Below are 72089 nucleotides of genomic sequence, written 5' to 3' on the forward strand. Positions count from 1 at the left end.
ATTATTTCTACATGCATTTGAAAAAATTTTTTAAATGAAAAAAAAGACTGTGGTGTAAATAAAATGCCAATTGAACTTTTAATTAATTGTTTGGAAATAAACTATGCTAAAAAAAAAGACTAAATAGACATCTCAAGTAGGTAGCACAAGTAAGCAGGAATTCTCGGCTTAGAGCTGCTATAGGCTGAACTGGGGAGAATGAGGGAATCGAGACCTTGGCACCTATAATGTATCCCAAACTAGGCAAGATTTATTTTTAAAACTGGCCAAAACTGGATCCAGGAAATCCAATGCAAACCTGTATCGCTTGTCTAGTTTCAAATGGTGTACATAGTAGTTTCCAGTGTGTTGTGTTCTTTAAAGGACTAGCTGAGGGTGATGTTATGGATGACTCACCTCATTAGAACAATCTTGAAAGGAATAAGACAGGCCTTCATTCCCCCTTTAACATCTTGGGTGATGGCAGTGACCAAGAATGTGGGGAGCTTCCTGTTTGGGGTACTCTTAACAATTTGATATAGTCTATGCAAGATTCCCCAAGTGATTTCACCTTGGCAGATGTTGTTGAACTTGGTCCAGGATGGCTGGGTTTTATTATCCATGTTGTATCAACATTCCTGACCAGATGAATAATCTCTAAGAAAAAGTGAGGAATCAACATGGCAAATGGAGTCACCTTCTTAAGCTGTGCAACAACAAAGGATCTACTACTGTTGGAATCATTCACTCAGGGATGAGGACAGGTAGAGGAGGAAGAGATAGACTGATGATTTCAAAGTTCCAGTCAGACTGAATAAACTGGGAGGAAAAGAGCATGTACATGGTATATTCCCCCCTTCCCCCTGGTCTTCCTCCCCCCGCATTCCCCCACCATTCTCTGTTTTCTCCAAGACCAGTTTGGTTCATTTCATCTTTGTGTCATTGATCAGCCACAAAGAAAAAAGGACTCAAAGTGGTCAAGCAGAAACTTGTCAGAGGAAGGCAATGATTTGGCCAACTGCAAACAGTAATGGAAGCTTGTTGATGAATTCTAATTTTCCTTTTATGGTCAATTGATGACTTGTGGAAGGAGCACCTGAGAGTCAAGAAACTAGGCTTTGGCTCTAGGTCTTCCATCAAAAAATCTATAGTAATGCCCGTTCACGTTTCTTCTTTGGGCCTCAGTTTCCCCATTTATAACAAATATAGAGAACACTTATAGGTTGTAATCATCCTAGAAAACCCTTATAGGAAACACTTTAAGGTTTGCAAGTCATTATGCTATGTTTCTTCATTTGATCCTCATAATAATCCTATGAGATATGTTCAATTATTATTCCCATTTTACAAATGAGGAAACCGAGGCTGAAAAAGGTTATATGACTTGCCCAGGATCATTCATCTAATAAAGTGTTAAAGGTAAGATTTTGATGTGGGAGAAACACACCCAAATTAGTAGCAGGTCTCACCCCAAGAATGGGAGACTCAAAGTCCATTCAGTTTAGAAATAAGGAAAGAATTTTATTTAAAGAAGTGGTTTATGGTGGTATAATAGTCTAAAAGCTGGTGGAATAGTCTGGGGGCTAATCAGGTAGCTTTAGGACCAATGGATAAACCCAGGGACTAGTAGGTTAGCCTCTTTGGAGCTGATAGTATGGAGTAACAACAACTTAGTAGGGCAGCAGCTTCCTCAAAGGAGTGAAACTTCTTTCATAGAGTGACAGCTTCCACACCCTATGGATCAGGGTTGGTATATTTATTGGGGTCTGGTAGCTGAGCCTCTCTTATTCCAAACTCAAGTGGAGGTATGTCATAGAGAATAAGAAATACACGCAAGTTTGGAGGCCTCAGTGCACAGGATCCATGTTCCTCCATTGTCTATCTTGTCATCATTTGTCAAGGAGAAGTCTTGATGCCCTTCCAGAGTGAAATCTGGGAAAGGGTTACAGTACATTGGAGGTCCACTATAGGTGATTAATTATTTCTAAGAACAATATAAGCAATTAATAAAACAGAATGGGTACAAAACTGATGCCCAGTATAGAATGTTACAGATCCTAGTACACCAAGTAGAGAACTGAACAATATGTAGTTCATGTTTGATTAATGCTGAAACTATAGGTGATGCAGTTGATGTTTAACTAGTGCTAACTAGTGAGGAATGCAAGCTTTCAGAGTATGAGGGTCCCATTCCTATTACTACCCCTTACTGCCCACTGCCAGCCCACATCTATTTGACCTCAGGTCTTTTTGACTACAAGTCCAGCTATCTATTCACCATGTCACACAGCAGTCATGAAATAATGGTATTATATGATCTCTAAGGACCCTCTGGACTTTAAAATTTTATGAATCTATGAGTTATACTGTATTACAGTAGATAGAGGGCAGCTACATGGCTCAGTGAATAGAGCACTAGATCTAGAGTCAGGAAGACAAGTTCAAATCCAATCTCAGATACTTTCTGGCTAAGTATTATGGTCAAGTCATATAATATCTGCTTGCCTAATCTACTGGAGAAAGAAATGGCAAACCACTCCAGCATCTTTTGCCAAGAAAACCCCATGGATGGAATTGGTCGCCTATGAGTAGTCAAATAGAGCAGTCATGAAGAGTCAGACATGACTGAACAACTGAAGAACAACAATAATGGATAAAGGGCAAGCCTCAGAACTAGAAAAATAATTCAAGTTCTGAGTAGTCTGGCTGGAACTCTGGAATCATCAATGTATCTCCTCCTCCTCCTCCTCCTCTACCTGCCTTTAGTGAATCATTTAAACAGTAGATCCTTTGTTCCACAGTTTCAGAAGGTAGTTGATGCCTCACTCTTTACTAGAGATTGCTCACTGAATCAGGAATGTTGATAAAACGAAGACAGTAAAACCCATCTCTCTTGGACCAAGTTTAACATCCAGCTGATGAGCCCAGGCGGGTGGGTTTTGCTTTGTTTTGTTCCTTCTGGGGAGGGAGGCTAGATGACATGATTAGACATGATGAGTGTGAGATGCCTACAGCAGGGATATAAGATTGGAAATATCCAATAGGCAGTGATATGGAACTGAACTGAAGATAGATTATACCTGCTCATATAGATCTTAGGAGTCATCTAGAAAGAGATAATAATTAAATATATGGAAGTTAAGGTGGTTACCAAGTGATATACTATTAAAAGAGAAAAGAGGAGGACCCAGGACTGAACCTTGAAGTTAACAACTTGTTTTTGGAGAATTTCCAGATTGAGCCTTTCTGGAATTTTAAAATAAAGAACACAAAAGACAGAAAACATTTGAATTAACTATGAATTGGTCTGGAAAGTTAAAAAGAGTAGTCAAACCTGGAAGCCTTCCCAGTCACCCTAGCTTCTGGCTTTTGGATCTTTTCCAAGCTTCTATGAACTCAAAGTAACTTGATTTTTTACCCCACCCCTTCTAAAAATGTATTTAATCACCCCCATTTCTGTAATTTGGTGAAAACCCTAATGCTGTGGATCTAGATTATAATCTCCTCACCCCACAGAGGACCCATTATTATTACTACTTTGGTAGTTTTCTCTCTCTCTCTTTTTTTTTTAAAAGATTGACCAGGTACATTTACAGTTAGAGTATGTGATATGAATGCTAATCCAGTCAAGGAAGACAGAAGAAGAGCAGCCAGACAGGTAGAGAGATCAGTGTTTCAAAACTCAAGAGGGGAAATGATCCTGGAGGAGAGAGTGACAGAGCCCTGTCTAAAAGAAGGCCGAGGGTTGACAAACATGCACCAGACATAATGACATTAAGAAGTAATTGGAAATTTGTGAGAGATGAGTTCCATTTGGGTGATGACTGAATGCTAGATTGCAAATGCCTGAGGAACTAGTGAGAAGAGATGCTTATAGACAGCTTGCTTTCTCAGCAATCTGGTAACCAGGCATAACAGGGGTGCCTGGGGGGCAGCTCTAATTAGTTTGGGAGAGCCAAGTGTTAAATTTTCATTGAGAGAACTGGCATCTCATCAGCAATGGCTCTAAATCAGGGACTGAGTCATTATTTTATTATTGATATTTTTATTATTAATTGATTAGGCAGAAGAAGGTGTTGATTGTTCACATTAACCCTAAAAGTGTGTGCATATATATATATACATATATATATATATATATATTCTTTCAGAGAGCCTGGTTGTCATATATTTACTAGCACAGCCTTGTTTGGCTCTATAAATGTTTCTTGGGCTCAGCAAGAGAGCAGGAAAAAGTGCCAGGGAGTGAAATCATGACCCCGCTGGAGGCCTGGTGACTGGAGGTTAATCTACATCACCATTATAAATAATAATGGGCTTTTATAGAGAACTTTAAGGTTTGGAAAGTGCTTTATATCTATGATCTCATTTGAACTTTACAATAGTGCTCCTGTAGAGAAATGACTCTGGCTTAAACAAGGGTGAAAGATCTGCAGGAACATTGCTAAGGAACAACTGAAAGATTTCCTAGAATGAGGCTAAAGGGCTGACCCAGTCAATTTGTATGTGATTCTGAATAGAGGCCTGATTGGTGTCTTCAATGAAACAGAATTTGGTATTGTCTAGAATTACAGAAACAAAACTAAAGCAAACCATGCCCTCAAGGAATTTATATTCTGCTTGGGATGTATAACTGGTACCCTGCTATGCATGATATACATAATGCAGGGCAAGGGATGAAGAGAACAAAAGAGGGGTCCCATGGAGAGCTTTAGCAACACGTGGAGGAAAGAGCAGTAAAATAATAGCTGGGGGGCCTAGAGATGGGAGGTCCTGGGTTCGAATCTGATCTCAGACACTTCCTAGCTGTGAGACCCTGGGCAAGTCACTTCATCTCCATTGCCTAGCCCTTACCACTCTTCTGCCTTAGAATCAATACTGATTCTAAGATGGAAAGTAAGGGTTTAAAAAAAAAAAGCTAGCATTTATGTAGCACTTCAAGGTTTGCAAAATGTTTTACAAATTTTGTCTCATTTGATCCTGGGAGGAACGTGCTATTATAATTCATGTTTTTACGGATGATGAAACTGAGGCTGAGTGAGGATAAGTTCTGGATCTGTGGACACAAGATTAATAAGTGTCTGAGGCTAGATTTGAACTGAGATCTTTCTGACTCCAAGTCCAGGATTCTATTTACTGAAGCACTTAGCTGGCAGTGAAGGTAGTAAAGGGAAGAAGGAAAACAATCCCCGTTCCTTCAAGACACTAAAATTATTGTCTTCGAGCAGTTGAGACTAGACTGTCTCTGCTCTACACGCACGTCCATATTTTCAGAAAATGCTATTGCAATCACACCAATGTGACTCAATTTACTTTTGTCTGTTTTTTGGTCATTCAGAATTAGGTTCATTAACAGAGGATAAAGGAAGATTTCATGGAATAGACACCTGTAGAGGATCATTAGAGACAGCTAAGTGCCTAGGGTGGGGGTGGGGGAACCAAATATGTGCAACATGAGGCACAGACAGAATGAATAGGAAATAATTAACAGAGAGAAGGCACTGAAATCAAGAGAGGTTAGAAGAGGCAGGGAGGTGGCTCAGTGGATAGAGAGTGAGGCCTGGAGATGGGAGATCCTCGGTTCAAATTTGTCCTCAGATATGTCCTGGCTGTGAGACTCTGGATAAATCATTTAATCCCAGTTGTCTCTCCCTTACCATTATTTTGCCTTAGAACCAATATTCTTGGAATCCATTCTAAGATAGAAGGTAAGAGCATTTTTTTAAAAGAGGATCCTTAAAAGGAGATAAGGATTGTGCAAGGTGGAGATGAGAGAATGGATTCCAGTTTTGGGAAATGGCTTGAACAGATGTCTGAAGGCAAAAAAAAAAACATATTATTTCAAGTTTCAGGAACAGCAAGCAATTCAATTTCCCTGGTAGGTAGGGTGTATGAAAGAGAGTAATAAAAATAAATTGGAGTTAAATTGTGGCAGCAGTTCCTGAATGCTGGAATAAGGGATTGATCATTTGCTTTAGAAAAATAGGAAGCCATTGAAATTTAGGGGGATGATATTGTTTTGCCAGCTGTGCAAAGGATAGATTAGAAAGGGGAAAGAATGGAAGGAGAGAAGCTAATCAAGAGGCACTTACAGTCATCCAAGGTACAAATGATAAGAGTAATGGTTGTCTGAGTGGGAGGAAAGGAATGGGCACAAGATGTTTTGGGAGAATAAAAAAGAGAACAGGTTGGATAGGAAGAGAAAGGGAGGAAACATTATGAGGACTCCGAAGTCCCTAATTTCAGTGACTTGACAGAAATAGGAAAATTTGAAAGAGCAGGTGGTCTGAGGGGGAAAGTGATAAGTATGAGATGCTGATAGGATATCCATGCTGTACACACAATTAGAAATGTAAAATTAGATTTAATTCAAGAGAGAAATTAGGGCTGAACATTTAGATCTGGGTGTTTCTAGTTTAGAAATTATAGTTGAAGATAACATAAAGAAAAAAGAGATTAGAGTACAGGTCAGAGCCTTGGAGGATACTCATGTTTAGGAGGTTGCAGATGAGTGGAAGTTAAGCAAAAGATACTGAGATGGGGAATTCAAATTCATTTTATAGAATCTTAGTTGGAAGAGACCATGGGAATTATCCAGCATAATATCCCACAATGCAGGAATTGTCTCTCTAACATTCCCTAGAGTACCTGTTGAACTTGTTATTTGTATGTGCCATCGCCTCCTTTCTTCAGTCAGCTGTAGTTTTTAGGATTATCTTTCTTATGTTAGAAGAAAGCATATCTCTCCATCACTCCCATCCATTGATCCTCTGGAACCAAACAGAATAACTCAATCTGATTCTTCCACAGAAAAGACTTTCAAATATTTGAAGGTAATTAAGTCTCTCAATTCTTGTCTTTTTCAGATTTTTAGTTATTCCTCACTGGAGTAGTTTTAGTCTCCCTTGCTATCTTGATTGTTCTCTTAGAAACATTCCAGATTTTTATTACGGAGCCATTATATCAGCTATGTGGGTACTCCCTTCAGTGGTATACTTTGCAATCCACTTATACCATCTTAACCTACTTGATTCTTAACCTGCATGACCTCCTTGAAATCCTTCATTGGAGATTTACCAAATATGGCAAAGTCTTTCCTTTAATTCTTCTTATATTCCCTGGTTACCAAAATCACATTTCAGCTATCTTCTATCCTTTGTGCTTGCTATCAGGCTAGCTGTGTACTGTGTTCATGTGTGTATGTACTCATTTCTACATGTCATGGATGATTTTTTCAAATAAATTTTTATTGATGACATCAGTAACAATAACAATGGTTAATGTTTATACGAGCATTGTGGTATGATGGTTAGCTAACCTGGGAACCAAGAAGACTTAAATATATGTCTCATCCCTGGCATATATTGACTGAATCCTTGGACAAATCACAACCTCTCAATGCTTTAGGAAACTCTAAAATTATAAATTTCAGGAAAAAATTCTAACCTACATTGATAAGGGAAATTCCTTAGCAACAAATTACCCATGCCAGTGAAATCACAGGTCTAGCCCCCATTCCTAACATTTATATAGTACATGAAGATTTTCAAAGTGCTTTACATGTACATTTAATTTGAAAAAAGGATCCTATATGGTAGATAATAGCATTATTTCCATTTTACAGTGGAGGAAACAGATACCAAGTGAAAATAAGTGACTTGCTCAAGGTAACACAGTTAGTAAGTGTCTTGGGTAGATTCAAAATTAGAACTTCCTGATTCCAATTCTGTATTAACTACACTGTATACCTTTTGTTTTTTAGTCATATTTTCCAATGTATTATTCCCCATTTTCTTTTTCTCTACTACTATGAAAAGTTAGGTGTATGTGGGATTTTTCTTTTTATCAAGAGCCTCTGTAGGGGCATATATTTAGGAATGCAAGTTTTGGATCAAAGGTAGAACCATTTTAGTAATTTTCTTCAGATGGTTCCAAAATGCTTTCTATAACTGTTGCATTTAATAGCACTGCCAATAATTAAATTGTTTCTCCATTTTTTACAAAACTTCAACATTGTACCTTTTCTTTGTATCTTTGCCCATTTGTGGGGTATAAGGTAATATCTCAAAGTTGTTTTTTTAATTTGTATTTCTCTTAGTACCAATTATGCAAAGAAATTTTTATATAGTTGATAATAGTTTCTTATTTTTCTTAGAAAAAATTCTCATATCCTTTGACCTTGGAGAAATGTCTCATGTAGATCTAGTGACCAATTGATGGATCTATCAACATATAGATCTACATATCCCTATCTCTATATAAAAATCTGTGAGTTGTCTACATGCCTTAGATATCAGAACCTTATCAGAAATATCTAATACAAAAATTCCAACCATACCCTTGTCTCTGACCTTTTTTCTTCCTACCTGAGAAACATTATTTTTTCAAAGGTTTGTAAATTTCATTTAATTGAAATAATATGTTATCTCTTATAAGACCTAACATCTTTTTAATGCTTATTTTGTTATGATATCCCCTTTTAATCATAGACTTTATTATTTTTTTATTTTAAAAAAATCCTTAAATTCTGCCTTAGAATTAATACTGCATGTTGGTTTCAAGGTAGAGGAGTAGTAAGGGCTAGGCTTTTGGGAGTAAGTGACTTGCCTAGGATCACACAACTAGAAAGTATCTGATGCCAAATTTGAGCCCAGGACCTCCTGTCTCTAGGCTTTTAGTCCATTCAGCTACCAAGTTTCCCCTTTAACCATAGCTTTAAAAGGTTCCAGGTCTAATTATCTTCTAATTTTATTTTTATGCAATGACTTATACTATTCCAGTGACATATCCCTTTTGAGTTTATGCTGGTACATGGTGAAAATATGTTGTTCTAAACCAAATTTCCACTAGATTACTTTCCAGAATTCCTACTAATTTTTATTGCATATTTTCTTCTGTTTCCTTCTGAACATTCTTCCCCCTTTACTGTTGAAGTAGAACATATGCTAAGCAATCAAAAAGACACAGAAAATTAGAAGACTAGAAGTTCTGTTTATTTAAACAAAAGATAGAAGCATGTAATGGAAATGGGGTCAGATTTGGCATCAAGAAGATTTGAGTTCCCATTCTATTTCTGACAACATACTATTTGTATGATCATGGAATCACTTAACTTATCCCTGCCCCAGGCAACTGTCTAAAACTATGAGATGTAGGCAGATTGCTAATTTACATTGTTATACGTAATTCCCACAATGAGTATATATTACCTTGATTAAATCACTTGGTCTAGACCCAAAAAAATAAATGAAACTAACAATGATGCAAAGAATAAAAGATATAGACACACATAGAAAAATTTTTTTTTTAATTTTAAACATTTTATTTGGTCATTTCCAAACATTATTCACTGGAAACAAAGATCATTTTCTTTTCCTCCCCGTCTCCCCTCCTACCACCTTTGCCTCTCCCATAGCTGACACACAATTCCACTGGTTATCACATGTGTTCTTGACTCGAACCCATTTCCCTGTTGTTGGTATTTGCATTAGAGTGTTCATTTAGAGTCTCTCCTCAGTCCTATCCCCTCAACCCCTGTAGTCAAGCAGTTGCTTTTCCCCGGTGTTTTTACTCCCTCAGTTTGTCCTCTGCTTGAGGATAGGTTTTTTTTTTTTCTCGTAGATCGCTGCAGGTTGTTCAGGGACATTGTAAAGCCATTACTGGAGTAGTCCATTACGTTCTCTTGTACCACAGTGTGTCAGTCTCTGTGTACAATGTTCTCCTGGTTCTGCTCCTCTCACTCTGCATCACTTCCTGGAGGTTGTTCCAGACTCCATGGAATTCCTCCACTTTATTATTCCTTTTAGCACAATAGTATTCCATCACCAATATATACCACAATTACATTTTGTGACTCTTTCTAAGTCTTGCTTGGTTTTAAAATCTTTCCCTTCCTAAAGGTCTGACATGTATGCTATTCTGTGTTCGCCTAATTTTCTTATAGTTTCCTTCTTTATGTTCAAGTCATTCACCCATTTTGAATTTATCTTGGTGTAGGGTGTGAAGTGTTGATCTAAGCCTAATCTTTCCCACACTGTCCTCCAATTTTCCCAGCAGTTTTTATGAAATAGTGGATTTTTGTCCCAAAAGCTGGGATCTTTGGGTTTGTCATATACTGTCTCGCTGAGGTCACTTGCCCCCAGTCTATTCCACTGATCCTCCTTTCTGTCTCTTATCCAGTACCAGATTGTTTTGGTGACCGCTGCTTTATAATATAGTCTGAGATCTGGGACTGCAAGGCCACCTTCCTTTGTATTTTTTTTCATTATTTCCCTGGATATCCTTGATCTTTTGTTCTTCCAAATGAACTTTGTTATGGTTTTTTCTAAATCAGTAAAAAAACATTTTTGGAAGTTCTATGGGTATGGCACTAAATAGATAGATGAGTTTGGGTAGGATGTTCATTTTTATTATATTGGCTCATCCTACCCATGAGCAGTTAATGTTCTTCCAATTGTTCAAGTCTAGTTTTAGTTGTGTGGAAAGTGTTTTGTAGTTGTGTTCATATAGTTCCTACGTTTGTCTCAGGAGATAGATTCCTAAGGATTTTATTTTGTCTAAGGTAATTTTGAATGGGATTTCTCTTTCTAGTTCTTGCTGCTGAACTGTGTTGACTTGTGTGGGTTTATTTTGTATCCTGCAACTTTGCTAAAGTTGTTGATTATTTTGATTAGCTTTTTGGTTGAATCTCTAGGATTCTTTAAGTAGACCATCATGTCATCTGCAAAGAGTGATAATTTGGTCTCCTCCTTGCCTATTTTAATGACTTCAATTTCTTTTTCTTCTCTAATTGTTACTGTTAGTGTTTCTAATACAAGGTCAAATAATAGAGGTGATAATGGGCATCCTTGTTTCACTCCTGATCTTAATGGGAATGGATTTAGTTTATCCCCATGGCAGATGATATTAGTTGATGGTTTTAGATATATACTGTTTATTATTTTTAGGAACGGCCCTTCTATTTCTATGCTTTCCAGTGTTTTTAATAGGAATGGGTGTTGTATTTTATCAAAGGCTTTTTCTGCATCTATTGAAATAATCATGTGATTTTTGTTGGTTTGCTTGTTAATGTGGTCAATTATGTGGATGGTTTTCCTAATATTGAACCAGCCCTGCATCCCTGGTATAAATCCTACTTGATCATGGTGAATGATTCTTCTGATCACTTGCTGGAGTCTTTTTGCTAGTATCCTATTAAAATTTTTGCATCTATATTTGTTAGGGAGATTGGTCTATAATTTTCTTTCTCTGTTTTTGGCCTGCCTGGTTTTGGAATTAGTACCATGTTTGTGTCATAAAAGGAATTTGGTAGAATTCCCACTTTGCTTATTATGTCAAATAGTTTGTATAATATTGGGGTTAGTTGTTCTTTGAATGTTTGATAGAATTCACTGGTGAATCCATCAGGCCCTGGGGATTTTTTCTTAGGAAGTTCTTTGATGGCCTGTTGGATTTCTTTTTCTGATATGGGATTATTTAAGAAATCTATTTCTTCTTCTGTTAGTCTAAGCAATTTATATTTTTGTAAATATTCATCCATATCACCTAGATTGGTATATTTATTGCCATATAGTTGGGCAAAGTAGTTTCTAATGATTGCCTTAATTTCCTCTTTGTTGGAGGTGAGGTCCCCCTTTTCATCCTTGATGCTGTTAATTTGCCTTTCTTCTTTCCTTTTTTTAATTAGATTGACCAGTATTGTGTCTATTTTGTCTGTTTTTTCAAAGTACCAGCTTCTAGTCTTGTTTATTAGCTCAATAGTTCTATCACTTTTGATTTTATTAATTTCTCCCTTAATTTTTAGGATCTCTAGTTTGGTTTTCTTCTGGGGGGTTTTAATTTGTTCGTTCTCAAGTTTTTTGATTTGCATTTCCAATTCCTTGATCTCTGTCCTCCCTAATTTGTTAATATATGCACTCAGGGATATGAATTTTCCTCTAAGTACTGCCTAGGCTGCATCCCATAAGGTTTGAAAGGATGTCTCACCATTGTCATTTTCCTCAACAAAATTATTAATTGTTTCTATGATTTCTTCTCTAACTAACTGATTTTGGAGTATCATATTATTTAATTTCCAATTAATTTTTGATTTGGCTCTCCATGTACCCTTACCGATCAATATTTTTATTGCCTTGTGATCTGAAAAGGCTGCATTTATTATTTCTGTTTTTCTGCATTTGAGTGCCATGTTTCTGTGACCTAGTGTATGATCTATTTTTGTGAATGTGCCATGTGGTGCTGAAAAGAAGGTGTATTCCTTTTTGTCCCTATTTATTTTTCTCCATATGTCTATTAACTCTAATTTTTCTAAGATTTCATTCACCTCTTTTACCTCTTTCTTGTTTATTTTTTGGTTTGATTTATCTAAATTTGTAGTGGTTGGTTCAAGTGTCTCACTAATATGGTTTTACTGTCTATTTCCTCCTTCAATTTTCCTAGTTTCTCCATTAAAAATTTGGATGCTATAACATTTGGTGCATACATGTTGATTAGTGATATTTCTTCATTGTCTATACTCCCTTTTAACAGAATATATTTACCTTTCCTATCCCTTTTGATCAGGTCTATTTTTGCTCTGGCTTTGTCAGATATCATGATTGCAACTCCTGCCTTCTTTCTATCAGTTGAGGCCCAAACGGTCTTACTCCAACCTTTAATTCTAACCTTGTGAGTGTCAACCCACCTCATATGTGTTTCTTGAAGACAACAAATGGTAGGGTTTGGGGTTCTAATCCAATCTGCTATTTGTCTACATTTTATGCATGAGTTCATCCCATTCACGTTGAAAGTTATGATTGTCATTTGTGGATTCGCTGGCATTTTGATATCTTCCCCTAGTTCTGACCTTTCTTCTTTAGCTATCTCCTTTTGAACCAGTGATTTACTTTAGGTCAGTCCCCCTAGTCCCCTCTCTTGATATGCTTCCCTTTCTAGCCCCTCCCTTTTTATGCTCCCTTCCCCTCCCCTCTCTCCTTCCCTCCCTCTTTATACTCCCTCCCCCTCCCCCTCCTTACTTTTCCTTTCTTTCTTGCCCTGTTGGATAAGATAGAATTCAGGATCCCATTGGATCTAGATGTTCTTCCCTCTCAGATTTGATTTCACTGAGAGTAAGGTTTAAGTAATTCCACTTCATGCTCTCTTCCTCTCCTCATATGAGAGTTCTTCCCCTCCCCTTCCCATGTGTATCTTTATATGGAAAGATTATTCTATTAATTCCCCCCCCTATTTCTTGAAGTAAATCTTAGTGTTATCGACAGTTCCCCCCCTCCCTTTTCCTTTCTTTGCCCCCACTTTCCCCAAATCTTCTTAATGCCCCAATCTTTCCCTATGCATATTTCTTCTAACTCTCTTATGATGCATACAATTTTTGAGAGTTACACAAAACATTTTCCCCACATATTAATATATATAATTTGATGTAAATGTAGTCCTTATAGAAGAGAGTTTGACTTAAAGAAAAAGATAAGATTTATCTCCTTTTCCCTTTCTTTCATATTTACCTTTTCATGTTTCTCTTGCTTTCTGTGCTTGGATATCAAATTTTCCACTAAGTTCTGGTCTTTTCTTAGCAAATGCTTGGAAATCTTCTATTTTGTTGAATGCCCATACTTTCCCCTGGAAGTATATAGTCAGTTTTGCTGGGTAGTTGATTCTTGGCTGGAGACCCAGCTCTCTTGCCTTTCTAAATATCATGTTCCATGCTTTGCGGTCTCTTAGTGTGTTAGCTGCTAAGTCATGTTTGATCCTTATGGGAGCCTCCCTATATCTGAAGCTCCTCTTCTTGGCTTCTTGTAGGATTTTCTCCTTTTCTTGGAAGCTCTTGAATTTGACAATTACATTCCTAGGGGTTGTCATTTGGGGATTTAGTATAGACGGTGTTCTATGAACCCTTTCTATTTCTATTTTGCCCCCTTGCTCCAGAACGTGTGGGCAATTTTCTTTTATAATCTCCTGTAGAATAACATCAAGTTTATTGTTTATCTCTGGTTTTTCTGGGAGACTGATAATTCGGAGGTTGTCTTTTCTTCCTCTGTTTTCCAAGTCTGTGACATTTTCAGTGAGATATTTTATGTTTTCTTCTAATTCATTAATTTTTTTGGGTTTGCTTTATTGATTCTTGCTGTTTTATGATCTCACTTTCTTCGAGTTGCTTAATTCTGGTCATTAGGGACTGGTTTTGCTTTTCAGCTTTGTCTGCCTTTCTATTGGATGCTTCGAGCTCTTTTTCCAATTGAGCAGTTGTATCTGTCAGACTGCTGATCTCTTTCTCCCATTTTTCTTTCCAGGTTTCCATCTTTTGGGTAAGTTCCAGTTTGAGATCTTCCAGAGCTTGTTGATAGTTTCCATTTTGGGAGGCATGTTCTGATTTTTTTTTTTTTTTTTGGATTTCATCCTAATTCTCTTCTTTTCCTTGGGTACTTCCACCATAAAAGTTTTCAATAGTCACCTTTTTCCCTTTCTTCCTGGAGGCTTGATTTTGTGCCATGTGAGCCATCCCTTTGGTGGTTTTATTCCCCTTTCCTTTTTGGTCTGGGGTCTGGGTGATATGGGCAGGTTTTCTGTGAATTTAGGTTGCCTCAGACTAGTTCTTCCCAGCCTCCAAGGTTTCTTAGAGCACTGGGCCCCTGATCACAGCCAAACTGCCCAGGTGTTCACCTCCACCCAGATAATCAGCGCATGGTCCACCCCTGGTGTTTAGCTCCGCCCAGATGCTCAGCGCAACTGCCCTGAGTACGGCTCCCTGGGCCCCCTGTGATCAGCACAGGATTCTCCCGTGAAACCACCCTGAGATGGTTTTTCCTGGCAGTCCCCAGATCCCAAGGACCCTGGAGTGCCCCCCCTCCCCCCGACAGAGATGTTCCTCACTCACTCGCTGTCCCAGTGAATGCTCCAGTAGCTCACTCTGGTTTGGTGGGGGACGTGGGGGGAGGGAAGGGCAGCTCAGTTCATGTTTCTGTGCAAGCTTTTCCTACTTCTTATTATAGTGAGTAAATGTTCAAACCTCATGTACCTTCGCCTCTGTTGGGTACTGGGGAGTACTGGGGAGTCCTTCTGTTCCTCCAAAGTTGATTTTTATGCTCCTTTGATGTAGTCTATTTCATTTGGTGCCGGGGAGAGGAAGTGTGTGGCATCTAGATTGCAGCCATGATTACCCGGAAGTCCCTACATAGAAATTTTTTAATGATTTAGTTAATGATAATTAAGCAAAAAAGAAATTTATGAAAACATAAAATGATCAAAGCTAATATAATCAGATAGTACATATCTAAATCTTGCCAAAGCAATATACTAAGGCATATTCATAGCCTTGGATGCTTATGCTGTCTCCATAAGATAGAAACAAATGAACAAATGAATAGATCAGTGAATTAAAAAAAAACCCTTCCATTTATTAAGTGTTTATTATTTATAGGGAAACCATCCTAAGTTCTGGGTATATATATAGGAAAGCAAGACAATCCTTGATCTCAAGGTATTATTATTCTAATGGGGGAGACAACATGAATAAGAAGTTTTAGCTGCAAGTCATATGAATAAGCCCAATTGCCACTAAGGCACTGAAGAAAAGAAAATATACATAGCCCTAAGCAAATGCATTTGAAAATCTAAAAGAAATAAAAAGTTTACCTATACAAATGTAAAATAATATATTAATAAAATAAATAAATGGCCCAAAATAGGCCAGTCTCAAAGGGAGAAATGAAACCAATAAGATAATTTCCTATAAAATACATGAAGTCCCAAGGAATCAACAATTAAATCTTTTGCTTGTTATTGAACTTCTTTTATTCAACTAATAGGTATTTATTGGGTTCCTATTATGAATGAAACAATGTATATGGTGATGAGTATAGTAGTAGTAGTAGTAGTCTCTCGGTAACCAAGGATGACTATTGTCTTTGTGCGTTTTTGTGCACAAAGATACTTGTGCATGAAAATTTAAGTGGAAAAGTGGATGCACAGAGACAGTCCCACTCTCTCGGCATTGGAAGCCTGGGTCCAGCAGCATGAAGAGTCGTTACACCTGGAGACTTCCTCAGCTTCATTGGATGGCTGTGTTGTCTTTTGTGCTCCAACACACCCTGAGCACTCCACAGTGCTTCTCTGCCCTCTCAGCCATTGAATCTTCTTATTGGTTTCTTCTGTCTGTTCAGCCGAAGCAGTCTTCACATGCTGGGTGAGCAAAGCCCTAGTTCACCAGGGGTCAACGACGACCGGATGGCTACCCTCACAAGGTTTAGCCAGCCTGTCGTGATGAGTATACAAAGTGAAAAAAACATGTTCCCTGCCTTCAAAAAGTTTACATTCTACTAAAGAGAAACATGTACATAAAAAAGTAAATATAAGAGATACAAACTTAATACAAAGTAATTCTAGTAGAAGAGACTAGTAGGACATAGGAAGTTCTTAATGGAGGAGCAGACTCCTACAGGATAGCAAGGAAGTCCAAGAGACCAGGGTGAAGAGGAGAGAATACATTCTGGGTATTGGGGATAACCTGAGTAAAGGCACACAGATGGAAGAAAGAATTTTGTTGATGGTGAATAGCAAGTAGTAAGTTTGGTCTAAATTTAGAGTATATGAAGGGGAGTAATGTCAAATCAATCTGGAAAGGAAAATTGAAACCCAAATGTGAAGAACTTTAAAGACAGAAATTTGAAATTTATCTTAGAGACAATATGGAGCCACTGAAACTTCAAGAATATCAATCTGATTACTATGAATAGTCATGGGTTAGAAAGGGGAAAGACCCTTCATTAATATTTTCTTCTTGTGTATGTGACATTTCTCTTCTTTCATGGCACGAGGAATACAGGAATACATATTGCATGATAACATTGTTATAACCTATTTCAAACTATTGACTGTCTTGGGGAGGGGGAGGGAGAAAATCTGGATTTCAAAATAGATAATAATTGTTAAAAATTGTTTATAGATGTAATTGAAAAATTAAAAATAACTAAAATATAAAAGAAAGGGGAAAGACAATATACAACATTTTAGGAAAGAGATGATAAAAGTTTGAGGCAGGATGTATAGAGAGAAGGGGGATAGATGATATGAAAGATGTGAAGGTGGAATTGATGAGATTTGAAAACTAATTACATGGAGAAGAGGGTGAGGGAGAAAGAAGAGTAAGGATGAAAGAGGAACTAGCTTTGTTTTGATAGCTTCCAGGAGACAGGTTTTGGAAAAATTGGTAAAAGTTTCAGAGAAACCAATTTTGGCTCAATGAAAGGAAAATCTTTCTTGTGGATACAACTGTCCCAAACTTCAACAGCTTGCCTGATGGGGCTATACATTCCCTCCCCTCCCCATTCTGGTGATCTTTCACCTAAGGACAGAAAATACCTGATGACATTGTAAAGTTGATTCTTGTTCTGGTTATCATTTCGATTCAACCTTTTCTGGAGTGTCTTCTAGTTTGGGGAGTCTATGAATCTTGGGAATAAACAATGCATAATAAAACACAAGCACATTAAGGTGGAAAGAAGCAAAGAAAATATTAAATGATATTTTCTAAGAAGGATTGTTTTAGAGAGAAAATGGCAGGGAAAAGAAGGTGGTAAGAAAAGAAAAGAGGAACCAAATGTAAGGTGATGGAACTTCATCATTGAATAGACATGAGAAATTTCAAACATGAGAAAATGAGTGAATATCGAATCCTCTGGCATATAGGGTAAAACAAATGAAAAATGAAAAGCAGATTTATCAAGATAGATAATAAATTTTAATCTATGGAGACTTATCCTATAGCCAGTCTAATTCAGAAGAGAGATCAGAGGTCCATGCTTCAGCTTCCCAAATCTATAAAGTAGGAATAATTTAATTCAATTCAAATAATTCTGAAGAAATTTATTAAGTGGTTGTTACATGTAAGGTGTCCTGCTAGGAACTACAGAACCTTTCAAAAGTAGATTGTAGAGCAACTGATTGCTAATAAAAACAGCTATTAATTCATTTATGAGATTCAGAGTTATTTTACAGATGCTCCCCAATAATACTCATATGGATAAATTATTAAAAACTGTTTTATGAAGTCTAGTAAGTTGAGGCAGCATTGTAAAAGGTCATAGTATAGGATCTGGAATGGGGAAAGTCCCACTAAGAGATAAACAGATGATTTGCCTTTGGAGATAATGTTTGGCTAAAGGTGAGAAGTGATATAGTCTAAGAGAGGGCTAGATAGAGATTTGAGTCCCACAGAACCAGGGTTTCATCCTAGCTTTGCCAACTGCTAGCTGTGCCATCTTAAGCAAGTCATTTTGCTTCCCTTTGCCTTAGCTTTTTGTTGAGTCAGACCACTACCACCTTCAATATCTCTCCCTTGAAACTCCTACAGAGGCAACTCAGGACTGAACCCAAGAGCCTTGGGAATAAGAGTGTCTCCAGATCACTTGTTCTGCTTTCAGCCTACCCTCTGCAAGTCAGTCTAGTTGAAGCACCAAGGCAAATTGAGAGAGCAAACAGAGATAGCATGTACCAGACAAGTCAAGTCAGCATCAATACCTTGACCATCATTTCCCCCAAGACTCTGATGTAGATGGACCTGGACTTTGAACCTAAGAGCCTTGTGAATAAAAAGTGCCTTTCAGGCCACTGTTCTTGCTTCAAGACTGGGAGAAATCATTGTGCAGGAGACCACATTCTTTACCATAACTAAAATCAACTGCTCATCAACAACCAATAATGGACAGATTAGCCCCAAAGCCTTGAGAGTGGAAGAATCTCCCCCAAATTGATCACAGATCCTGGTTTCACCCCAACCATCATCCTGGGAAACAATCTTCATGTTTATGAGTGTCTGGGAACTATTTCTGTGGGTACTATAGCAACTGAAGATCCAGAAAGCAAAGTTCTTAACATTGAAGTTTTGCCAAACAGCTCAGCAGAGGTTATTTATATGATTTAATCAGTGGAAATGATATGAAAGATGAGATATTACCATCTGCTTTGCCACTATACTGAAGGACCTTTGGACTTTGTATATGGCTTGAAACTAAAACTTTTATATGGATCATCTCTTTCATTAGAATTTTGTAAATTCCTTGAAGGCAAGGACTGTATTTTTATTTGTATCTTCAGTGTTTTGTACACAATATACAATTAATAAATGCTTTTATCATTCATTTATTCATTCATTAATCTATAAAGCCAGGGAGCCAAACTAATGAATTTTTTTTAAAGGCAATGGGGGTCAAGTGACTTGCCCAGGGTCACACAGCTAGGAAGTGTGTGAGGTCAAATTTGAACCTAGTATCTCCCATCTCTAGACCTAGCTTTCAATCCACTGAGCTACCCAGGTGCCCCCTTACTAGGAGGATTTAAAATACCAGGGCCCTGGAATAAGTGGAGTCAGACATAATCACAGGCAGAAAGAGGTCTGGGTCTTAGAGCCACATAGCTTGGCTGACCCCACCATTCCCAATATACCTAAAGAAATGGTTCCAGCAGATTTGGTGTACAATATAAATGAAGTGGAAGAATCATCCTAGATAGTACCAAGGACTATTACTTGGCTGAAAGATAAAATATCCTTCCTGCTTTCAGTTATTTCTCCTCTTCCCATTCTTCCCCTTTTAAGTAGTTTAAGTATTTCAATATATATCTTATTTGATTTGTCATGTTCTGATATTGAGGTATTAAAATGTCCTATTATTTCTCTTTCTTCTTATGTGATTTAGGTTTTCCTTGATAAATTTAGCTGCTGTGATATTTAGTGCATGCATATATGTATTTTATATAATGTATTAGTAATGCAAAATCTATGTGATTTTGCTATAAATCACATATCTAAAATATGAAATGATTTCTATCTTGATTCTTTCTAGTTGAATTTTAGTTTTTGCTCTACATAATAAATACAATTCCATATTTTCTTAAACTAAGCTTTGTATGAAAACTTTTAACCCATTTTTTTCAATTTAATTCTTTGTATCTTTTTACTATTCGGTATGTGTTCTTTTGATAACATAATACTAGATGCATACTTATAAAAAATCCATTCCATAACCATTTTCAAAAGCATCCAATCCATTTATATATAACACCCCAACTCTTAAATTTGACTTTTTATAAACTTTCTCCTTAATTTATTACTCACTTAATCAGGAGAGACTATCATCTTAGATTTTTATAAAGTGAACATAATGAAACAAAATTCTTAAAAATCATGTTATTTCTAGAATTTCAAGGTTGTTTCATTATAAAGAAAAGCTAGAGAAAAAGGTGAGCATCAAGCTCAGGGCAAAAGAGGACCTTGGAAATTTTGCTCATTGAGTACTGTATCTGAAGATTTTGAGCACTACTAACTCCTAAAATGGTCACATCATTATCCAAAGGTGTGTAGATACAGCCTATGTGGCATGCCACTGAACTGGATAAACTTACTGATTTAAGAAGATATCCCCAGATACCACATGGAATATCCCATGTCAATTGTCAGAAGGTGTTTGTGGAAGGTCATAAGAACAAAGGATCTAACAACTGAGCATGTTGGAATAACTCTGGAAGAGATTTGAAAGGAGAGAACCAGTTAGGTTGGATAGATGAGCTCATGCATGAAAAAAGAAATCATAAACTTGTAGTTAACTTCAGATTACAAGGCATCTACTAATTTTCATTTAAAATAGTAGAGTGTATTTTAAGAAGGCGTGACTTAATTTTGATTGATTGAGTATCAGTTAATGCAATTAAATTTACTACACCTATTCTCAAGACAAACAAACACCCTAGCAGTGACCAAGTATGGGAGAGCTGGTTCAGATCTAATCTTAAAAGTAAATGCTAATTAGAGGCAATAAGTTCCTGACTGGTGTATCATGGAAAACAGAAGATTTCAATTTTCTCTTCTATTAGGTCAACCATGTGTTTATTTTCAGTGGTGAGAAAATACAAAGTTTTCTGTGGGAGTGGGTGAAGATATTTTAGAAATGGGAGGCTGCTAGCTATGCTCTCCTTTGCAATCTTTTTATCTGGACCAGGAAACACAAGGGAAGGGGTTAGGAGAAGGGAGCAATCATTTATTAAATGCCTACTATGACCAGGCATGGTATTAAACCATTTACAAATATGATCTCATTTGATCCTCACAACAACTCTTGGAGGTAAGTGTTATTATTATCCCTATTTTACAGTTGAAGAAATTGAGGCAGAGAGAAGTTAATTGGCTTTCCCAGGGTCACAAAGCTAGTGAGTATCCGAGGCCATATTTGAGCTCAAGTCTTCCTGATAAGATTTAGTGCTCTAGCCATTTTGCTTCCTAGCTGCCCATAAAAATAAATAGCTAATGTGCACAGCTGTATGGTTTGCAAAGTAATTTACATATGTTATCTTATTTGATTCTCATGACAACATTGTGAGGTAGGTGCTATTATTATTCCTATGAGAGCGATTAAGTGACTTGTTTATGATCACACAGCTAATAAGTGGAAGGGGAAGGATTTGAATTAAGTCCAGCATTGTACCAGCATTGTACCATCCATTGTACCAGCAAGCTTTTTTATAGCACAAATGAAGTAGATCCTTGGAGAAATAAAGTTAAAGAGCATTGTGAAATGGGATGAAGGAAAAAGTTATACTGGAGGTGAGCCTGCATCTAGTGAGATGAGTTAGATGACCATTCAGTGTCCTTCTTTAGTACTAAGATTTTGTGATTGCAAAATGATATATTTCAAGACTAAGGAACTTTGATAACATAGTTTTCTTGCTTTGAGTTTCTTTCCTCAAAATTCTTTTGCATTAGTCCCATTACTATGTATTAAGATTTTTTTTGCACAATTTAATTTCATTTTATATTATATTGTCTAGAGTGATTTTTAGTATTTAAAAAAATTTTTTTAATATTTTTCTGTGGTCACAGGATTCATATTGTTTCCCACTCCTCTCCCCACCACCCCTTCCTGGAACTGACAAGCAATTGTACTGGTTTATACATGTGTTATAACTCAAAACCCATTTCCATATTATTCATTTTTGTAATAGAGCAATCTTTTAAAACCAAAACCCCAAATCATACACTCATATATAAACTAGAGACAAATTATATGATTTTCTTCTGCATTTCTAATCCCACAGTTCTATACCTCCATGTGGGTAGCATTCTTTCTCATAAGTCCCTCAGTATTGTCCTGGATCATTGTATTGCTATTAGTAGCAAAGTCGATTACATTTGATCATTCGACAATGTTTCACTTTCTGTGTATAATGTTCTGGTTCTGCTCATTTCATTCTGCATCAGTTCATGAAGGTCTTTCCAGTTCATATAGATATCCTTCATTTCATCATTCCTTACAGCACAATAGTTTTCCAATTAGATGATAATTTTAAACATTTATACCAATAGAACTTTTTTCTCTTTGGCTATTATAGTAGTCACATAAGAGGTAATAAAGGTCTGAACTAGGTCCATGGTTATATATGTGAAGGAGAAGAGAAAATGAATGGGAGAGATACAATGAAGGTAAAAATTATTAGGACTTTGGTAAATGCCTAGATGTGGAGGGTGAAGGAAAGGAAAGAATGCCTAGAAGAAGATGGTGGTACCAACAATACAAATTGACCTTGCTGGAGATTATAAGAGACAGAAATGAGAAGGAATCTTCTAGGTATGGGAGTCAACCAAGTTGAAAGCATAGATATTGGAGATGGTATAAAAGGATATAGAGTGTGTGGAGAGGAATAATGTGTAAAATGACTAGAAAGGTAGATATTTGATGATGAATAGCTTTAAATGCCAAATAGAAGAATTTATTTTTAATCCTAAAGGTAATAAGAAACCAATAAAATTGATTGAGTAGGCCAATGACAAGGTCAGACCTGCAGTTAGGAAAATCACTTTGGTGATTGTCAAGGCAAGGAAGCTATCCAGTAGATTAGGTGGGAGATAAGGAGGGCCTGATTTAGGGTGGAGACTGGATAAGTAGAGAAAAGGGATATATGAGATTTGTGGAGATAAGAAAACAAGATTAGGCAGTTGATTGGATATGTAGGGTGAGAAAGTAGTCAAGGATGACAGGTTTGAAACCTAAGTGTTTGGAAGGGTGGTAGGGACTTTGACAATAAAAGGAACATTCAAAAGAGGAGTGGGCTTGGGGTATGTGGGAGAGATACTGATGAATGAGGCCTACCTTTGACTTTTTGAGTTTGAGATGTCTATGGAATATCCAGTTTGAAATATTCAAGAGATAATTGGTGTTGTCAGATTGGAGCTCAAGAGAGAGATTTATAGATTTGAGAGTCATAGGTACAGAGATGATAATTGAATATATGGGAGCTGATTAGGTCACTAAGTGAGAGAATGGAAAAAGAGAAGAGAGAGGTCCCAGAATACCAGGACAAAGCCTTGGGTTTACCTCCACTTCCATTCCAGAGGACATCAGAGTTCAGCTGGAATAAGTGTTCCTATCTTATTTTATTCAGACCTCTGCACATCTGTTTAAGTCACCCCTATAGAACAAGATACTACTAGAAATAGAATAGAAGATACAGAAAATTTTTAGCTAGCATCTAGAGTCAGGAAGCCTATATTCAAGGGATATTTTACCTTTTCAGTCACATACTATAAGACATGGAATCTCTGAGTCTGACTTTAAACATCCTACTTCTATGCAATCACATTATGGGGTTGTGGAAAATAGGTGCTATAATGGAGATCACACTTTGAAAACTGGAAAACAAATTGTCTCAAAGACATCACTAAGTCTTGCTATGCCAGGCACCAGAAGAATATATGCTGGCCAGAGAAGAAACATGATGATTTTCCTGACCTTGACCTTAACTTAGATTTAACTAGAGACACCAAAGGATCAGAGATCACAGCTTTAGTACTAAAAGAGCCTTTGGAATCTATCCAGTCCAGAGTCTTCTATGATAAGGATATTAAGCTTCAGCAATGTTTCCTGATTTGCCCAAAGCCACAAAGCTCATAAGTGACAAAGGCAGCATTTGAGCTATCATTCTCTTTCTCCAATAGAGAAGTAACCCTATTCAGGCTATATCTAAAAGACCAGCCTGGGAGATGTGAGGAACTGCTGTTACTCTACTTCTGACCTGTGCTATGATTTGTGATGGGTAAGCCATCACATCCCTTTATGTACCTCAGCTTTCCTTTCTGTATAATAAGAGACCAAAATAACATTCCTTCATTTAACAACCATTTAGGATAGGCTGTGTTGTCTCCTGACACCCATCATGACTTATCTGGATTTCAGTTGAATAAAATTTAATTCCACAAACCTTGAGCTGAATTATTTCATTCATTTCTTACCTGACTTTCCAACCAAGCTTGAGGCATTTTCTTTGCGGCTGAGTCATCCAAATTGGGAGAAAGAATGATGATAGTGTTGTTCTTCTGAGATTTTCTATGAGGGATTTGTAAAGTTGGTGCCATAGGGAAATTTGACTCCTCAACATATCTCTGATTTTGAATTTGACTCTCTATACTCAAATCTAGAGTCTGCTAGAATGGACCTCCTTGGGCAAAATTGGGTTCTTTCTTTTGGTTAAAGTTGAGATATTGCCTTGTTCTCAGCTAAAGAGCTCATTCATTTGTGTGCAAATTTTCTGGTATATAATTTGTAACATTTTTCTAATTTCTGATTGCTTTTCACTTGGATAAATAGGTTTGCTGGCTATTCGCTATGTGTGATGGCCTTTTTTGTACCTAATATTTGGTAGGAATCAGCTAAGCTGGCAAAGGGTAGTCTTCCCCTTAAGAATGAATAGAGAAGTAGCTTTCCTTCTGAACTCAAACTGAGATTCTTAGGTAAGACACTGATATAATTTTTTTACTAACATGAAGCAGTTTAATTACAAAGAATATTGCCTTAAAAGTTGTACTAAAATAAAATTTCAGGCAATGATACAATTTCAATAGGGTGGAAATAATGACAGATAACTTTTGTATGGAAATGAGAGGCAGAAATAGTTTGTTTTTTTTTTCTGAATAAGAGCAGCATCTAGTCCATGAGATGAGATCCAGAAACAGCTACTAGAAGTGCAAACAGGGTGAATTAATGGGAAATACTATGTGACAGAGGTCTGCATACATTGATAAAATTCTTGCCTGAAAAGGGCATTCATCCTCCTGATGCTCTTGGATCCTGCCTTCCTTCCTTCTTTCCCTAATCATTCGCAATCCTCTCCTTCCCTCCAGTATGCTGGTGGTGTCTTTAGATTTCCTCCTCTCCATAGAATGGACCAGACCTTAGTTCTTCACTTGAGCCACATTTATACTTTTGTTGAGCTCAGGTGGACAGATGAATTGAATACACAGTTAGAGTATGATATATTAAGCTCTTTTTCCTGCCCAGGTTATCAAATCTAATGTGCCAATGTAAATCTTAAAATTTCTCAGACTTGTGAATGTTAAAGATTCTCAGATTCTACCTTAGAACATTTGGTTAAGACCATTCCCCATTTTAAACAATGAAGGTACTTGATCAGGAATGTGAGAACTCTAACCTTACTCCACCCATACTTAAGCATACTTTAGGGAAGATAAAGTTGTAAACTCCTTACTGAACAATGAAAAAGTACTTAACCCACACTTATAGTGAGGCAAAAGCCCTTAAACTAGGTCTATTTTTAGATCTAATACAAAAGGGTGCTAAGTACCTATGAAGGTCAAATTAATCACTAAAAGATCAAGCAACTTGCAAACTTGCAAGGGGCAAAGAGGTGTGAACTTACTCAGAAGTTTTCATCTACCCAGAGAAGTTGAGAACTAAAGAAGATGTGAATTAAGAATGGTCAGTCCTGTGAAAACGTCAACTGTGATTGATAGATGTGAGAACTTAGGGGAGGTGACATAGGAGAAAATTCTCTTTAAAAGGAGGTCAGAAAGGCCTCTGAGGGGTGATCTTGCCAAAATTGAATTGGAGGTCATGAGTCAGAGGAGGCTGCTCTCTCTCTCTGTCTCAGTGGCTGAAAGGGAATGTAGCCTTGGAAGCTGAAGAGGAGCTTCCTGAGCTAAACTGGAGGGTCCCTCTGAACACTAGAGTTTTGCTTGGAAGGATCTTGTGGTGAGTGATTAAAGACTTACTGGTCTCTCTTAAGGCTTAAAGCCTAGGCTGGCCTAGGCTTTTTCCTACTATTCCCTCTTACTCTGTTTCTCTCCCTTTCCTTAATTCCATTATTTGTATTAATTAAAATCTCCATAAAACCCAGCTGACTTGATTATTTCATATTTGGGAATTTTTCCCATGGTGACCACTTAATTTTTGCTTTAATGCAAGACACTGTCTTGAAACCATATTTTCGTGGTCACAGTTTAAGGCAACCACTCTTTTATCTGTAACACCAACAGGGAGAAATGGTCTTTACCACACTGAGGCACATGTACCCAATAACATTCTGGAGTCTTATCTGTACAAAATTTCCAATTCTTTGTCACAAAAAGGCTGCTCTAAATATTTTTGTACATATGGACCCTTTCCTTTTTCTTTGATCTCTTTGGGGTATGGATCTCATAGGGATATTAGTGTATCAAAGCATACACAGTTTTGTAACCCTTTGGGCATAGTTCCAAATTGTTCTTCAAAATGGTTGGACTAGTTCACAGCTCCACAGTTAGTGTATCTATATTCCCACATCCTTTCCAGGATTTGTTATTTTCCTTTTCTGTAATCCAAATCTATCTATTTGGTATGAGATGCTACTTTAGAGTTGTTTTAATTTGCATTCTCCTAATTAGTGACTTAGAACATTTTTTAATATGACTATTGATAACTTTGATTTCTTCTTCTGAAAACTATCTATGTGTATATATTTATACATATATATATATATATATATATATATATATATATATATATATAATTTGACCATTTACCAATTGAGGAATGGTTCCAATTTTTTATAAATTTGACTCCTCTCTATATATATTTACATCAAGAAACTTGATGTAAAAATTTCCTCCAGTTTCCTACTTTTCTTCCAATTTTAGCATCATTTGTTTTGTTTGTACAAAACCTTTTAAATTTAAAATACTCAAAATTGCCCATTTTATTTCCCCTGATCCTTTCTATTAATTTTTTGGTCATGAATTTTCTCCCCATCCATAGATCTGACAGGTAATTTTTTTCTGTGCTCCCCTAATTTGCTTATAATGCCACTCTCACGTATCTATTTTAAGTTTATACGGATATATGGCTTGAGATATTGGTCATTGTGTATTTTCTGTGAGGCATATTTCTAGTTTTCTCAGTGTTTTTTGTCTAATAGTGAGTATTTACCCTAATAGCTAGGGTCTTTAGATTAATCAAACACTATCTTACTGTGGTCATTTTCTTTTATATATTGTGTACCTAATGTATTCCATTGATCAACCACTTTTTTTCCCTACATAGTACCAAATTGTTTTGATGATTACCATTTTGTAGTAAAGTTTAAGATCTGATGCTACTAGTTGTTCTTCCTTCATATTTTTTAAATGACTCATTATATTCTTGAACTTTTGTTCCTCCAGATTAATTCTGTTATTTTTTTTTCTAACTCTAAAAAGTAATTATTTTGTAGTTTTGTATGTCACTGAATAAATAAATTAATTTAGGTAGGATTATCATTTTATTATATTGGCTTAGGCTACCCATGCACGAGCAATTAATATTTCTCCAATTATTTAGATCTCTCTTTATTTGTGCAAAGTATTTTAAAATTGTGTTCATATAGATGCTGCATGTGTCTTGGCAGGTGGACTCTCAAGTATTTCATAATGTTTGCAGTTTTAAATAGAATTGTTCTCTCTATGTCTTCCTGATGTGTTTTATTGGTAATATATAGAGATGCTGATGATTTATGCATGTATCTTTAAAATATTCTGCAACTTTGTTAAAATTGTTAATTTCTTCAAATAGTTTTTTAATAGATTCTCTTGGGCTTCTAATACTTTTATGCTTTGATATTTTATTTTTTCCAATTTCATTTAAAATAAGTGTTACATTTTGTTTTTTTTTATATTTATTAAAAATGTTTTTAATTCCAAATTATCTTCCTTCCTATCTTCGCTTCATTCCTCATTGAGAAGACTAGCAATTTTATATAGGTTATATATGTGGAGTCATGCAAAACATTTTTCTATATTAGTCATATTGTGAAAGAAAACACAAACCAAAAAGAAGAACAACTAAGAAAAATAAAAAAAGTTTTTAAAATATTCTTCAATCTGCATTTAGAATCTATCAGGTTTTTCTCTGGAGATGGATAGAAGTTTCATCACAAGTCTTTTGAATTGTCTTAGAACACTCTATTATTGAGAATAACCATGTCAATCACAGTTGATCATCATATATTATTGCTGTTACTGTGTATAATGTTCTCCTGGTTCTGCTCACTTCACTGCATCAGTTCAAGTAAATCTTCCTAGGTTTTTCTGAAGCCATCCTGCCTGTGATTTCCTATAGCACAATAGTATTCCATCACAGTCATATATTACAACTTGGTCATCTATTCCCCAGTTGGTTATATACCCTCAATTTCCAATTCTTTGCCATCACAAAAAGAATTGCTATAAATTTTTTTGGCATATATGCCCTTTTCCTCTTTTTTTTGGGGGGGGGATCTCTTTGGGATGCAGACCTCATAGTGGTATTGCTGTGTCACAGCTTTATACTATAGTCTTTTGGACATGGTTCCAAATTGTTCTCCAGAATGGTTGGATCAGTTTACAACTTAAACAACAGTGTATTAATGTCCAATTTTCCCCACCTATCCTAGAGCATCTGTCATTTTCCTTTTCTGTTATATTAGCCAATCTTATAGGTTCAAGGTATTAAATCAGAGTTGTTATAATTTGCATTTCTCTAATCAATAGTGATTTAGAGAAAGCTGGGGAAACATTTTACAAGTGTCTCTGATAAAAGCCTCATTTCCCAAGTATATAGAGAACCAAGTCAAATTTATAAGAATACAAATCAATTTTCAATTGATAAATGGTCAAGGGATATGAAAAAGGCAGTTTTTAGTTGAAATCAGTCATCTATAGTCACATTAAAATACTTTAAATCACTCTTGATTAGAGAAATGCAAATTAAAACAAGTCTGAGGTGTCATGTCACAACTATTCAATTGATAAATATAATAGCAAAGGAAAATGATTAATGTTGGAGGGTGTGTGAGAAAATTGGGACACTAATTCACTGTTGATGGGGTTGTGAACTGACTCAAACATTCTGGAGACCAATTTATAACTATGCCCAAAGGACATTTAAAATATGCATACTCTGATTTAGCATTATCCTTACTAGGTTTATATCCCAAAGGGAATTTTTTATAAAGGGAAAAGGATCTATTTGCACAAAAATATTTATGGAGGCTATTTTTGTGGTAGCAAAGAATTAGAAATTATGGGGATGTCCATTAATTGGGGAATGGCTGAACCAGTTGTGATATATGATTGTAATGGAATACTATTGTGCTTTAAGAAATAATGAGCAGGATTATTTCAGAAAAACTTGGAAAGACTTACATTAACTGATGCAAGGTAAAGTGAGCAGAAACAGGAGAACATTGTAAAAGCAATATTATATGATGAACAATTATGAATAACTTAGCTATTCTCAGCAATACAGTGATCCAAGACAATCCCCAAAGACCCATAATGAAAATTCCATCTTCCTCAAGAGAAAGAACTGATGGAGTCTGAATACAGATGAAAACATACTATGTTTCACTTTCTTCATTTTTCTTTTTTAGTTTTTTGTTGTTGTTGTTCCAGTTTTCTTCCACAAAATGACTAATATGTAAAAATGTTTTACATGATTGCAAATATAAAATCTATGTCAGCTTATTTGCTATTTCAGGGAGAGGAAAAGTGAGAGGGAGAAAGAAAGGAAGGTAATTTGAAATTCAAAAATTTAAAGACCATGAATATTTTAAAAGGTTTTTTAAATGTAATTGGAGGAAAATTAAATTAAAATTAGTGGTTTAAAGCATTTTTATATGACTTTAAATGACATTGATTTTTTTCTTCTGAAAACTTCCTATTCATATCCTTTGAACATTTATCAATTGGGGAATGCCTTATATTCTCATAAATTTTACTTGATTCTCTAAATATTTGAGAAATAAGCCTTTATCAGAGAAATGTGCCATGAAAGACTTTTCTTACAGTTTTCTCCTTTCCTTCTATTCTTGACTTCATTGCTTTTGTTTGTACAAAATATTTTTAATTTAATATAATTGTAAGAATTAAAAATTATGGACTTCCGGTCAAGATGGCGGCTTCAAGGCAGCAAAAGTTCATACCTCTGAAAACCCTTCCTTAATGATCACAAACTGAATGCTCCTAGGGGACTGAAATTCAGGACAGAGCAGGGGAACTCTCCTTCTGGACTCAGATCAAAAGGTACACCCCACCAAAAGCCAGAATCCTAGATCCTAGATCATTCAGATCTAAGGGGAAGGCAAAAGGAAGGTCCCAGGACCCATCCCCCCCAACCCAGAGCGCTGAGCCCGTGGCAGCAGTGGGAACCTCAGGGCAGGCAAAAGGGCCTCAGGGTTGGCTATTCTGAAGGGCTCACCTTGAAAGCAACCTGAGCCAGTCTTGGGAGTGTCCAACACAGATGGCAGAAAAACAGAGAGAGATGGGGGCTCCATCTGAGTCTCACAGGAGGTTTTTGCTTCCAGGCACATTCAGTCCAACCCAGCTGAACCTAATCCCATCAGGAGCCCTCAGGGCTCAGGGAGGCCAGGACGCCTCCCCCCTTAGAGAGCAGGGTCTTCTGAAAGGACAGAAACCTTGGGTCCTGCAAAAGGTTTCTCCAAAGGGTGCACCTTGAAAGTAACCTGGGCCAGTCTCGGGGCATCCAACACAGATGGCAGTGGACGTTTCTGCTTCTGGGAACATTCAGACCAACCCAGCTGAACTTAATCCCATCAGGAGCCCTCAGAGCTCAGGGAGGCCAAGACCCCTTCCCCCCTTAGAGAGCAGGGTCTTCTGAAAGAACAGAAACCTCAGGGTTGGCAAAGGCACTGAGGTACCTTGCAGACAGTGCTGTGCCAGACTCAGAGTGTGGAAGTAAGGCAGTGGAGAAGCAACTGGAGGGAACTGAGAGCAGTCACACCCAAAATGCCCGCAGTCAGGGAAGGGCAGACCCTGGGCTTTCCCAGAAAGACAGAGCAGCTGCAGAGAATGGACAATTTGCCTGGGGCTAAAGCCTCGGACCATCAGACAGATACACTAAGAGCCAGTCTGCCTCACTCAGATAGAGATGGCAAACAGTACAGAAGTGCAAAAGCCTCCAAACACAAAGAAAATCAAGAAGAAGGGGGTGACTTTGGACACATATTATGGAGCAAAAATACAAAATACAGAGGAGATAGAAGAGGAAACACAAGCAAATGCTCCAAAACATTCCAAAGGAAATGGAAATTCTCCACAAACTCTTGAAGAATTTAAATCGGAAATTATAAAAAAGATGGAAGCCTTTTGGCAGGAAAAATGGGAAATAATGCAAAAGGAACTCAGCAATCAGAAGCACGAAAAAACGCAACTACAGAAACAGCTTGACCAAACTGAAAAGGAAAACCAGGCTTTAAAGGTCAGAATCAGGCAACTGGAAGACAGTGATATTGCAAAAGAGCAAGAATTAATAAAGCAAAACCAAAAGACAAAGAAATTAGAAGAGAACATAAAATATCTCACTGTCAAAGTGACAGACCTGGAAAATAGAGGAAGGAGAGACAATCTGAGAATAATTGGCCTACCAGAAAAGTTAGAAATAAATAGTAATCTCAACATCATAATACAAGATATCATCAAAGAAAACTGCCCATAGATTCTAGAACAAGGGGGCAATACAGGCATTGAAAGAGTTCACAGAACATCCTCTACACTAAATCTCCAAAAGACAACTCCCAGGAATGTAATTGCCAAATTCCAAAGCTTTCAAGCAAAAGAAAATATGTTACAAGAAGCCAGAAAAAGACAATTTAGATATAAAGGAATGCCAATCAGGGTCACACAAGACCTTGCAATTTCCACTCTGAATGACTGTAAGGAATGGAACATGATTTTCAGAAAGGTAAGAGAGCTGGGTCTTCAAACAAGAATCAACTATCCATCAAAACTGACTATATACTTCCAGGGAAAAGTTTGGGCATTCAACAAAATAGAAGATTTCCAAGTTTTAGCAAAGAAAACACCAGAGCTCTGTGGAAAATTCGACATCCAAACACAAAGAGCAAAGAATACTTGAAAAGGTAAATATGAAGGAAAGGGAAAAGGAGAAAAATGTTATCTTTTTCTTTTATTGAAACTCTCTTCTATAAGGACTATATTTATATCAATTTATATATATTAATATATATATAATTATATATATGCATATATATATACTATAAGGACAACATTTATATCAATTTATATATATTAATATATATATAATTATATATATGTATATGTGGGGAAAATGTAATGTGTAACTCTCAAAAATTGTATGCATCATTACAGTAGTAAGAAGAATCACGCATAGGGAACATTGGGGGAATCAAAATGATATGTAGAAAGGGGGGGGAATAGAAAGAAAAAGGGAGGGGGGGATCATTGATGGTACTAAGATATACTCCAAGAAATGTGGGGGGAAAAAACTAAATAGAATAATCTTTCTCACACAAAGATACACATGGGAAGGGGAGGGGAAGAAAACTCCTATAAGAAGGAGAGGAAGAGAGTTTTTACTTAAGCCTTACTCTCAGTGAATTCAACTCTGAGAGGGAAGAGCATCCAGATCCATTGGGATCTTGAATTTTATCTTATCCAACAGGGTAAGGGAGAAGGGAAAACCAAGGGGGGGGGTAGGGGTAGGGGACACAAAAAGGGAGGGAAGGAGAGGGGTGAGGAGGAGGGAAGAAAAAGGGAGGGGCTAGAAAGGGAAACATATCAGGGAGGGGACTAGGGGGACTGATTTAAAGTAAATCACTGGCTTAAAAAGTTATAGATGAAGAAGAAAGGTCAGAATTAGGGGAGGATATCAGAATGCCAGGGAGTCCACAAGTGACAATCATAACTTTGAAAGTGAATGGGATGAACTCACCCATAAAACATAAATGATTAGCAGAGGGGGTTAGAATCCAAAACCCTACCATATGTCATCTTCAAGAAACACACATGAGGCAGGTAGACACTGACAGGGTCAGAATTAAAGGATGGAGTAAGACCTTCTGGGCCTCAACTGATAGAAAGAAGGCAGGAGTTGCAATCATGATATCTGACAAAGCCAAAGCAAAAATAGACCTGATTAAAAGGGATAGGAAAGGTAAATATATTTTGTTAAAATGGACTATAGATAATGAGGAAATATCACTAATCAACCTGTATGCACCAAATAATATAGCACCCAAATTTCTAATGGAGAAACTAGGAGAATTAGATAGAAAAAAAATCAGTAATTCAATATATTCTTGAAAAAACAGCATCCATTTGTCTATGGATTATTATCTCCAATTCATATGATAAGATAGAGTCACAATTCATATGATAGGATACAGTCAATCAGTCTCAGCAGAAGATGCTTTCTTCACATGTGAGCAGTGAATCCAAGAGTCCCTTTCTCCAATCTTTATAGATGTTGGAGTAGTAGTTATCGTTTTGGCCTGCCAGCACGTATTGACTCTGATAGAGGGAGTCATTTTACCGATTCTGTCTTAAACCAAATATATTCTTGCTTGGGGATAACTCCAAAATTCCATGTTCCATATCACCCCCAGAGCTTAGGCCAAGTGGAGAGGATGAATAAAGAACTTAAGACTATGATTGGCAAATTATGCACTGAGACCCATTTAAAATGGCCTGAAATTCTCCCTCTGGCCCTATTTTATCTTAGAAGCAGGTCTAGAGGAGAGTTACATATTTCACCATTTGAGATGCTTTTTGGACATCTGCCTATACAGGCTAAGCCTTTCTCCCCGGCTTATACATTGCTATTAGGGGGAGATATTACTATTGCTTCCTATATACAGGAGTTACAGCACAAACTACGAGAACTTCATGAATCCAGAGCTGCAGTACAAGCTGGACCATTAGACTTTTCTCTGCATGACCTGAACCCAGGAGATAAAGTTTATATCAAGAATTTCAAGCGAACTGGAGCAACTCAACCTTCATGGGAAGGACCATTCCAAATATTATTAACTACTCCAACATCTATAAAGATTGGAGAAAGGGACTCGGATTCACTGCTCACATGTGAAGAAAGTATCTTCTGCTGAGACTGATTGACTGTATCCTATCATATGAATTGTGACTCTATCTTATCATATGAATTGGAGATAATAATCCATAGACAAATGGATGCTGTTTTTTCAAGAATATATTGAATTACTGATTTTTTTCTTATTTTTTTATTTCTTTTCTTTTATATTTTGATCAGAATATTTAATTTTTTTCTCATTTTTTGTACTGAAGGTACACATAATTAATATTAATATTATTTTTTCCTGCAGTAATACAAGTTAATATATATATATACTCTTGCTATAATATCAATATATGCCTAAAAACTTTAAACTATGGGAACCTGCCATTTATTGATAAAATATTATAGGACTGTGATTAATGTTTGTGTCTGATTCCAGGAAAAGGGATAAAAACAAGGAGCACAGACTAAACCTGAATAGTGCCAATAGAGCACACAAGAAATATTAAAGTGAGACTCGAGGTTGCGACGCTTAACTTATGTTTAAGTCGTAGGACTTCCTTGTATCTACACTCTTTACGAAGTACTCAAACAAGTACAAAGCTTGACTATCATGCTGGCTCCCTATATCTCTGAAGAAAAAAAAATCAGACAAGGGAATGACATTTCCCCATCAAAATAGAATTCTAATTCTTTTCTTCTTATATTATGGCAACTTCCTGTAGTCTTGGCTACAAATGGCTAAGTGAAATATTACTGCATTCTGTCCTACATACTTGTGGGATAGAAATTACTTTAAACTGGACCTATACAAGGCCTATTTTGAATTTTTCTTAGGTTTTTGATTATTTTTCTATTCTTTTGATAATTGACACATACACCCCCATAACTGAACATTGCATTCTGAGCTAAACTTGATATTTTTTTAATACTTACTTCAGGGGGGATTGTATTTTAATTTAAAATCTAAGAAATTTTTTTATTTTTGAATTTTTTTTGTTTAAGATTGTATTTTAATTTAAATTCTAAGAAGTTTTGAATTTTTTGTTTGAGATTGTATTTTTATAAAAATCCAAGAATTTTGAATTTTGTTTAAGATTGTACTTTTGCAAAAATTCAAGATTTGATTTTGTTCGAGAAAAGATCTTCAAGAAAGAAGCTTGAAACTTTTATATCCAGAGAATGAACTGTTGCAGAAAGATGCCGAAAACCTACGCTTCATTAAGAAGATCAAGAATGAATTATGGATATGATTGATTGGACTGAACTTTTGATTGAACATTTATTGTAATTGTACACATTTATGCCAAAAGGGACTGCCCCTAATTTGGCTTTCTGTCAATGCACCTAGCAAAACATTGGTTTTGCTTTCTTTTCTTTTCTATTTCCTCTCTCACTATTCTAAATTCTCTTAGAAAATTGAATATTGTGTATATCTATAGTTAGAAGTGCATTTAGAACTACAAAATGATTATGTTAAATGATCAATGGGGAGACTAGTCTCCCAATGATCATCAGGGGGGGATTGTAAACCTTAAAATTTCTTAGACTTATGAATGTTGGAAATTTCCCCATTTCCAACATTAGGTAGGGAGGGTCCTTCTCCTCCCTACCTAAGACTACTTTAGGACAGAAACCTTTTGCTAAACAATGGAAAGGGCTTTGACCTATGCTTAAACATAGAACAGGAAGTTCTTTGAGTCATGATTGATTTCAGAATTGATACAATAGAGATATTTGGAATGACAGAACCAGGTCTTAGAAAATACAATTTCCACCCTACTTAGAGTAACAGGATTTAGGAAGGGCTGCAGCAAAGGATCAAGATTTAATTATTTGAGAATATGACCTCCAACAGACATGTGCAAAGCCCAGACCTCTGGGCGGTCCTGGGTTAAACTAGAACCACCATTGGCACAGGGGAGACATTGACAGTGATTGGTAGATGTGAGAACTGAGGGGAGGGAACTTAGATGGTTCCCTGAGATAGTGGGGTCTGAGGAGAGAAGGAAGAGGTTTTGCTCTGAGCGAGGTGGCTCTGAAGGAGTTCGAGAGATTTTGCTCTGAGCGAGGTGGTTCTGAAGGGGTTCGAGAGGTTTGGCTCTGAGAGGTTGTGCTCTGAGAAGTTTTGCTCTGAAGGAGGCTGGAGGAGGAGGCCCCTGAGACTGTTTCTCCATTTTGGTCACGTGAGTGATAGGGACTGATCTCTTTTCTTTGCCTCAGCTATCTAAGGGCTTGGGCCTTTTGGCCCAGCCTAAACAGAGGGGGTATTTAAGCCCTATTTCCTTCTCTCCCCTTACTCTCTCTCTCTCTCTCTCTCTCTCTCTCTCTCTCTCTCTCTCTCTCTCTCTCTATCTATCTATCTCTTGCTCTAATACCTTTCTTCCTCCTGTTTGTAATTAAAAACTCCATAAAAGGTTGACTGCTGACTTGAGTTTTCATTTAGGAATTACATAGCTGAATTCCTTGGTGACCTTAAATTAACATATATCAGTCTTTTAAAGTGATTTCCTTGTCACAGGTATCACCTCACACCTAGCAGATTGGTTAACATGACAAGCAAAGGAAAGTAATGAATGCTGGAGGGGATTCATTATTTCATTGCTGGTGGGGTTGTGAAGTGATCCAACCATTCTGGAGGTCAATTTGGAACTATGCCGAGGGTGATAAAAGACTGTCTGCCCTTTGATCCAGCCATAGCACTGCTGGGTTTGTACCCCCAAGAGATAATAAGGAAAAAGACTTGTACAAGAATATTCATAGTTGCGCTCTTTGTGGTGGCCGACAATTGGAAAATGAGGGGATACCCTTTAATTGGAGAATGGCTGAACAAATTATGGTATATGTTGGTGATGGAATACTATTGTGCTAAAAGGAATAATAAAGTGGAGGAATTCAATGGAGACTGGAAGTGTCTCCTTCCAGGAAGTGATGCAGAGCGAAAAGAGCAGAACCATTAAAACATTGTATACAGAAACTGATACACTGTGGTACAATCGAATGTAATGGACTTCTCCATTAGTGTCAATGCAATGTCCCTGAACAATCTGCAGGGATCTAGGAGAAAAAACACTATCCACAAGCAGAGGATAAACTGTGGGAGTTAAAACACAGGAAAAGCAAGTGCTTGACTACAGGGATTGAGGGGATACGACTGAGGAGAGACTCTAAATGAACACTCTAATGCAAATACCAACAACATGGAAATGGGTTTGAATCAAGAACACATGTGATACCCAGTGAAATCGCACATCGGCCATGGGAGAAGTGGGGGGGTGGAGTGGGGAAGAAAATGATATTTGTCTCCAACGAATAATGTTTGGAAATTACCAAATAAAATATTGTTAAAAAAAGAATTAAAAATTATGAGGCTGGTTGTAGCTTAATGACTTTATTAAATCAAAAGTAATAGGAGGAACAAGAGGGAAAAGTAGGTACTCAGCTGGATAATCTGTAGTTGCCCTTGTGGCTCTCCTCACTACACTCCCCCATGGGTCTCTCTGCACCATCTGCAGGCACCCCAAAGACCCCCACTTCTTCCTTGCCTAACCTTATAAAGTCTTTTCTCCACCCACTGACTCTCACACATCACATCTCAGCAGCCAACCATAGTTTCTTAATTTGCCTGGGCCACCCAGGGGTCAGTGCCTGGGAAATTGCTCTGTTGTCTCATGATATTCTTGACTCAATTGCTTCCTGTCTCATGACTCTTAACTTCCCTTTTCTTGTGGCTCATCTATTTCAATTTAATCACTGGTATTTGGCTTCTAGGTGACATCAAGAGAGCAACGCAGTAAGAGAGAGAAATTTACTTTAGACAATCCCCCCCTGTGGTTCTATTGGGAGAGAAGCATGTTAAAATCTCCTCACTTGGGGTCTCTGGGAGATTAACATACCTAGTCTCCCCAGTGAATCATTGCCTATATCCAGCTTATATATCTAAAAATTCTCTTACTAGATGTGTATAAAATATTATACTTTATATAGAGGGAATTACAGCAATTTGGGAATGAGAGGGGAAAATGAGGAAAAGAGTAAAAGAAAAGAAAAAAAGGAGAAAGAAAACAAAAAATGATTGATAGGCACATTGACAAAAAACCAATTAGAAGGCAACTCTTTCACATAAGAGTTTACATTCAGAATAAATGATAGATTCAACCCCCTTCAGTTCAGTTAATTATATACCAAAGTTCACTCTGGATCTTTTGATGTAGTGTGTGGTTTCTGCAGGCATACTTATGGCACCTTCTCCAAAAGATCCACTTTCTTGATTCGGGATGTTGGCAATTTTCTTTTCCTAAAATTGCTTTAAAAGATCTTAAACCTTGGATTTTAGTAAATAACATACCCCTTAGGAGGGTGTTGACCAACACTAGAATCACCCCAGAATACATGGCTGAGTTTACAAGGCACATGAATCAGTTCTCAAAAGAAAACCAAAAACCAAAAAGAAGAGAAAAATTTAATCCTGGAAAAAAATATATATTAAAATCCTTTGTGTATAAAGTTATGAGTAAAAATAAAACCATAATAGGTCCTTGAATCACCAGTAAGGCCCAATTAAAGCATGCAGGACAATTGCAGCAATATTGCACTTACTCATTGGCAGCCAAGACTATGGAAAATTGCCATACTATAAAAGAGAAGGGAACAAGGTCTGAGGTAAAAGGAAAGAGAAATATGATTTCCTCTGATTTTACCTTCAATCTTAGGGAAAGGAGAGACAAAATGAAAGCCAAATAAAGGTACTTGTAGAGACTTGGCACCAGATGGTCCAGCATCTGAATTTGTCAAATAACCACTTTTTCTAACCGCAAAACAAGACCTCTGTCTTGGCATAGATCCTCATAAATCCTACAGGTATTGTTGGTCTCCTTGACCTTGTGCTTCTTTCACTGTGCAGTGGCTCCTTAGTAATTCCTTCTTCTGAAATCAGACACAGTTATTAAAGTCCCATAATGCTTAACAATCATTGACAGATTTTCATAATCTAAAGCTTTTGGTTATGCATTGGTGTTAGGACTAAAAGATATTTTAAACTTATTGTTCAAAATCAAAAACATCAATACTGATTCCATGTACTCAAGTACAAAAAATAGAAAAGAAAAAATCAAATATCCTATTTAAAACATAAAGAAAAACAATAATAAAAAATCAGAAATTCATATTGCACATTCCATTCAACAATGGGTCAGCCAAACAGAGGCATAACACAAAGGTTTCTCACTCAAAAGTAAGCTCTATTTCCTCTTTAACTTGACCATGATTCACAGGGTGAATGTACATACTTTTTCACCAGGTAAAAGATTATTATAGACAATAGTACAATAGCTAACACATATTCTAAGAAGTACCACAATTTTCATCTCTACACCTTAAGCAATTTATTGATGGAGAAACACCATGCTTTGTTCTTATTTAAATCAAAGGGTGGGGCTGAACTAAAACCCAATTCAATAGAGAATATTGTTTTCAAACTTAATATGGAACATTTCCATTTTAATACCCCAAATTAATCTTAGAGTACCAAGAAAAAGAATAAAGTTTCAGACTAATGTTAAATTCTTGCAATCCTCCCTCTGATTCATTGGGAGACATGTTAATTTCCCCAATAAAACATAACATATAATATCTATACATTTCTGCATTGTCTCACCAGGGCACATAAAGAAACAAAATATGTTGGTCCTAACTATATTTGGATGTTTCTTAGTATATTAAAAATGAATTGATAGACATTTTATAAGGAGCCATTAGGGGAAATTCCTCTTTTCTGGCACAAAGGTTTTACAATCAAAATAAAATACTGGTACATGAGAAGGACAGAAGTGGATGGAGGGCTCAACCCCTTAGTCATTAGCTTCCACCTATCCAGTTCTAATTTTTTAAAATTATTTTTTTTCAGTGAACTTTTGAACTTCCTTTTACATTTGGTCATTTCTACTTTTAAAGATATTCTTCTCTTTAGTAAATTTTTGCATCATTTTTTCCATTTGATCAACTCTGCTTTTAAAGGAGCTCTCCCCTTTAGTGGATTTTTGTCACTTTTTTTTTTTAACAATTTGACCTTTCTGTATTTAAGGCATTTTTTCCTTCAGTATTTTTGTGGATCCTTCCCTGAGCTGTTGACTCTTTATAAAAAATGATTTTCTTGGGGGCAGCTGGGTGGCTCAGTGGATTGAGAGCCAGGCCTAGAGATGGGAGGTCCTAGGTTCAAATCCGGCCTCAGCCACTTCCTAGCTGTGTGACCCTGGGCAAGTCATTTGACCCCCATTGCCTAGCCCGTACCACTCTTCTGCCTTGGAGCCAATACACAGTATTGACTCCAAGACGGAAGGTAAGAGTTTAAAAAAAAAATGATTTTCTTACATTATTCTTATTTGTTTCCACAAATTTTCCTCTGCTTCTCTTACTTGATTTTTAAAACTTTTTCTTTAGTTATTTCAGGAATTTTCTTTTGGCCTAATATCAATTCTCATTTTTCTTTGAGGCTTTGCATGTATCTGTTGACTTGATATTATCTTTTTTCTGAGTTCCCTGTCACCATAGTAACTTTTTGATCAAGGGATCTTTTTGTTGTTTGCTTATTTTATCATCCTATTTCTTGAATTTTAAGTTTCTATTAAAGGTAGACTCTGCTTCTGGAAGTGGGGAAGAGGTGGGACACTGTCCTAAGCTTTAGGTTTTTGTGTTGCTATTTTAAAAGCTAATTCTGGGGTTAGAGTAGAGAGTCTATAAATTTTTCATTCTTCTAAAATGGTATGATATAAGGAGAGGTGTAGTTATTGCTCTCCTGGCCTGTGTTTTTGTCTTTGAATGACCCCAAGTTCTTTTCCACCCCAGAATAGTAATTAGGGCCCCATTTCTGCTAGTGTTCTTCTTTGCACTGGGACTATAACCCATTACCACATATGGGTAATGGGACAGAGTCTGATTCCCAATGTTAGTAAAGGACCCCCTGCAATTTTATTCTTACCAGCTCTCCAATCCTCTTACCAACTATGGGCTTAGAGCTCCAGAAATTGCTGATTTAGTCACTCCCAAGGCCTACTACTTCCATGCTGAGGCACAGCCTGTGGTGCTCTACACCAATGAAACAGATTCTGTGACCTGACCTCAGTTGTTTTGGCTTGGAAAATTGTTTTACCCCATCCTTTTGTTTGTTCTGCTGCTTTGTAATTAATTTTAAAACATTATTTTAATGGTATTTGAAGGAGAATTTGGGAGAGCTCAGATGAGTCTGTCTTTACTCTGCCACCCACCCATCCCCAATTATTTTAAATGATATCTATATGTACTCAAAAAATGTGAGCCTAATAATGTACAAAGAAAAAACTAGGTGGATGAATACTGTGCATTTCACAGATTAGGACATGTGGTTAGATAACCCATTAAGTTTCCATCATTGCATGACTTAAATAGACATTAAAGATTTATAGCCAGCTGGCCCCAGAATTGATGGGGAAGAAGGAAGTGGGTTCCATTTAATTTATAAGATTGCACAGTATTTTTCACATTCCCAACTCCCCTGTTCAAAAAAATTTCATTTGAACATGAATATTATACTTTTCACGTTATTTGGGACAAAATTATGACATTTTCTCCATAGTACTAAAAATTTCAGGTGACCTAAAAGCAATAGATAAATGCATGGTAAGTATAAGTCACTTGTGATTAGCAATGATGTTATATGTACAAAAAATGGTAGAAAAGGTCATAAAAGAAATATGTGATTAGAAAATGATTGAGATGGAAAACTGCATAGCTTGAGTATTATGTTGACACTTACAAAATATTAAAAGATTTAAGGAAATCTCTCTATGCATTGGGTTTATCAATTATATAGTACCCAAAAGAGGATGCAGATAAGAATCTAAAGGTGAGGATGACATGTCTTATTGGAGAGAGTACCTTCCTTAATGATGTCATAGTTCCATTGAAGTATCATAATATTCAGGGGGATTGTTTTGATAGAAATAAGTCATGTATTAAAGCATGAACAAAGTTATTGGGGCATATACTTGGTCAAGAAGTAATCAGTGAATCTTTCTTTGAAACATTGAAGGCCATCAGTTTTTCTTTCTCTAGTCTCCTATTTGGTAGCTTCAGCAGGTTTCTCTATATTCATGTATGTGTATTAATATCTTACTCTAAAATTAGCTTCTGTATCCCATTTTCTTTCTGTGTTTCTATCTCTAAGTAGCTTATACATAGTTTGAGAACCTTTCTACAAGGCTCTCAATAAGCTTCTATAGTTCATAGTACATAAGTTTTTCCATATACAGTTTCACAGGACTGGCTACATGAGTAATTGATACCTATGTATCCTTTCTTTATTGTTGACATGAAATGATTTATTTATTCCCTTTGTTGTGTGTGTGCCCCATCATTGCTTTCCTTGAACCCTGAAAGTTGCTTGTATGCTGGACCAATATAGTGTTCAGTATACGCTTGTTGATTGATAAGATTGATTAAAATTGTCAGGGGGTAGTAATGATGGAGTGTACCCTAAGTTGAGATGGGAAGAAATGTTGTGAAGGACAAATCATCTGTTCCAGCTTAATCCTGAGGTACACGATGTTTGTTGCCACTTCCTACCTCCCTACCCCCTGACCATTTCTAGTCAATTGTTTAAAGAATTTAACTGGTGCTATCACATATTGGGACTCATATTTGGTCTTAAAAGTGAGCAGAACATTCTCACTGAGGATCCTCAGTTCCAGTATTGTGGGGAAGGGGTAAGAGCAGTAGGTGTAAGAAGAGAAAGAAGCTTCTAAGTCTTATGAGGTTTTATTGATGCATTAGAAGGTACAGTCTAGTAGAATAAGATGGCAAAGTTCATGGTGAGGAAGCTTCAGCCTGAGGACAGAATGAAGGGGATCAAACATAAAGGACTATTTTTTGCCATGTTTGACCCAAATGCCCCTATTTCTTCTGACCAAGGATGGGCAGGAAGACAGAGAGGGAGTTTGGGATACAAAGGAACTTGGAAGAAAGGTTCTAATCAAAATTCAACTGGAAAGCAGCTGAATTATATGTAGCCTGATCTATGGGAACACAAGTCAATCTGATCAAGAGAGGTAAGGCTGTCTAATGTCTGCCCAGTTGTGCTGTTCTTGTTCTTGGGCATTGGGAATCAAAGTGCTTATATTCATTGCTTGTTGCCTTTGAAGTAGGAGTAGAGGCCTCGAGCAGTGAGACCTCGCTTTCCTCCCTGGACCTGGCCTGCTCCTTCAAGTTGAGTTGACCCCTGACAATGAATTTCTGATTCCCTACTGTGGTCCTGCTGTTGAGCCACTGTCTCCCTTGTTTGATGTCTGCTCCACTCCTGTCCTCCAAAAGAGGGTTCTTGGGTCTGACAGTAGTCATTCTCCTGCAGTCCTCCTGTCACACTGCAGCTTCTTTGACTGTCACTCCAGGCCTGTCCCCCAGGCAAAGTGCTCCCCACCTGAGTATGACCGTGGCCTTCCACCATGTCTTCTCTTGTCTGTTGACTCCTTTCTTGGCCCCATCCCTGGCTACATCCTGTCTGGGTTTGGGTGCCTCCCCCTATTTGAGTATGAGTCTGTCCCTGGCCCTGGGTCTCTGGCCTTCTAGTCTGGCCATAGCCAGTTTGCAATTGCTGGGTCTGGTTATTGGTAGTCTGAGTGACCCCTGTCTGAGACTGACCTCTTGTCACTGTTACACTTGTCTGATGGGTCCTGCCTTGTCCTCTGATCTGAGTGGTACCAGTGTGAATCTGAGTTTGACCTCCAGATACCCTATCTCTTGTCTGATGATGACTTCCATCTTGTTCCACGGTCTGAGTGGTACCAGTGTGAATCTGAGACTGACCTCCAGTCACCCTATCTCTTGTCTGATGATGACTTCCATCTTGTTCCACGGTCTGAGTGGTACCAGTGTGAATCTGAGACTGACCTCCAGTCACCCTATCTCTTGTCTGATGATGACTTCCATCTTGTTCCACAGTCTGAGTGGTACCAGTGTGAATCTGAGACTGACCTCCAGTCACCCTATCTCTTGTCTGATGATGACTTCTATCTTGTTCCACAGTCTGAGTGGTACCAGTGTGAATCTGAGACTGACCTCCAGTCACCCTATCTCTTGTCTGATGATGACTTCTATCTTGTTCCACAGTCTGAGTGGTACCAGTGTGAATCTGAGACTGACCTCCAGTCACCCTATCTCTTGTCTGATGATGACTTCTATCTTGTTCCACAGTCTGAGTGGTACCAGTGTGAATCTGAGACTGACCTCCAGTCACCCTATCTCTCGTCTGATGATGACTTCCATCTTGTTCCACGGTCTGAGTGGTACCAGTGTGAATCTGAGACTGACCTCCAGTCACCCTATCTCTCGTCTGATGATGACTTCCATCTTGTTCCACAGTCTGAGTGGTACCAGTGTGAATCTGAGACTGACCTCCAGTCACCCTATCTCTCGTCTGATGATGACTTCTATCTTGTTCCACAGTCTGAGTGGTACCAGTGTGAATCTGCGACTGACCTCCAGTCACCCTATCTCTCGTCTGATGATGACTTCCATCTTGTTCCACAGTCTGAGTGGTACCAGTGTGAATCTGAGACTGACCTCCAGTCACCCTATCTCTCGTCTGATGATGACTTCCATCTTGTTCCACAGTCTGAGTGGTACTAGTGTGAATCTGAGACTGACCTCCAGTCACCCTATCTCTCGTCTGATGATGACTTCCATCTTGTTCCACAGTCTGAGTGGTACCAGTGTGAATCTGAGACTGACCTCCAGTCACCCTATCTCTCGTCTGATGATGACTTCCATCTTGTTCCACAGTCTGAGTGGTACCAGTGTGAATCTGAGACTGACCTCCAGTCACCCTATCTCTCGTCTGATGATGACTTCTATCTTGTTCCACAGTCTGAGTGGTACCAGTGTGAATCTGAGACTGACCTCCAGTCACCCTATCTCTTGTCTGATGACGACTTCTATCTTGTTCCACAGTCTGAGTGGTACCAGTGTGAATCTGAGACTGACCTCCAGTCACCCTATCTCTCGTCTGATGATGACTTCCATCTTGTTCCCTTGTCTGAGTGGTACCTGTATGAACTTGAGACTGACCTCCAATCACTTTATCAGTTGTCTGATGTGTCCACCCTTGCTCCCTACTCTGAGTGGTACCTGTATGAATCTGAGACTGACCTCCAGTCACTGTCTCACTTGTCTGATGGGTCCTACCTTGTTCCCTGGTCTGAGTGGTTCCTGTCTCAGGCTGCCTCTGCCCTTCAATTTTGTCTCTAACCTGTTGGGTTCCTCTCTCCTGTCCTTGTGTTTTAGGCCACCTATCCTGGTCACAGATTTGAGTAGAAGTAACATCTTGCCCTCGAGTCTGAGTCCCTGTGGTCAGGTTGCTCCTGTTTTGTCCTGTGGATGTCTGCTCTTCTCCTCCATGCCTAGTATGGCTTTGTTCTCTCTCCACTCTTCCTATTTCAGTATGACTTCTCTGATCACCATCATTTCGCTGTTGGGTACTCCCAGAATGCTGGCTTCCTGGCTTTTGAGTTCCACAAGCTCCCTGAGAACTCTCATTTAGTGTCTTGTAGCAAGCCTGGGCCACTTTAAACACCAACACAAGAAATTCCTTAAAATCCACAGTCCCTTTGGAATCTTCATCCAGTAGGTGGAAGACCTGATCCACTGTGGCAGGATCATGAGGTTTCTGGAAAGAAAATCAATATATATTAAACTTCCTATGCCTTCTGGTAAGGATCTGTCTTAGGATCCTCTCTGCCACTGATCTTCCACAGGCTCTTCTTTATTCACAAGGTATAGATTTATGGCTGAAGAAATCTTCTATACCAGGGGTTCCTTATCTAGAGTTTGTGAAGTTATTTTATTTTTAAAACTATATTGATAAGTAGATTTCAATATTATTTCTTCTTTTACTTCTATGTATTTTATTTTGTACAGGTAAAAACACGATTCTGGGAAAGGTCTATAAGCTTCACCAGACTATACCTAAGAGGTCTCTGACACACAAAAGGGTAAGAACAACTGGGCAACATCAATTGCCTCACTTTACAGATAAGAAAATAGGCCCCAAGAGTGGCCTATCTTAGGTTACACAGGTAGAATTAACTGAGTTGGGATATAAACCAAGATCCTCTGACTTTAATTTTAGCTTTGGGCCTATCTTTCCCTGGCTCCTAAAGTTGAGTAGCAGAGTATGTCGGCTGGTTGATTATTATTCCTCACATCTTTTTTTTTTTGCATATTTTTTTTTTCCTGGCTTAATGAAAAACACCTTTTGTAAGATCAGTCCCACAAATGGAAATACCCAGTTAAAATAAAATGGAGGCATGGCTACTTGGGAGGAATGACTAGTTCTCTATGGGCTAAAGATGTCTTTTCCAGTACAAGTTGAGTGCCAAGAACAGGCAGATTGTAGAATGCTGACCAGGGGATAAGATCATTGCTGGGTTTAGACTCTAAATATTTCCAACACCAAGCATTTCTTTGGTGGCACTAATTCTAGGCCAAAAGGAAAAGGAAATCCAAGTGGAGAAATCATACTAGTGCCTTTGGTATGGCTTTGACAGAAAGGAATTTTCCCCATTCTCCTTCCCCTGCTCAACTTGGTATACCACTAGTAAGAAACTGGTAGTTTTCCAATGCTGGTTTCCCACCCCAGGGTCAATCTCTTCCTTTTCCTCTTCTCTATCCTTTTAATTTATTGCTAATGGGGCTAGGGTTGGGACTGACAAGCTTGGACCTAGCTGCTGCCTCCACAGATCCCTAGGGCAAAGCATGTCCCAAAGAAAATTAGTTTCCTTCATCCAAGAGTGCTCCTTTCCCACCCAGCTCAGCATATCTTACCACAATAACATCAGCGAGCTCCTGCTCCAGGAGTTTTTTGAGCTCCCCTTTGGTCAGTGTGGTACAATCTCCCTCAGTCTTGGCATAGCGGCTGAAGGCCTGGATGATCCCATCTATGTTTCCCAGCAACTGAGGCATCTTCAAGTTCAAGCTAAGGAAAGACAACAACACCACAGGCCTAGGTTAAAGGATTGGCCAGCAACATCAGGCAGAACTTTTGCCCCTGATTCTTTTCCATTATATCAGTCAACCAACAAGCACTTATTAAATGTATACTGTGTGTGTGTGGGGGGGGGGCATCTAGGTGGTGCTGTGGATAGAGTTCCAGGCCTGGAATCAGGAAGAATCCTCTTTATGAGTTCAAATCTGGCTTCATACACTTAGTAGCTAAGTGACCCTGGGCAAGTCACTTAATCCTATTTGCCTTAGTTTCCTTATCTGTCAAATGATCAGGAGAAGGAAATGAGAAACCATTCCAGAATTTTTATCAAGAAAACCCCAACTTGGGTCATGGAGAATCAGACACAACTGAAAAACGACTAAACAACAACATGGGTCCTAATTCACTGTGTTAGGTGCTAGAGATATAAATTCAAAGAATAAAACAATTCCTGCCCTCAGGGAACTTATATTCTAACTGTAGGCAGGTAGGCATTTTAATTTGTAAACATGAAATCACAATGGGCAGAAGCTGGAAAGTTGATAGAATTTGGAAGAGAACATATTCTAGAAAATTCCTAATGATTAGAAATATCAAAAAAATAGAATGGGTTACTTTGATAACCCAATAGGTTCCATGTCAACAGAAGTCTTTAGGTGGAGGCTGGATGGCCTTTTGATATGATGATAACTACATGAATTAATTCTGAGGTTCCTTACACCAGATTCAATGAGTATTTCCTTTATATATAATGAGAATATTAGGCTTCTTAAATCCAAAGAAGGGGGAAAAAGTTGAGAATATGGTTCATACAAGAGAATGCCACAGAGAAGGGGGATCCCAAGAATGGATCCTACTGGCTTTCCCATCATAAGACGGTGCCTAAGGTATCTCTATATCCATGCATTAGATAGCAGCAATAAACCAGAAGTAACAAAAGCAACTCCTCACTCATTCAGAAATAAGCATGTCATCAAATTCCCTCATGGGAGATGTCATTTCATTAGGGTTTTACAGCAGTCTGGTTTTAGTTCAAAGAATTCACTCTAACATCTCTCTAGAGTCCTGATAACCTATGAGGAAAAGGACTTAGCTTGAGAAGGCAAAGGTTATATCAATAGCCAAGAATCTGGGAATCAGGTTGTAGCTGGATGAGGAGAGAGATTGTGGCACATGTAGCAAGGAGAGAAGCCAAGAATACTTTATAGAATGGAACTTGGATTCTAGTAAGAAGGGAAGAAATAGGGTCAGGAGTAATGACTAGATAACAGCTACTGCCCTAGAGCAATTGGAAGACATAAGGTTGAAGTGTTGGGACTTAAAGGCTAAGGGCCTTTTAAAAGAGAAAAAAGGAAGCAATGAAATTTGAGTGGTAGAGAAAGTAGATTAGATAGGAAGTATTATAAATGGAGTCATAGGATCACAGATTGAAGCTGCAAAAGACCAGAGGAGCTATAGCTTTGGAAGTTGTCTCTAACAGAGAGAGAGAGAGAGAGAGAGAGAGAGAGAGAGAGAGAGAGAGAGAGAGAGAGAGAGAGAGAGAGAGAAAGAAAGAGAGAGACAGACAGACAGACAGACAGACAGACAGAAAGAGAGAGAGACAGAAAGAGAGAGAGAGAGAGATGGAAAAAGAGAGAGAGAGAGAGAGAGAGAGAGAGAGAGAGAGAGAGAAACAGAGACAAACAGACAGAGAAAACAGAGAAAGAGACAATGAGGAAAAGACAAACAAAGAAACAGGAAAAGAGATGGACAGATTTAGAGACAAAAAAGGGACAGACAGAGAAAGAGGGAGGAGGAGGGGTGGAAAGGGAAGGGAGATAAAGGAAAAGAAAGATGCAAATAAAGATAATTGAGGAAACCTGCCAGCTGTTATCCAGAGACTTTTGGATCTTCCCTAATCCCAAAGCTTTTCTTGGAAATTTTTCCTTTAGTAGAAATGAATCAGCTAATTTTTTTCTTGTAGGGACTAAAAAAGCATTCACCTTCCTGGCATAAGTCCCTTTACAACCTTAACATAGGCTTATTAAGATTGACTGACAGGAAAATAGATTAAAAAAAATCTTTTTGTATCTTTAGAGGATTCCTTATATGCTAAAAGCTCAGACCCCTTAGAATAAATTCTCAAAATTCTCATTTTCCCAAAGCCTCTTTCTTCCTTGGAAGGCCGCAGTTTCCCTAACAATGTCCCATAGCTTAGAGTGATGGCAGCTCACAGTGAACTGAGTTCAACTTGAATAGATTCCTTAGATGGCAGGAAAGCTAAACCTTGATGACTTTTAAGGTATCATCCAATTCTAAAAGTTTTCAAATCTCCAAACTTCTGGCAGATTCTAGTGGTCCTTAAAAATAAAAGCTTTAGATAAATCAATTCTGCCAATGTTTCTCAAATGATCTCTAGACAAGTTATCCTTTCCCCTCTGAACTAGATGCCCCAGGGCAGGCAGAGTAAACCACATTGCTTCAGGAGCATCATTCCTATATACTCCTGATCCCACCTCACCCTTAGTCCAATCAGAAGCAAAACACACTGCCTTGCAGCCAGCACTGGCCTCCAGGTTCATTTCTACAAAGGATAACCATGATTTTACAAGTGCAATGTGCTAAGATATTTGTAGTGAGAGTAGGTTCCTCAAGAGAAGACTTACCTAACGCACAGGCAGGATGAGGCAATTGGTTGGAAAGAGTGTGTAGAGTTCTAGCTGAAGTGAGATGAGGAACTTTTATAGGGATTTTAATTGTGTCCGGTGTCTCAGGCAGGAACCACCCGCCCCATGGGATGGCCTGATTCATCCCAGGCCAAGCCCAGCCCCACCTTCCAGCCTGGATCATCCCAGTCATTAGTAGCCCGCTAATGGGAAGCTCTACTAATTATCAAGGTTGGCCTACCAGGTTTGGTGTTCTCTTTCCTTTCCTCCAGTTCCCCCTCCTCCCTGCAGGGATAAGGAAGCTGCTTTTGAGAAAGCTGAGCTGGGTGCATCAGGGATCAGAACACACTGAGGTCAGATAGGGGTTAAGATTCCTCAGTCTATGATGTGATGATAAAGGAATGAGAAAGATTTTTCTAAACATATCCAAACTTACATATCCAAATGAAGGCTACCTTAAGTAGTTACTAGAAATTTATTTGAAGGCAAAGATTTCATTTCTTTCTTTTTGTTTTTTTTATCTTTCTTTATTACAATAACAAATTTACACATAACTTTTCCAAAGTTACATGATTCATGCTGTCTCTGTCCCCCCTTCCCTCCCCCTCCTGGAGTTGACAAGCAATTAAACTGTGTTATACATGTATTATCACTCAAAACATATTTCCATATTATTCATTTTTATAAGTGAATAATCTAAAACCCAAACCTCAAATCATATACGCAAATAAACAAGTGATAAATCATATGTTTTCATCTGCATTTCTACTCCAACAGTTCTTTCTCTAGAGATGGATTCTTTGCCATAAGTCCCTCAGAACTGTCCTGGATCATTGTATTGCTGTTAGGAGCAAAGTCCATCACATTTGATCATTACACAATATTTCAGTTACACAGTAACTGAAATAATGTTCTCCTGGTTCTGCTTATTTCACTCTGCATCAGTTCATGTAGGTCTTTCCAGTTCTTTCTGAAATCATCCTGTTCATTTCTTATGGCACAATAGTATTCTATTACCATCATATACCACATTTTGTTCAGTCATTCCCCAACTGATGGATATCCCTTTAGTTTCCAATTCAAAGATATCATTTCATAAAACATCTTGAGACTCCATCTTTTAGTTTTGTCCCTGCCTGAAGTTGTCTTTGCTTATTTTTTTGACATCAAATTGAAGGCTGTCTTTCAGTAACTTTTACCAATTGCTCCCAGTTCTACCCTTTGAGACCAATCAGAATAAATCCATTATCCTCTTTCCCATATGACAGTCCTGAGAGTAGAGAAGCACACAGAACCACCACTCCTTATCTTCTCTATTTACTAAATACTGTCATCTCCTTCCATCAGTCTTTATATGGTATTCATTTAAGATCCTTCCCCCTTTAGTTGTCTTCCTCTGGAGCTTCTTTGACACATCAATATACTAAAATGAAGGGTAGTCCATTAAAATCAATGGCATTATGGTAAATATTTAACAACAAACTCTGAAAAAACATTTGTATCTTATAATTTTAAGTTTAATATACATGAACACTATTCCCATCATCTTCTCAAATCTAAATGATCTATAAATTAAGTCCTGATCTATAGCATTTGACAATTCCTGAGGTTTAGATGCTTATATTGAAAATTTAACAATCAGCTTCCAGGAAGCCAGTGTGAGCTGTATAAGCCAAGTATAAGAATTTACAATTATGCCAACTAAGTTGGATCTCATTAGATTTAAATTATTGTCCTATCCTTCTTGAATTCCTACTCAGTCATCTGGTGTGTTATGCTTCCCTCCAAGCTTGATTTGCTATCTTATTTATAGAATTTTAAGGTTAAAGGAGAGTTATACTTTCATTTTACACAAAAGGAAATTGATCCAGGATTATTCAGCTGGACCACAACAAAACTAAGACTAGACCAGATTTCCTGACTCCTGCTGCAGAAGCCTTTCCACTGCATCTTATTACCTCTTCCTCTAGATTTGACTCTGAATAACTTTATGTCACCAAGTATTTATTCTGTGTCCATTATGTACGAGGTATTCTACTAGGCTCTGGGGATACAAGACAACACAAAACCATTCCTACTTATAGGAAGCTGTTACAAAAGTCACTTCTATATTCAAAGGACAAAGGATTGCCACCATCTTCAAAAGAGAACAATGTAGATACTGAAGACAGAGCCAAAGAAGGGCAATCAACTAGGCAATAGCCATATCTTTAGAGTGAATGTATAGTCTTCCAAGATGATGTTCTCTGTATCATACATTACAAAAGATAGGGAGCAGCTAGGTGGCTAAGTGGATAGAGAACAAGGCCTACAGATGGGAGGTCCTGGGCTCAAATCTGGCCTCAGATACTTCCTAGTTGTATGAACATGGGCATGTCACTTAATTTCTATTGCTTAGCCCTTCCCATTCTGGCTTTGAGTCAATACATAGTATTGATTCTAATACAGAAGATTAAAAAAACTACAAAAAAAAACAAAAACCACTAAATCTTTCATGGTGGAAGTTCTCATCATCTCATGTTTAGAAGGTGTCAGAAAATCATCTATTTCATGGAGAAAGGTATAAGAAGACTAGAAAGGTAAGAAGGTGTCACATTCAAAAGACAAACAAGAGTGTCTCAAATGCAGGTCTCATCACCTCATCCTTGTCATGTAACCAATTCAGTTTGATCCTACAAATACTTACCAGTTATTATTTATCCTTCATTTTGAGGACAACCATGACATCAGGTCTTGCCTTGTGCATGAATTAGATTCAAGTGAGATAGAAAGAACACAAAGTCATCAGCCTCACTATCTTTGAAAAGGGTCATCAAAATACAATGGTAAGACAAAATTCAAGATGACAGATGATGGCATGGGAGACCTTGGCATCTTCAATATCTGATCAAACTCTAAATAGTCCATAGCATCTGCTTCCATCACCTTTATAGTCACTGGAACAAATCATTCTCATTTGTTTCTCTGCTTACCATATTCTGAATTCCACTGGAATTTTTCCCAACCACTTTTTGGAATTGTGAAAAGAATACTGGGTTTAAAATTGGGGAACCTTGGTTTTAATCCCAGATTAGTCACTTACTTCCCAGGTAGTCCCATTAAGTCTTTTCTAAGTCTCAATTTCCTCATTTGTAAAGTGAAGGGATTGGACTAGATGATCACTAAAGGCCCTTCTGGTACCAGATCTATGATCTTAGGAATTCTCTTTTCTTTTTCTGGTTTCATTTTAAGAAATCTTCGTATCTCCAGTCCCTGATACAATTCCTTGAATTTCCCAAAAGTGCATGGTGTTTAGAGAAGATTAGCACCTCTAGTATGAGGACTTCTTGAGCCCTTTAAAGGTAGGCTTATCCTCTTTTCGTGTTTACTTGTTACCCATCTATCACCTGTGGTTCCAAGAATCTGTAGCATGTATAATGGTATGTGAATTTAATATAAATTGTATCCCTCTTTCCTTTAAAAAAAAAAAAGGAAAGTTTTGAAAACCCATTTGGGCCAGTATCAGCCCCACCCTTTGACTAGCATGCATGCATACTATAGGAAGACCTCAAGTGGTTCTCTCAAATTCTGGAAGATGCTTACCTTTTGATCTCCATGACTTCTGGAGTCTGGAAGACTGGCCTCTAACCTAGATTAAAGTCAAGTCTGTCCAACTGGGGAGGCCGAGGAGTGATGTCAGTGGCTTAATAAGAGAGGGAACTGAAGAAGGAATAAGGCCTTTTTTGGCTTTTTAACTTTTGGTGTACTTGGTCTGGAGACCTACAGGGTAGGGCTAGTACCCATGGGCTTTGATTAGGAAGCAGTGTAGGCCCCTTTGATTTTGATGGTATGGCCTCTTTTGGCTAGTGAACAGAGACACAAACAGCAAACCCTGATTAGCTAGACATGACCAGGTAACTATTTCTCTATTGCCAACTTCAACCTTTACTATCAAATAAATAAGTAAAAATTCATATACAGTCTCTAGAGAATTTTAATCATAACTGTGGCCATGTCTTGATAAACCCATCTTGGCAGATGGGCTAAACCAGGTTGAGGATAACTAATAGGCCTCAAACCCTTCAATGATTTCAAGGGATTTCTATCCCAAGCATGTGATAACCTCTTACTAAACCTCAGAGTTGTTCTAATTTGCATTTTTAAAATTAATAGTGATTTAGAACATTTTTAAATGTGACTATTGATAACTTTGATTCCTTCTTCTGAAAACTTGCTGTTCATATCCTTTGACCCTTTATCACTTGAAGAAGGGCTCCAATTTTAAAATTTTGACTGTCAGAAAAACTGTGCTAAATAGTTTTTACAAATAATTATCTCATATGATCCTCATAAAAATATTATCAGGTAGGATTGTCATTATTCTCATTTTGCAGTTGATGAAACTGAGGCAAACAGAGATTCAGTAAGTTACCCAAGGTTACACAGCTAATAGGTATTTGAGGTCACATTTGAACTCAAGCCTTCCTGATTCCAGGTCCAGCATTCTTTCCACTGTAGCTGCCTTTGAGATTTTGATTACTAACTTACCCATTAAACACAGAGGATTTGAGTTATGGTCTGTGCTGTAACCAATGGGAACACTCTATCTCTACAGAAGACACATATTACCATAGATATAAAGGCAGTCATTCCACTCTGAATTTTAAGTAGCATGAATCCATCCACAATTGGCTCAGTTGAGCCCTCAAGTCTCTATTTGTTCTCTTTTTCTTACTTTTGAGAAAGACCATTTCAGACCCCTTTGGAAGACAAACAGTGTTCCAAAGGGAGCCCTACTATAAAGAAGATAACATGAGAGGGAAATCCCAAGAATAACACAGGCTAGTCATTCCCACTATTGGATCATAGGACAGGACTTGTGACACTTAAGGGATATAGGCAGAAGAATCAGAGAATTTGGGGATTGGAAAAATAGATTTCAAATAGCATCTTATCCAATCCATTTCTAAATAGAAATCTCCTTTACCATATAACTAACAAGTGATCATTCAGTAGTTATTGGAAGACCCACATTCTACTCCTATCTAAACCAATCTAAAGCCTCCTAAAGAAGCTTAGACTTTTTTTGGACAGGGAAAAGAAGAAACTTTAAAAAATACTAAGTTGCTTTCTCAGCCAAACTCTGTGATCTGAATTTTCTCCCCAAAATAGAAAGATGTGACTTTGGAACGATGCTGCTGAGGAGACAGATTGTCACCATTCACATTGTTTGTGTACTTTGTGCCCTGCTTATGGATTTATCAGTTGTTATTTTGTACTGTAGTTAATTGTGCACATGCCATATTTCTCTACCAGTACATAAGATCCTGAGGGTAGGGACCAGTGCCATCTCTCAGTTTTCTTTCTTTTCCAGTGCCTAGCACCAAGCTCTTTTCACAGTGGACATTTATGGTACTTGGGATTTATAGGGTGTGCAGGGAGGATTAGCACCTCTGGTATAAGGGCTTGCCAAGCCCTTTTTAGGCTGCTCTTCCACCTTTGGTGTCTACCTGTCACACAACTCTCACATGTGGCTCCAAGAAGCTGGAGTATGTGAAGTGACTACGCCCTGGTAAAACCCATTGATTAGGCAGACTAAACCAAGTTGAGGGTAACTCAGATCTGTCGGTGACTTAGGTGGAGGTTGACCCCAAATTTCCCAAATTCCCCCATCCAAATGCAAGTCCTTTGCAAGTCCCACCCCCTTTGGGTATGATGTTTAAGGTCCCACAATCTGCCATCTATGTCTTAAGAAAAGGCACTTAAAAATGGCAGCATGGAGGCAGAGAAGGATAAGAGACTTGGACTCAGTTAGACAGGCCTTATGCCTCTGACAGCTCTCCTCTCAGCTCCTACTAAACTTTCATTCCTGTCTTATCCAAGGTGGCAAGTCAGTTAGACACCCTTATGACCCCAGTTGGCCCAGCCTTTTCACACCAGCTTCATGAGAACAGCCAAGAATTCAGCCCTCAGAGCAGGTGGCTCCCCAAGGTAATGCTACCACCCCTGGGTGGGGCATGGCCTCATAGTAAGGGCAAGAATCCTGACATAGATAAAATGACTGGCTGCTTTAGCTCAAGAATTGCTCACGTTTTCTCCTCCCAGACAAGTAGACCAGGAAAATACCAGGAGCTCAGCTCAGAAAAGTTTTCCACCTTCAAAGGCACGGAAATAACCCAGTAAACTGGGCAAATATTTTGTTTAGGAATGTTAAAGATGATGAGAATTTCTTATTAATATCAACCTCATCCCTTTACTGAGTTCCTCCATTGTGATTTGGTAGTGGTCAGTTCAAGCAAACATTTATACAGCACCTACTATGTGTGAGGTATCTATACAGTAGGGAAACAGGGAATAATGAGAGATCCATGATTTCTTTAGTGAGGAGAAATCCTCCTACTAGGTTAAAAGCCCTTCTATGATCAGATGGTCAGATAATCATAAATCTAGGGTCAGTGGGAAATCTCATCCAATGGTCACATAGCCCTCATTTTACAGATGAGAAACTGTACCCCCAGGCAATAACCACCAATTATGGAATTTGAATTCAAGTCCTCTGACTACAGGACTCATTCTACTACACCATTACTGAGAAGTTGCATTTGTCCAAGGTCACGTACCTGGTAAGTGTCAGAAGTGGAATTTGAACCCTTGCCTCATTGACTTTAACCTAGCACTCGTCAACAACAATACAACTGCCTCTTCATACAGGTGTTAGGGAGACTAAGACAAAAATGCAAAAATACCTTGTCCTCAAAGAGTTTACATGCTATCAAAGGGACAATACAAAAGTATTAATGCAAGGTGGATTGAGGAGAGGAGAGAGAGAGAACTAACAACTGGAGAGATCAGAAATGATTGATTTTTAGGAAGGTAAAGATTCAGAGCCATTAATGGCTGTGTGTGGATACTCAAAGACCTAAGAAAGAAAGAAGCACCAACCTCCTTCTTTGTTCTTGATGAGCAAGAGAGCAACATAAAGTCTAGAACTGCTCCCTCCTTTCCCTATCCTTCCCCAGGCAGGGCTTCTTCTCCCATTTACCCAGTGACAATTAGATTGTAAGCTGCTTGAGGGTAGGGGCCATCTTTTTCATATTTATATCTCCAATGAATAGTATAGTACCAGGCACATAGGAGACATTTAATAAATGTTTCTTGACTATTTATAACCAAAACACCCCTGGTAGAGATACTCTGGAAGCTTGATATGAGTCCCGGAAATGCCATGAGGGATTAGGCAGGCAAGGATGACAGAGCCCTTGACACAACCTTACTACTACTTAATGATCATTAATAAAGCCATCAGAGCTTAATCCTTGACTTGACAGTTTGCATCATGCCACTCTTCTTTTATCATCTATCCTAGGGAAAGTCTAGCTTGTTAGCAACTCCATTAGAATTGTTGGGGCAGGGCATCAGGTGTCAATCCATAGGTAGTCCAATTCTCAAGCAAAGCTGAGACAATGCTCTCTCACCTAAACAACACCTACTAACTTCCTTGGCTTCCTTTAAGACCTAGCTAAAATCTCACCTTCTATGAAAAGCTTTTCCCAAGCCCTTGCTTAATTCTAGTGCTTTCCCTCTGTGAATTATGTCCTATTTCTCTTATACATAGCTTGCTTTGTATTTATTTGTTTTCATGTTGTCCACTTCATTCAATTGTAAGCTCTTCAAGGGCAGGAATCGCCTTTTGACTCTTGTATGTCCAACACTCAGCACTGTGCATGGAACACAGTAGGTGCTCAATAAATGCCTATCGATTGATTGATTGATTGATCGTGGTCAGTACTAGCCATACAAAATACAAAGTTGGAGGGGAGATAATAAATTCCAGGTACCAGAAAATTCCCTCCTTTTTAGGACTTCCAGGTTCAATAGCTTGCATTTGTCTAGGTTCCACTCCAATTCAACTTAATGCTATTGTCAAACATTTATTAAGTACCTCTTGTGTCCAGAGCACTATAGTAAGTACTAGGTAGGATATACAAAGTTCAGGTAAGACATTCCCCATACCTTCTTAGAGCCAAAGTTAATGGGACTTTGGGAAAGATGGTACCAACTTCTAGCTTTATGCTGGAGGAACGCAAAGGTGTCTTTGCAGAGAAACAGTCAGGCTTTATACTAGCAGTTTTCCAATTGTGCTCCCTTGGGCACTGTTGAACCACTTTGACCAAGTTGCATTGAGTGTGAAAAGCATTCCCTCATAACCAGGATCTCAGAATAAGATAAAGTAGGTAAAATGGTACCCCATAAATGGGATATCCCATGATTTTTTACTAGTTTTCCCTTTGCCTTTCAAAAAGTGCCACTTCTCTGTCTCCATCCACATTATTTCAAGGCAAACCAGGAAACTGGAGAAGACTCTCCCAGTGACTGATGCTGAAGAAAGATTCTGGGAAAGTATATATATCTCTGCATAATCCTGAGGTTCTAATCTTCAAGGGAACTGAGACATATAAGCTCTTTTATGTAGTCTTAATACCGTGAACTTGCTAGTACAACCTGTTTGGCTTTGGTGTGATCATTTTATTCAAGAATTTCTTTGCCTCCATTTCTGTCTCTGTATTTCATCACCTTTAAATTTATATATATATCCCAGGGACCTGGTGAGCATTAAAGAAAAAGGTGATAATAGAGCACTCTAAAGACAAAAAGAACTCAGTGTGTATGTGAAGGTGAAGGCCAAGGACTTTATATAAGGAGAGGCCTTGAGACAATGAAATATAATCCTTACTTGGCCAGAAGACCTAAGCTATAGCTTAGGATGCTATGAATGAGTGGAGATGTTGGGAAGGGAAACCCAGATTTAGACATTAGTCTAAATGAATCAAAGCTCAGCAGCAAGAAAAGCAAAGGTGGGTTAGGGGAATTCTGAGGTTCTTACCTTCAAGGGGGATACTCTTCTAGCCTGGAAACCATCTACTATCTATCTATCTATCTATCTATCTATCTATCTATCTATCTATCTATCTATCTCTCTATCTCTCTCTCTATCTCTCTCTCTATCTATCTATCTAGTTTCATATATAAATACTTTTATTTGTACTTCTTATAATTTTATATTTTTATTTAAATTTACATATTTAAATATTTTAAACTCTTACCTTCCATCTTATAATCAATACTGCCTATTGGCTCCAAGGCAAAAGAGTGGTAAGGGCTAGGAAATGGAGGTTAAGTGACTTTCCCAGAGTCACAGAGCTAGGAAGTGTTTGAGGTCATATTTGAACCCAGGACCTCCCAACTCTAGGTCTGGCTCTTAATCCTGAGCCACCTAGCTGCCCCCCAGTGTACTCTATTTGTAAGAGAATCATGGAAACCTAAATATATAGTTAACCCATTGTTAAAAGGTGGGTAAGTATGATTTGATTGACACTTAAAAAACAAAAAAGCACTATAAACTCCAAACAATTTGTATGCAGCCAGATTTACCTGAGGCAGATATTTAATCTCAAGTTTCCTCTTCCCTCTTTTGGCCAATATAACAAATTCCATCTCCTCTCCTCCCATCTTGCCAGAGAGTGTTCAGGGGATACAAAATCCTTTTGATATCAACCAAGTAAAACATAATTAAATCTGTTGACACCAAAGAAAAATAGATGATGCTTTTGAAAATCAACTTGAGTAATGTTTAGCATTATTTTATGATACAGATCTCTTACATTAAGGTCAAAAAGCTTGAGGTGGTTTTTAGTTAAGAACACATAATTAAATACAGCAAGCCCTAAATAAAGTATCTCTCAAGTCCCTCTCTGCTCCAAATCCTCTCGCTACTCATTTGAATTGATTTTTCTGGCTCTGAAAGGGATTCTAGTTCTGAATTATTATAGAAAAAAAAACTAGAATGGGGTAGAGAAAATTGAATAGGTGTTGCTGTATGATATAATCAAAAGGGCGGTAACCTATGTTAAATTTTATTGTGGTTGGACTTGAATATATTAATTTGGTGGTCTCCAGGGATTTAATTTCTAAATCCCAAAATGAATTACTAAAGTAAATGAAATTTATGGTAGTTTATTTACAATAGAGGGAAGATATTAAGGAAGAGAGGAAAGGGGGAGAGCCAGGTAGAAATTCTAAGCCCCAGCCAGGGGAAAGGAGTCTCAAGATGATGGGCCTTTCTTGGAAGTTCATACTTCCAGAAAGGAAAGGAAACTAAGTCATCCAGGAAAGCAGTCTGAGATCTCCTGCAAGTGCTCCTCCAGGGGTCCAGTTCCACAGCCAAGTCTTAGTGTCTGTCTTCCAGTCTCTGCTCAAGTATCTGTCTTCCCTCCAGTCCTGAGTGACTTTGTTTCACTCCAAGCCCGGGTGTCCTCTTCAGTCCAACTCTGAGTGACTGAAGATCTATATTCCTCATTGTGTGCCTCTGTTTCCTCTATTTAAAGATTTTTTTCTCTTATGTCACCTCCCCTAAATTTCATGTCTACCAATCACAGCAGACACTCTTCTATAGGACTGCCCACTCAATGTATGAAATGGGTGTTCACACCTTTTTTGGTTAGATCACACCTTTTGTAGTTAGTTCACACCTTTCTGTGGTTAAAAATGGGTAGATCTACTTTAAATACTGAGTTAACACTTTGGAGATTAAAATCTAAAAATAGATAGGGGATTACAATTCAATCTTCCCAATAGAGAAGAGCTAAGAACCTTCATTGTTACAATTAGGAGATAGCCAAATCCAATCTTCACACCTAGTAGAAGTCAGAAAACCTGGGTTCCAGTCTTCAGATGCAACCCATTTCGCTTTTGGATAGCTCTGTCAAGAAGTTTCATCTTGGGGGGCAGCTGGGTAGCTCAGTGGATTGAGAGGCTCAGAGACAGGAGTTCCTGGGTTCAAATTTGGCCACAGACACTTTCTAACTGTGTGACCCTGGGCAAGTCACTTAACCCCCATTGTCTAGCCATTACCACTCTTCTGCCTTAGAACCAATACACAGTGGAGATTCTAAGACATACAGTAAGGGTTAAAAAGAAAAAGTTTCATCTTCTATCAACCTAAATGTATCGCTGTGTGAATTCATTGACTCTTTTACCAAACTCTCATTAAATCTCTCTACTGGGTGCAGAGCATCATTCCAGGGGAAAGACAAAATTTGGACAAGGCATGTACTTGGAGCAAATGGAGTTTATTGGTCTTAATAAGAAAATAAGACAAACAGAAAGCCATAATACATTACATAATAAATAAATTAGGCATTAAAGAAAAGATTCAAGGAAGAACATAATTTGCAATGTATCTCAGCTGTGTTTCTGTCCATCATTTCATCTATAGGTGATTTCCTCCTGGAACCTCTATTTTGAAGAAGGACTTAGAACTTCAATCCTTAACTTCCCCTTCCTCTGCTATTCAGGGCTTTACTGTTATTATCTCATTTGATCCTTACAAAAATTCTGGGAGGTAAGTGCCATTTTTATTTCCATTTTATAGGTGAGAAAACTGAGGCAAACAGAGATTAAGCAACTTGCCTAGGGTCACCAAGCTAGAAAGGATCTGAGGCCAGGTTTAAATTCTGATCTTCCCAATTTTAGACCCAGTGCTCTTTCTATTCATTGTGCCAACTAGTTTATGAAGTAAGGATGGGAAAGTTGCATAATGCCAGGGAGTGCATCCTTGAATGCTAGGCAAAGGGTACAAAATGAATTGCCTAGCTTCATTTGAACTTCAGACAGTTCTATATGCTAGTTATTTCTTCTCCTTGCCCCATTAGATATTAAACTTTTTGTAGGCAGAAATTATGTCTCCTCTTCTTAGACTAGATCATATCATTTCACAAGCATTTATTAGATGCCTACTATGTGCCAGGTATTACTTGAAGTGCTGAGAACACAAAGACAAAATGGAAAAGTTAACCAGTGGGTTTGATGGGACAAATGAATAATATGTGATGAATGAATGAATATGATGAATAATATATGCATTTTAATGAGCGTACTTAATTCAGAAGGAAAAGTATGAGAGTGGGGTAGCATTACATAAGAAAAATAAAATGAATAATTTTATACTGTTAATGTAACAATACAATAAATAAAAATTTCTTTTAACAAGAAAATACAGTATCTAAATGGGAGCATTTGGACAAATTTCAAAGGATCAAATGATTCTTTCAAATTTCAATAAAACAAATTATTTGGTTATTAGAATTTATTGTTACTTTATTATTTATTTGCTTATTAGTATAAGATCTAAAGTTTTATAGATCCCCTAAAGTGGAAGAAAAGTTAGGAAATTAGATCACAAGCCTGGAACACATGCATTATATAGACATAATAAGATAGTGATGAGATATGAGTGATTTGGACATATTTTGGAACTCCTTTTCTCCAGAAATCAGAGCAGTTAGTAATTTTATGACATGCTCTAATGATGATTTCAAAATGTCATCCCCTTCTTCATTCCTGTCTTACTCAAAGTTGCCTTTTTTGACTAGGTACATCCTTCTACATTCTATTCCATCTTCTCTGGCAGATTGCCTCTCTATCATCCCCCACTTACTCAGAAAACTTCAATTTGCTTTTCCTATCCACTACCTGGTTCCCTGAAGGCTCTAAACACATATATGATTCCCTCATTCTAAATTGTGATCTAACTATCCATTGCTAGATATAATTTTTTATCTCTCCTCTCTTTATTGCTAAACTCTTTGAGAAGTCAGCTACCATCTATATCTCCACTCTCTCTGCTAAAGTCTTTGTAATTTGGTTTTTGAATGCATCCCTCAACTGAAACTTCTCTCTCTAATATTACCAATGATCACTTAAAAGTTTTTTTGCTTGTATTTTTTTACATATTTGTTTAACAAAATTTCAATTACATGTAGAAACAATTTTTTATAATTGTTTTCTGATATTTTGAAATTAATGTTCTTTCCTTCTCTCTCCTTGCTCCCCAAAGTGATAAATGTTCTGTTATTATACCAGTTATATAGGTTATACTAGTGCTTTCATGGAATATATATTTCCATATTCCCCATGCCATGACAGAAGACACAAATCACAGATGCAATACATGCAATAAAAAGTTCATGAAAGAAAAAAGTAAAAGATGACATGCTTTGATCTGCTATCAGATTTCCAACAACTTCCTTGGCTTTGAATAGCATTTTTCATCATGAGTTCCTTGGGTTTAATATGGGATCTTGTGCTGATAATAGTTTAGTATTGATAGTTGATCACTATGTAATATTTGTTACTGTATATACTCTTCTCCTGGTTCTGCTCATTTCATTTTGCATCATTTCATATAAACTTTTCCAGGTTTTTCTGAACTCATCCTATTCATTATTTCTTAGGGTGCAATAGTATTCTATTACAACCATATACCACAACTTGTTCATCCATTCCCCAATTGATGGGTACCTTTTTAATTTCCAGTTCTTTGTCACTACCAATAAAAAACTGCTAAAATATTTTTGTACAAGTAGGTACTTTATCTCTATTTCTGACCTTTTGGGGATATAGATGCAATAGTGGAATTGTTGTGCTTTATGGTCCTATGGTCATGGTTCCAGATTGCTTTCCAGAACAGTTTTATCAGTTCACCATTTCACCAATAGTGTATTAATGTTCCAATTTTCCCACATCTTCTCTAACATTTATCATCTTCCATTTTGGTCACATTAGCCAATATGATAAGTGTGAGGTAGTATCTGAAAGTTGTTTTAATTTACATTTTTCTAGTCAATAGTGATTTGGAGCATTTTTTCCATATGACTTTAGATTAACTTTAATGTCTGCCTTTGAGAATTTCCTGTTCATATCTTTTGACCATTTATCAATTGGGGAATGCTTTGTATTCTCATAAATTTGACTCGGTTCTCTATATATATGAGAAATGAGGCATTTGTCAGAGACATTTGCTATAAAAATTCTCCCCAATTTGTTGCTTCCCTTCTACAATGGTTGCATTGATTTTGTTCATGCAATTTTTTTTATTTCATATAATAAAAATTATCTATTTCATCTAATGAGCTCTTAATCCAAATCTTTAGCCAAATCTAAAGACTTTCTCAATCCTCATCCTTCTTTACTTTTCTGTAGCTTTTAATATTGTTGATCATCTTCTTTTCCTAGATATTCTCCTGTCTCCTGGTTATTCTCTTACCTGTTTGCCCACTTCTCAATCTCCTTTGCTAGTTTTTTTCTAGGTCACCATCACTAACTGTGGGTGTTCCCCAAAGGTATGAGAAAGAGAGGAAAGCTAGGCACAGTCAGACATGCACCCTGAATTTTAGAAAGGCAGATTTCATTGCATTCAGAGGAAGAATCAATAGGATTCCAAGAATTAAAATTTTGCAAGAGAAGTCAACCCTGTAGGAAAGGGAAACTCTTAAGAATAAAATTCTAGAGACAAAAAGGGAAAGAATTCTACAGAGAAGTTAAAATGGAAGTTGTTTGAAAAAACAAAATAGTGTGGAGGTAGATGGGAATTGCCATCCAATTTAGATTCTTTAAAAGATATATACTTTGAGACAGGAACAATGACATTAACATCAGGATAACATTTTTATTAATGGCTTGGATAAAGGTTTACATGGCACATTCATCAAATTTATAGATGATCCAAAGATGGGTGGGGATAACTAAAGCAACTGAAGTGGTCTTGGGCTACATTGACATGGGTTCTTAGTTAGTCATTGTCATTTGTACTTGAAGAGGATCAAAATGACATCACTGGTGATATCTTTTGACTCCTAAAAAAATTGGAAAGTCAGAGTTGTAGAAAGTCATTGGTCTCACTCTTCCAGAGTCATAAATATACAGGGGTAAGACAAAAATCAAGACAACTGTTGATGACTTAGTATGATGCTTAGTACCTTGGCTTCTTCAGTATCTGAACAAGCCCTCAACAGTACCCCTTTCTGCCATTTTAATGGCCATTGCAACAAATTGTCATCATTCACCCTTTATGATGGGAGAAATCTTCACATGCCTGGGTTAGATACCCTGCCCCCCCACCCTAACTCACCAATGAGTTTGAGGCCTTTTGGTTACCTTCAACCTGGTTTAACATGCCCACTAAGACTGTTTAACTGGACGTAGCTACTGACATGCTATAGCTTATTGTGGTCACAGGTGAGAGTTGGATGGCAACTGGACATGAAAGGAGGATGAGCAGACCTAAAAAAGGTTTGAGAAGCCCTCACACTAGACATACAATTCTCCTCTGAATACCTTATACATTCCATCGTATAAATTCTAAGAATCCACTGCTTGATGATCTGTCTTGTGGAAGAAGAATTAGGTTCTTCATTTTAGTCCCAGAAAAAAAAAGAACTGAGAATAATGGGTAGAAGTTGTAAAAAAAGTCTATTTATACTTATTGTTTAGGGGGGGAAACTTTCTATAAATTAAAACCTCTGATGAGATCCCTTCTAACCATGAAATACTGTATTTCTGTAAAATCTTTAAGTCCTTTACTTAAGTCCTTTTATGTGCTTAATGATGACTCTGAGGTGACTCTGGAGCAGGTAGGTGGTGCAGAAGATAGAGTACTAGACCTGGAGTCAAGAAAACTCACTTTCATGAATTCAAATCTGACCTCAGAAACTTGTTAGCTATGTGACTCTGGGCAAGTCACTTAACCTTGTTTGTCTTGGTTTCCTCATTTGTAAAATGAGTTGGAGAAATAAATGGCAAGCCACTCCAGGATCTTTGTCAAGAAAACTCCAAAATGGGTCACAAAGAATTAAACATGCCTGAAAAATGACTGAAGAACAACAGCAAACAACTCTGCTTTCTTGCAAACTGTGACAACAAAACCCATATAGCTATGACAAGACATTCATCAGCTTCACCAGACTACAAAGGGGGTCCATGACATAGAAGAAATAAAGGATACTTGCCCTAAAGGGAACTTGAAGGTTTCTGCCTATGGATAGCTCCCAGCCTAGTTTTTCTTCAGGTTGATCCAAACCAAATTTTACAACTCATTTTCCTCCTGAGAATTCTTAGTCCTCACATTCCCCAGAGTCTGTTCCTATAATTTTAAGTCTAGAATGGGAGTGAGAGAAAGAATAAGGCAACAAAGGTCAGAGATGGAGAGAATTCAAGTTTCAATGAGTCATCAGAGAATGGAGGTGGATCCAGAGGATTCACTGAATGGAAGAGAAATGCTGGTCTGGGGAGGGGCTTGTCATGGAATTCCTCTACTGGGTTCCATTGTTATACTTTTTACCTGTAGAAAACACCAAGTTCCTTAGTCATCAAAAACAATATATTTGGAATATTTTTGTAGGATTGAGGGATTTGGACACCTGCCCATAAAGAACTCATAGTGTTTGCTGCCAAATAGGTCTGTTGTTCATTCTTTTTATGAAGCTCTCAGGGCGATGTTACTTGAAAACATATCTGAATCCTGGGCTCCAGCTGAGTATTTTCTCACACTAATTCTTATTCTTTCCCTTGACCTAAGATAAGGTATTTGAAGGATGGGGGAGGTATAAAGAATGTAATCAAGACCTCTAGCTTATATCTAGTCATAGTATTTTCTGCAGTGAATACTACTCTCTGTCTGAAGTCATTGAGACATCACTGATTGAATCCTGACTTTGAGTAAAGCCCTCCACTGTGCTGCACTAAAGCGCCTGGCTGATATACGAATCACAAAGTGGTAGAGAGTTAAAGGATGCTAGAGTGCATCATCAGCATTTTAAGGATCTGTGATCTGATATATCAGAGATTTCCTTCGCCAGTGAAATCACTTTATAACTGAATAGATGCTCTTGAAGAGTCTGTACCCAAGATACATTCTGAAACCAAGTGGTGATGAGTCTCTTTGATTTAGCTAGGCTGGTCCATTAGGGATTATATACAGATATTCCTCCATCCCTGGCCCAGACTCAGGGGAGTGTGTGGACCAGGAATTTTTAATATTGAGAGGAAAATGAGGAAGTGTAAGATTCCATTAGGATGAAACTGAGGAAAAATTAGACTAGAGATCTTCATAGGCCCTCTCCAGGACAGGAGTTCTTCATCTTTTCTGGTTATGGACCTTTTTGGCAATATGATGAAGCTGACGGATGTCTTCTCATGATAATCTTTTTAAATGTATAAAATACAAGATACAGGAAATCAATTCCATTCAGATGTAGCTAGCAAAATATTTTTTAAAAGCCAATTTACACAGGGGATAGCCAAGGGCTCAGTGGATTGAGAGGCAGGCCTAGAGATAGAAGGTCCTGAGTTCAAATTTGGATTCAGACATTTCCTAGATTTGTGACCGGGAACAAGTCACTTAACCCCCATTGCCTAACCCTTACAACTCTTCTGCCTTGGAATCAAAACACAGTATTGATTCTAAAATGGAAAGTAAGGGTATTAAAAAAACAAAGCAAAACCAATAGACCATAAGTACTAATGGGCCCTAAGAAGCCATCAAGTGGCTAGATCATAGAACCAGAGCTGGAAGGGACTTTAGAGGCTGTATAGTCCAATCCCCTTTATTTTATAGACAAGGAAAGTGAGGTCTAGGAAGGCTTAGGTGAGGGGCAAGTGGCAGTATTAAGATTTAAACCCTGAGCCTCTGATTCTAGATTTGGAAGTCCTTTCTCTATTCTCCAGGATCCCATAGGCAAAGCTGGCTATCCTAGCATCCATTAGTGCAAGCCCTTTAGAGCACACTGGGTTGTCTTCAAATGTCTGTAGGGGACTAACCCTAAAGCTACCCCCAGTGCCTACTGGGCTTCCAAAGACAGCACTCACTAGCTTCTCACAGATCCTCAGGGAGAATGCCAAGCTCTATCCTAGGTTAGAAGAGTCTGGTGCCATCTGCAGAGCTGACCTCCCAAACTCCCTTCTTTCTATCTCTGGAGGTTCTAAGCAGCCCTATTCCTTTGGTGCCAAACTGCCTTTGGTTATTGCCTCCATTATTCAAGAAGTGTCAACAATGGAAATAGTATTGAGGCCTGAGGGGTTCCAAAAGGGTGACTAACATGATTCTGAAGGAGGTGCATTGTGTCATCCCTTGGCTCTAAATCTTCTCGAGGGTGGGGCATGAGGGGAGTATCTATGCTGTAAAGCTGCCAGATGGAATAGGGCGCCACCTGCTGTCTATTTGGACATGAAACAATCAGTCCCTTGGGTCTGTGCAGCAGGGTCCTTCCCATCACTACTGTCCCCAGGTCTATGAGAGTAGTGGGGAGGACAGAGCACTGATTATGCTCAATAGCTTTCCTGGCTTCCTATACCTAATATCACATAAGCTTCTTGAGGGCAGGGGTTGTTTCATTTTTTATCTTTGCATCCCTAGCACTTAGTGTGACAAAATGAATAGAGAGCTAGTCTCTATGAAAGAAGGACCAGAGTTCTAGTTGTCCCGTTGGCACATACTGGCTGCATTGCCCTGGGAGAGTCACCCAATTCTCTAAGGCTCCAGACAACTCTATAAGACTACAAAGTGTAGAAGAGGGAGCCATCTTCATCGGTAAAGGGAATTTCCTCATCTTTGACTTCTCTAATGGCGCTTACTAAAATTTTGTTGTCAGAGACTATATGCTTTACAAGTAATAGAGTAAAATAAAACATTAAATTAAAAAAACACACAAGTATGATGTATTTATAATAATCAGGATTGGCTTTAAGGAAGAGCTAACTCTCTCCCTTCTGTGCAGGTGAGGGAAATAGATGTAAAACGTTTGATATATTCTCAGACTTGACTGGTACTGAACTGCTTTTTCCCTCTTGTTCTTTTCTATTTTTTCTGTTTAGGGATGCTTCTCTGGGCTGGGAAAATTGATGGCTATACTATCAAATGAAGGTGATATAAAAACAAGGCACCAATGCATTTTTTTTAAACCCTTACCTTCCATCTTGGAGTCAATACTGTGTATTGAAGAGTGGTATGGGCTAGGCAATGGGGTTAAGTGACTTGCCCAGGGTCACACAGCTGGGAAGTGTTTGAATCCAGATTTGAACCCAAGACCTCCTGTCTCTAGGCCTGACTCTCAATCCACTGAGCCACCCAGCTATCCCCCCCCCCCCAATGCATTTTAAATAAATGGCTTAAGGTGAACTGAGAGAGATTCATGGATGGTTGACAAATATCTCAGATTTAGAACTGGAAGCATACTTAGGAGTCATCTAGCTCAAAATTTTGTTTTAAAGACTATCAAACTGAGGCCCAGAGAAGTTGTAACTTGCCTAAGCTGAGCAATTGAGTTACTAAGCATTGAGTGGCAAAGGCATGATTTGAACCCATGTCCGCTGACACTCTTTACATTACAATATGTGGCATGAGTTCATAGGACCTTGATTCTAGAAGGGGCATCAAAGATTATCAAGTGTGGCCATCTCAATTTATAGATGAGGAAATTGAGACCAGGGAAAGTAAAGTGTTTTACCTTACGTCATATAGTTAGGAAGTGTGTCAGAGGCAAGATTTGAACCCAGTTCCTCTAACTTAAGTCTGTTGTATTTTTACTCTGTATTGGACTTCAACAATTGTTTCTTGTTCCTCAAGTAATTTTCAAGATCTTCCAAAATTTATTATTCCTGGTACCAGGAACATGGTTTTGACAGAGAAGAGGGAATTAGATAGAATTAGGATTAGAAGAGAGTGAACAAGCCAAAAACCTTGGTTGGGCCATTTATTAATATTAAAGGCCCAGCATAGACAATATTGCTCAGAGTTCATTACCCTGGCACTGCTTCCTCCTCCTCCTCCTCAATCTAATACTCATTACCTGTGGTATGAAACCAGTTAGGACCTGTTGATCAAGCCATCCATCATTTACTATTTACTGATCACCTTCTGTGTTCCTAACACTGTGATGCTTCCACCCAGATTGCTTTTTTCCATTAATTAAAAATTCCTCTCCTCCTTGGTCACATGAAATCAGTCAGTAAACATGTCCCTTATTTGGTAGATGAGGTAATAAAGAGCCAGAAAGGTTAAGTGACTTGCTCATGTTCAAAAAGATTTGTTGTTGTTCAGTCATTTTCGGTTGTGTCCTACACTCTATGACCTCATTTGGGGTTTTCTTGGCAAAGACATTGGAATGGTTGGCCATTTCCTTCTCCAGTTCCTTTTTAAAGATAAGGAACTGAGGCAAACATGGTTACATGACCTGCCTGGGGTCACACAGATAGCAAGTCTCTGAGGCCAGATTTGAACTCAGGAAGATAAATCCAGGTCTGATATTCTATCCACTGTACCATCTAGCTACCCCTAAAGATAGGGGGAAAACCAAGATTTGAACCCAACCATCACCATCCCTTTAACATCAGAGCGACACAGAATTCAGAGCTCTTTCTAATTCACAATGGAAACTTCTTATTTCTAAGTTTACTAGCAGCTTCCAGTCAAAAAAGCAGCAAAATTGAGGAAGCAGCCTCTGATACTTGGGGATGATTTACTCCTAAGAAGGGGTCTTTCATACCAAGGATCTTTCCCAAAATTATACCATCTCAGAGGCAGAAGGAACCTTGAAAAGCATCTTTGCCAGACTGAGCATCAATCTACACTATAAGTTCCTCAAGAAGTCATTCAGGCTCTGAAGACATTAACAACACAAATCTCATCATCTCCATCCCTCCCCTCTACCTGTGCATGATGAGCAATTAATTTTTTTATATAGAAGTTATTTTCCAATGATTTTGAATTGGAAGAGGGAATCTTCATCTTCTATTACCAGATAACTTTAATTGATAGTAATGATTCCTTATATTCACCTGAAACCCATTACTCTATATCTATCTATCTATCTATCTATCTATCTATCTATCTATCTATCTATCTATCTATCATCTATCTATCTATCTCTATCTCTATCTCTATCACTATCTCTATCACTATCTCTATCTCTATCTCTATCTCTATCTCTATCTATATCTATATCTATATCTATATCTATATCTATATCTATATCTATATCTATCTTCCAAATATTTGCCCTAGTTTACCCGTCTTGGGCCAGGCAGAAGGAGCCCAATATTTCTTCTAAAAGGGCAGCCTTTCAAATATTTTAAAATAGCAATCTCCCTCCAACACGTCTTCTCTTTGTTGTTCAGTCATTTTAAATTATGTCTAAATCTTCATGTCCCCATTTGGTGTTTTCTTGTCAAAGATATTAAAGCGGTGAGTCATTTCTTTGTCTAGTTCATTTTACAAAGGAGCAAATTGAAGCAAATTATGTTAGGTGATTTGTCCAGGGTCACACAGCTAGTGTCTGAGGCTGGGTTTGAACTCAAGTCTTCTTGACTCTACAGCCAAAACTCTTTCTACTGTACCACCTAACTGTCAAAGTCTTCTCTTATATGGGCTAAATATAAATATCCTCAATTTCTTCAAGTGATCTTTGTGTGATATAGTAGATGTAGGATGGACTTGGTAGGATTATAATAATACACATTTTCTAGATCAAGGCAGTATTGGAAAAAAAATGGCTCCCTCTGTCCAAGTGAGATGTATCCTTCCCCCAAAGCTGACTGCCCTGATGTTTTTGCTTGGGAGATCCCTGTTGTTGTTGACGAGGACTTCTCAATGTTCATGCCATCTATAGGTTGGAGTACCTTCGTATTTGATGCTGACATTATTTTCTCCCTGTCAGGATCTTCTTCTGTGCCAAGGGAAGTGTTAGGCTTGGGGGGAAGGCTTGAGCAGCCAGGGTTGGATGTAGTAATACTTGGCATCTTGGCACATACTTACCCACCCCAATCCTGTGGCGAGGTCAAAAGAAGATTCCATGACAATCCCCTCTCAACTTGCATAACCCATACAGATGATCTAATTGAGACAGGTTTTCAGGAGGTAATGTGTCAGGGGAATACCACACGTCCTCTCGCTCCACCTACATGCTTGTCAATGTTACAGGTCAGGGTGGTGGATGCCTAGGATACTTTGAAGAGTCTGCTACAGCCAGCCTGCAAAGTGCTGGGGGGAACAGGGGAAGTCTTTCTGGGTGGCCCAATATATGCTGCTCCTGGGCTCTTTTCTTTTGGTCTAGAAGTCCTCAAAGACTTATTATCATACAGGTCGAAACCTTTCCAAGAAAGTATTTTGGTAAGATGGGAAACTGTTCCTGCCAGTTTTTCCCTGACATTTTATTTAACCCCATCTGAGAACTTATTCCTTGACTTTTCATGCTGAGAGCCAATAAAAGGTGCAATATATTCATTTACCAAAGACATGACTTTCTTTTCCACAAACATCTTGCCATTAAAATGGTGGGCTGAGGTTGGAGGGATTTATGTGGCAATGATATTCCAACCAAAGCCTGACCAGACTATTAAAAACAGTTGAAATGTCCAATTCCATGTCCCTTTATTTCTCTTCCTCTTCCTCTCCCTCCCTCCCTCCCTCCCTCCCTCTCTCTCTCTCTCTCTCTCTCTCTCTCTCTCTCT

At 37.9% G+C, this 72089-nt stretch overlaps 1 protein-coding gene across 1 annotated transcript; it reads right to left on the reverse strand.

Annotated features, from left to right (window-relative positions):
* Positions 1 to 42900: 42900 nt before the first annotated feature.
* On the reverse strand, positions 42901 to 49866 carry CRNN (cornulin). The gene is made up of 3 exons (XM_007485489.2): positions 49770 to 49866; positions 46965 to 47115; positions 42901 to 45807 (listed from the first exon to the last, which is right to left on the reverse strand). The coding sequence occupies exons 2-3, from the start codon at positions 47100 to 47102 to the stop codon at positions 43267 to 43269; spliced, it is 2679 nt and encodes an 892-aa protein (XP_007485551.2). The 5' UTR covers positions 47103 to 47115; positions 49770 to 49866; the 3' UTR covers positions 42901 to 43266.
* Positions 49867 to 72089: the final 22223 nt, after the last annotated feature.

Source organism: Monodelphis domestica, chromosome 2 (assembly GCF_027887165.1).
Source record: "Monodelphis domestica isolate mMonDom1 chromosome 2, mMonDom1.pri, whole genome shotgun sequence".
Classification (NCBI taxonomy): Eukaryota; Metazoa; Chordata; class Mammalia; order Didelphimorphia; family Didelphidae; genus Monodelphis; species Monodelphis domestica.

Coding starts and splice junctions, on each gene's coding strand:
- CRNN (XM_007485489.2), bottom strand. CDS start 47,102: ATGCCTCAGTTGCTGGGAAACATAGATGGGATCATCCAGGCCTTCAGC. Junction 45,808..46,964: donor AGCTCGCTGATGTTATTGTG/GTAAGATATGCT, acceptor TTTTCTTTCCAG/AAACCTCATGATCCTGCCAC.